The sequence below is a fragment of the Raphanus sativus genome, chromosome 4 (assembly GCF_000801105.2).
Source record: "Raphanus sativus cultivar WK10039 chromosome 4, ASM80110v3, whole genome shotgun sequence".
NCBI lineage: Eukaryota > Viridiplantae > Streptophyta > Magnoliopsida > Brassicales > Brassicaceae > Raphanus > Raphanus sativus.
Genome location: NC_079514.1, coordinates 26,672,626 through 26,744,714, shown reverse-complemented (window position 1 = coordinate 26,744,714; position 72,089 = coordinate 26,672,626). Strand labels below are relative to the sequence as shown.

Below are 72,089 nucleotides of genomic sequence, written 5' to 3'. Positions count from 1 at the left end.
AAAGGTATGGGAGCAAAGTTGAATTCGAAGGTTGTCAGGGATAAGGCTGCTGGGGTGAAAAAGAACTTGGATTCGGCATTTGGTAATGCCGATGCAACAAACGCTGATTTGGTCTCTGATTCTCCTGGTAAGGAACCACCACTCGGACGTGGTGGCAGGGGCAAAGGGGCAAGAAATAACATAGCGGCTGAGTTGAAGAAGAAGCAGAAGCAAGAAGAAAATGAGTTGAAGAGGAAGAAGAAGCAAGAAGAGACTGAGTTAAAGAAGAAGAAGAAGAAGCAAGAAGAGTCTGAGTTAAGGAAGAAAGAAGCGGCTGAGTTAAAGAAGAAAAAGCAGCAAGAAGAGGCTGAGTTAAATAAGGAAAATCAGCAAGAAGAAGCTGACTTAAAGAAGGCTATTCCTACTTCAAAAAGGAGCCGCAGTGGTAAAATAAGAATACCCATTCCGACTAAGAAAAGTGAGGCGAAAACAGACGAACTGTTGCCAGAATCTGATGTGGAAGAAGATGAAAGGAAAAGGTGTGGGAGAATAAAGGAGTATCGGCTGAAAGCTGTTCAATTATCTCCACAAGGGTCTCAAAGGAGTGAGGAATATGGTCCTTCTGTACCATTTCCCCACATCGGAGACAATGTAACGACGTGCATGAGAGAGGGTTTTGAACCTTCACATGCAATATATGATCCCCTAGGACCTGTTGATCCGGCTAAAAGGGATAATCTTTTGGAACACCTAAAGCCACACGAGTAAGGACTTTTGCACCATTTCGTTGATTTTAGCTGATAAAAAGATTTTGCAGAGACTGAGTTGTGTTAAATTATCAGGGAAATTCGACATGGAGAAGCTCACGAGGATATTGAGTTCTACAGAATCCTCATCACTCCAAGACCTTGGCCCAACAAACAATATGGATGGCTGACTCAAAATGTAAGTATACAGCTGAGTTATATTTACTTTACGGTTAAGTTATAAGTATGGTACAGCTGAGTTATATATTATCTGTGCAGCATATTGCTGCGTATATTAGAGTCCTCATTCAAAGGTCCAAAAAAGATCCCAGCCCATTCTGGTCCAAGCGCATTACCTTTATAGACTCTTGGTTCCTTGAATTATGGGTTCACGATTATACGCAGTTCCAAGTCAAACCGGATATGGTCAAATTCAAAGGAAGTGGTTACGAGAGGTTAGTAAACGGTTTGATCCCCACCGACATTCAGACAAAGTTGCAGTGGTTTACAGAAGTATATCACTTGTACGGAGTGCTTAATACTGACAGCGATCATTGGGTGGGGTTTCACGTGGATCTGCATAAAGAGAAGATTGATTGCTATGATTTAATAGTTGGAGATGTAACACCCGAAAGTGAGCTGAGAATGCTAAATTTCTTTAGGCCGCTTACTCTTATGATCCCTGAGATGCTGGATGTCCTTATTCCTGCTAATATCCGAGTCCCTACCAAGAAGGAGTTTGGATTCAGACGAAGAACAAGAGATATTGTTCCACAAAACGACCTGAGAGGCGACTGTGGAGTGTATGCATTGAAGTTCGTCGAGTGTCTAGCGCTTGGTGTAGCTTTTGATGGGATATCGGATGAAAATATTCAAGGTCTGAGAATGAAGATGGCAGTAGATGTCTTCGATGAAGGAAGTTGTAGTTTGGTAGGGTCGTTTGGCGATGAATGAAGATGAGTTTATCGTTTGTTTTGTATGACTCATGGCTAGATATTTTGTATTTGCTTTAAAGTTATGATTTGTTTATCGTAACTAAGCTACCTTGTTTAAATTACGCAGTCGTTACGTTAGATATAACTCAGCCAAACCTCAAACGATACCCTAAGATAGGAAAATATTTAATAAGTCAGCCGCGTCATCTTCATAAAGCACCTGTTAAGGTAGATAAAAGTCAGCCATACCTCAAACATACCCTGAATTAAAATTATTGATATGTTTATACTTCAAAATGTTATATTGAAAGTCCAACTCTAAATTTGAAGTGAATATATAATCAACTGAACGTCTCTTCTTTATTGAATTTACGTGTTTAGAATCGATCATGATCTTGAGGTATATGTTGTCTTACAATTACTTGAAACCTTACATGTAGATATAGAGTGTGATCATAATACAGCTCTCATAAACTATATACAACGCATTTTAAGACTAAATTTATATTATTTGTTATTTTTATCACACCATTATTCCAAATTCTAAACATAAATCCCTAAATAAACAAACCTAAACTCTAAATACTAAACCCTAAACCCTAAATCTCAAATAGTAAATCAGCCGTAATAGGTTATATAACTCGGCCGCCACGTTTGATAAATGTTGTCGTTTGGCGGGAACCATGGATGTTGGATGAGTAATATAATGTTATCAACTATTCTGTCATGTTTTAAGACTCTAATACTATGTCTTATGTAACCCACATTATGTTTAATCTACATTATGTTTTAATTATACCTTATGTTTTTTTTTAGTTATAACTCAGCCATACTGGAAAATAGAAATCAGCCGTCACTATAGATATAACTCAGCCAAACCTGAAACCATACCCTAAATGGAATATTTTCTAGTTCGGTTATAACTCAACCATAAATGGAATAACTTAGCCGAAACATAAGTCAGAAAATTCAACAAATATTATATAATTAGGGAAGATTATATTTGGATAACAATTCGTGTTCTTGATTTGACTGGCTGTACAAGTTAATAATGGCGAATCAAGGGTGTTGAATATTCGTCTGCACGCTGATATCGAGACCTTTACATTATCGAGACGATATAATATTACTCCCTCTGTACCATTTTAAGTGATGTTTAAGCATTTTTATTTTGTTCCATTATAAGTGATGTTCTCACATTTCTAGATAAAATTTAATGTCAATTGAAACTTTCAACCAATTACAAAATACTACATGTTTTTCTTATTGGTTAGACTGATTTTATTTAATGTAATTTTATGTAACCAAGATAAATTGCATAGAAATTTATATTTTCTTAATCTTTGTGTAGAAACCTTAAACACCACTTAAAATGGTACAGAGGGAGTAATATTTTTTAGTTTTATTATAACTCAGCTTCAACGTTTATTAGAACTCAGCCACAACATTTAATACCTCAGACATCATATAAAATATTTTCCTTCTTGATATCATACAATATAAGTCAGCCAAACTTAATTATTAGACGTTTCGTGTTCTTGATTTGACTGGGCTGCACAAGTTAATAATGACGCGCATTAAGGGTGTGGAATATTCGTCTGCATGCTTATATCGAGACATTTACATTATCGAGACGATATAACTATATTTTCCCTATTTAAGTTTTATTATAACTCAGCCTCAACGTTTAGTCAGACTTTGTTTTTTATGATACTCAGCCGTAAGTAATTAATAACTCAGCCTATATAAACCATTACTTATGCATACAAACCATAACTCAGCCTTTAGAAATGTAACTCAGCTTTAATAAACCATAACCAACATTACATTATCATTTCCCACATAATGACATGACATAGCAAATAACAAAAAAAAGAGATAACCTACTGTATTATTTATGAAAATTTTCTTTCTTTTGGGTCTTCTCTAGAAGCACACTGAACAGACACGCTGAGTTATGGTTTGTATGCATAAGTAATAGTTTATAACGCAGCCATAAGTAATGATATTCTCAAAATAATTAATTATGGTGTTTGAAAAACACGCCTGGCATAATCGAGACAATTATTATGCATGAAAAAAATTAATGGCGGCTATGAAAATATCGATAACTAATTATTAGGTTTTTGGTAATCGAGACATATATATATTTTTAGGTTTTTGGTAATCGAGACAATTATCAACTTCTAAAGCAGATTTCAAACGGTTTGTTCTTCTACTAATTCAAAATAACCCAGCCGTTAAAAAAGGTAACTCAGCCTTAGTAAACAATAACTCAGTCCAGGTTAACACTAACTCAGCCATTACGCATATCAATCGTAGAGATGCTTTCCAAAGGACATGGAAAACAACATCCCGGCAATAAGTATTAACTATTAAAATCAACAACCCAGTCGTAAGAAAAACATGAAAATCAACAAATCAGCCGTAATACAAAAACATTAAAACCATAAACTAAGCCGTAATACAAAAACATGAAAATCCCTACAACACTTGCCTACATCGGACAAGTTTTCGCATTATGACCACTCTGTCTACATCGAGAACATGCGTGCTCTTTCCTAGGACGTTTGTTTGCTAGTCCAACTTCTAAAGCAGATTTCATCCTATTTTTCTTTGGTGTGCCTGGTGGTTGACGTACAGTCGGGGGCAAGCAGGGTTGGTTAGCCACGACTTCTGGAATATATTGCGCTGAATCAACCGGCATGACCGATTCAGTGTATGCGCTAACCAAATAATTGCTGGTATAGTAAGGACTGCACAGGGATATACGAGAAACATTCATGTACTCCGCCGCTGCGATTGCGTGTACACATGGTAATTTCTCGAGTTCGAAACGGCGACATGTGCACTTTCGCTCTACCAAATTAACAACATGCAAAGACTCGCCGGAAGATCCATATTTAACTTCAGTGTGATGATCATCAATCCTCTGTACTGTCAAATCTCTGGCGGCAGTTACACGACCCTATTAAAAAAATATAATTAATGTGAAACGACTGACTTAGTACATATAAAGGGCTGACTTAAGATCTGTAAAGACTGACTTATGAATTTAAAGGCTGACTAATTCTTTTAAAGGCTTACTTACATGTAGTAGTTTCTCCACACCACGAGTAAGCGTGGTTCGCTGCGATCTGGCATCCTCTCTCCATTCAGCAAACCATCTGGTCATCATAACCCGTATCAATTCTAATATTCGAACAATGTTAAGACCTCTAGCATTCGACAATGCTCTGTTCATTGATTCCGCTATGTTCGTAGTCATCAAATTGTACCTCTCGCTCGGGAAATGAACACGCGTCCACAGTCGGACTTCAGCCCTTTGGAGGTAGCCGTGGATTGCTGGATTAATCGCTTCAATCTCCTCGAAAATCTGAGTAAACTCAGACATCCTAAAACATCTCGCCGCTTTCTTCACCAGACGAAATGCATCTTTTCCTTTGTAGCGTCCCAGTATATTCTTATATAGATGGTACGTGAAAATTCCACGAGAAGCAAGCGGATACACATTTGTAATTGCTTTCCCAATCGAGTTATGCCTATCCGAAATTATCGCAAGACCCTCGTCGTCAGGAATCAAAAGTTTTAGTTGCCTAAAAACCCAATGCCAGGAATCATCATTTTCAATGTCGACTACTGCGAAGGCTATTGAAAATATCTGAAAGTTACCATCCTGAGCCAGTGCCGTGAGAAGCGTTCCTTTGTATCTACCATTAAGAAACGTACCGTCGACAACCACAACTTTGCGCATGAAAGGAAACTCATTTACGCTCGCACCAAACGCAAGAAACACATACATGAATTTTCCATTCTCATTGATTTGAAGACGCGCAACTGTACTCGGATTTTCCCTTATTAGCATGTATAAGTAAGAAGGCAAGCGTTCAAACCCACTCTCAGGTGTTCCCTGATCGATTTCCCTTGCAAATTTCAGCGTCCGGTAGGATTTCCAATACTCCATCTGTTCACATGAAAAACGATACACATAACTCAGCCACATCATACAATTAAGTCAGTCACAACGTAAAACTAATTCAACACTATTTTAATATAACTCGGCCGCGTTGTGTAAATATATCAGCCGCTACGAAACACATATTACTCAGCTGTTTCGTAAACATAACTCAGTTACACCAAAGTAATTACCTTTACACCAAACTGCTTAGTGATAGCTATGCCAACACTCGTAGGGTGAACGGCCGGACCAACGTCGCCGAGAAAGTTCTTGTACAACTCTCCTAGAATATCTGGTGTTGCATGTCGACATCGATTAGAACGCTCAGTTGTAGGGAATGTATGTTTCGATTGGTAAATACAAACATAGAACGCCGGGGATTCCCCTTTGGTAGAAGCACGAACCCTCCAGATACATCCATCAATCCGACACTTAACAATGAATAATGTTCGGGTTGATATGTCCAACACTTCACTCTCTTTAGACCCGCTCATCGAGATATATCTTCTTGGGAGGTAGCGTTGGTGACTCTTGGTCTTCTGAAGGATACTCACCGTATGAGCTGAAGTTATCATCTTCAGATGACGCACCGTCCGAGTCGTTGAACATATCAAATTCATCATCTTCTTCGTTTTCTTTGCCAGTTTCATCTTTTCCACCTACGTTCTGATTTTCTCCTTCCACAATACTAGAGCAATCAATCTCATTGTCCTCTTCTTTCTTCTCCGAACTGCAACCTTCGTAACTCTCACTGTAATTATCGTCTCTGGACTCAACTTCTGATGCTTCTACTTCTGACGCTTCTACTTCTGAGCTAAAACTGAAGTTTGTTTTAGTCTTCTCTCTTGCTCTGTCATCCTTGTTCTCCGTAATCTCAACACAAAGACGTAGTTGTTCGATTTTCTTTAGGGTTACAAAACTCTTCAACTGGCGAGTATTGGACACGTGCACTGGTGGAGTGTCATGCGCCATTGTTTTCAATGATTTATTCGAGAACATGTAGCTTAGCTGAATATGATCACTCATTTCCAATCCGTAATCATCGAGAACAGACTTTGCGAAAACTTCATATGTAGAGTCCTCATCTAAATGGAGAACTCTACACCCTCTACTATAAGCGTTGAAAACAAATTTGTTTTTCTTAACCCAGTTACCGGAAACAATAATAACCAGATCCATAACCAACTGAGAGAGATGAAGAAAATAAATAACGGGTATGAAAGGGAGGAATATGAACAGGCTGACTAAAACCTGGTTTTGAAGTTCTTTCGATACTGATGACATGGCAAATCCGAATTGATGACATGGCAGCTGACATGGAAAATTGGTTTTTCAGCCACCAAAAGAATATATAACTCAGACACCCTAAGTCAGTCCTCATGTACTGAGTAAGTCTGCCGAAACGTGGATACTAGTTCAGTAATTAATCTTTTTCGATAAGTCAGCTGTAAATAGGATGAAATTTAACAATTCAGCCGTAAAACAATGTTATTCTAGTAATTAATCTTTCGCTAATAACTCAGCCGTAATAAAACTGAGTTTCCTGTTAAACTATCCAGTTTCGGCTGATTTATATAACTCAGCCGTCAAATATCCCATAACCCAGCCATTCGGTGTTCATTAACTCAGCCGTGTCTTTACTACGATTCAACCAAATTTTCCAGAATTCAACCCATCGATGGTTAAGTCAGCCATAACGTCTGTACGTAAGTCAGCCGTCGTCCAATAACTCAACCAGATTCATATAACTCAACCCTTACGCGTGGTTTACTTATCGTCTTAAATCAGCCTTTTTACTAAGTCAACCATTTTCTATAATTCAGCCGTAACTTATACGTATACCAGCCGTAACGGAAGACGTATTCTTTTACGGCTGACTTAATGAAAACACAGACGCGTATTCCTACGTGTCGCCGGATTTTTGCTTACGTGGCGTTAAAAAGTAATGGCATTCTCGTAAATACGTTTTTCTCATAACGTGGAGAAAGGGCACGCTTGGCATTTAAAAAATCCCAGTAATAAAAAAAAGATTTGTATGGTTCTGGTCATAAGTCCTAAAATATATAATATCTGAGCAAACTTCCCAAAATAATTTGGGCGGGTAAAAATCATTTATTTAGCTCTGAGCACAATATTAAAAATTAATATCTTCTTAGATTTGAACTTCAGACCCTAAACTATAGAATTATAAAGTTATAAAAATTATAAAGTTTATCTTTTGAACACAATATTAAAACTTTAATCTTCTCTTAAATTTGAACCTCAAACTCTAAACTATAGAACTATAAAATTATAAAAATTATAAACTCGGTCGTAACATTTTCATAACTCAGCCGTAACGTATGCATAATTCAACTATAAAATATGCATAACTCAGGCGTAATGTATCTCAATGGTATAAGCCTGCCGTAACGTTCCTATAACTCAGCCGTCGAGTGTAATTTGTTTCGCGATGTTTCGTATTTTGGTTGAGGAAAAAAATATTTGGGCAGGAACGAATGATTTCCGTCATCTCTTAACTTCTTCATCTCTCTTTTTGAGTCTTTCTTCTTCTACAAGATGAAGAACAGAACAACAGGGAAAGACCCAGCCGACCTGTCCAAGGCATGCTCCTAGCTTCTAGGGACATTAATCCAAAGCTCTGAGTCTTTCTCCGCCGCCAGGCGCCAGAGGAACGAATCCAATGAAATAGGAAGCAACATTATGTCGGTCTGTCATACATGACACTGGAGGAGATTTAACCAAATTTTCAATTTTTTAATTCTATATATTTTTGACCTAATTGCGGAAACAATAATTATCAAATCTCAGAGAAAAAATGAAGAATAAGATGAAGAAGATAGATAAAGAAGATGAAGAAAACATAAACCCTTATTTTACTGTTGTAACATTAGTGATGACATGGCAAATTCGAGTAGATGACATGGCTGATGACATGGAAAAATAGGTTACTCAGCCGTCAAACGAATATATAACTCAGCCTTGATAAATCAGTCATCATGTAAAATGTAAACGAGCCGCAACGTGAATACTATTCTAGTAATAATAATTTTTTAATAAATCCGCCGTAATTAAGATGAAAAACCATAAATCAGCTGTATCGTCAAATAAATCAGCCGTCAAACGGATGCTATTCTATTAATTAATCTTTCGCTAATAAGCCAGCCGTAACTAAGCTGAGTTTAGTGTTACTTCATCCAATTACGGTTGATTAAATATAACTCAGCCGTAACGTCCTCCTAAAACTCAGCCGCATATTTAATAACTCAGCCAATCGATGTTTGTTAACTTAGCCGGAGATACTTAACTCAGCCGTGCCTTAACTACAACTCAGCCGAATTTTCCAGAAATCACATCGCCGATGTATAACTCAGTCGTAACGCGTGTACTTAACTCAGCCGTTATCGCATAAATCAGCCTGATTTTTGTAAATCAGCCGCAATATGCGGCTGGCTTATCTATTTAACTCAGCAGTTTTCCCTTAATTCAGCCGCGTTCTTTAATTCAGCCGCAACGTAACACTAACTCAGCCGTAACGACGCATGTTGCGCTTTACGGTTGACTTAATGAAAACACGGAAGCGAATTCCTACGTGGCGTGGGTTTTTAGCTTACGTGGCACTAAAAAGTAATGGCATTCTTGTAAATATGTTTTCTCATAACGTGAGAAAATGGCCCGCTTGGGATTTAAAAAAGTCAGTAATAAAAAAAAATTGTATGTTTCTAGTCATTTCTTATATAATATGTAATAGTTGAGTAAATTTTCCTATTTTATTTGAGAAAATTACTAGAATGTTATGAAAAAGTTAGTTTATTACTAGACTATTATACATCTTTTTAAAATTACTAGATTATTATACATGCCTATAGTAAATTACAATTAAAGCCCTTAGTTAGTTTTTTTAAAATTGAGATTATTTATAATTAAAAATAATTAAGAAAATACACATCATTAATAATTAATCCACATCATTAATATCCCTTCCATATCACTAATAATCATAAACCATAGAATAATCAAACGACATTTTACGTCAACCTCACAGAAATCATGTTTTTCGAGTAAACCCTAACCACTTTCGAAATCGTTTTCTCCGCAACTTTTCTCCGCAAGCGTATTCTCTTAAATCGACTCCACAAGCGTCTTCTCTCAAATCTTTGTCTCTTCGATTCTTAATCATCTTCTCTGGTATGTTTCACCGCTTTACTTAGAGTTTTTCGGGTCTGAAATCGTCGTCGACGCGTTTCTATGAAATCTTCTTCACTACAATAGCCCGAAATCATATTCTTTGCTGGGTTTTTCGAGTTTACAGCTGAGTTTTTATTTATGTTGTGGCTGAGTTACTTTTCTTTTACGGCTGGTTTATATATGCTGTTGTGGCTGAGTTACTTCACGCCAATCTCCGAAAATCTAACTATAAGAAGTGTGCATTCCAAAGAGAAAGACAAATACATTCCAAAAAATACCCAAGTTGGCAATTGTGGGTGTATTAATTTAAGTTTGTTTGTGATCTGATACCCATATTTGGTTAATCTAATTTTTTTTCCAGATCTTAGTGAAAGAGAAAATTGAACAAGAAGAGAATGGAAGAGACATAAAGAAGTGACGAATTCAGCAGAGACGACACAGATGAGTTCAATGAAGCTTGGAGACATGGAGGAGTTATCACCGGAATGGTGCAGAAAATCTCTATTTTTTTTGTTTTCTATGTAAGAAACATAACTCACCCATGTATTTTGTATTTGACTTATGCTATGTTTACACAACTCAGCCGTGTCGTTTATATATCTCAGCAGTGTTGTTTAGATAACTCAGCCATACCCCAAACATACTCTAAAATCAGAAAATGTTTATATAACGCAGCCGTATCGTTTATATATCTCAGCCGTGTCGTTTATATAAGTCAGCCATACCCCAAACATACCCTAAAATCAGAAAATGTTTATATAACTCAGCCGTGTCGTTTAGATAAACGTCACGGCTGAGATATATAAATGACACGGCTGATTTATATAACTCAGCCATACCCCAAACATACCCTAAAATCATAAAACTGAATTCAAATACTTTAAAAAATTATATTTAAGATCATCTTATCAATATCAAGTGAATATAAATCAACTGAATGTATATAGTTTCTTGAATATTCAAGTTGAGACTTTAAGTTGATCTTAAGATATATGTTCTCTTACAGTGCCTTATACAATTTTTACTAACAAGACTCTAATTTTAATCTTTAAAACCTCAAATCCTAAACTATAGAATTATAAAGATAAAAATTATAAATTTTATTTTTGAACATTAAATCTGATATATTTATTATTTAAAGTTTAAGGTTAGATTTAAAGTTTAGGTTTATATAGTTTAGGTTTATAGTTTAGGGTTTAGGGTTTAGTGATTAAACTCAAATTTTAATCATTATTAAAAAAATAATCTTTAATTTTTAAATTCCATTTAAAATTTTTATTTGAACACGTAACTAAGTTCAAGCAATTTTTAAAACAAATTGAAAAGAACTAAAATTACAATTTATATTGTTTTTTTTCATGATCATTGATTGATTTTAATCTAAGGGTTCAAAATTATCTTTTTGTCTATCCCCACCCTTTTTTTTATCATTGGTTAATCTTTCTTTTTCAAGGATCACAATTGATGGTCATCATTAAATGAAATCCAGAGGCCAAAAATCATTTTCTCATTTTCTTACAATTATAGGGACTTAGCCACTTCATCTCTCTCTCTCTCTCTCTCTCTCTCTCTCTCTCTCTCTCTCTCTCTCTCTCTCTCTCTCTCTAACTCTTTCTTTTTCTGAAAAACGATGAATCCGATGAGAAAAGGAGCAAGAAAATGTTTGATCACCATACGTGACACTAAGGAGAGAAATCTTCTTCTTTAACAGACCACGATCGAAGATACAACCATGGCGATAAATCTGTCCCAGAATTTTGATCTTTTAAAATATATATTGTTTATGCATCATATTTTTCTCTTGATTCCTAATCTATATACTCATATTTTTAGTTTCTCTTTTAGTTTATATATTCAATTTAAGTTTGGATGATGAATCTTGAGCCTGCTAAAAGTTTTTTTGGTCGAATTGGTTATAACAAAGCCGTATTGCAACCATAACTCAGTATTTGATTATAACAAAGTTGTATTGTAACCATAACTCAGCCATAACGTATGCATAACTCAACCGTAATTTGATTATAACTCAGTCGTAACGTATGCATAACTCCGCCATAAAGTATGCATAACTCAACCATAATGTACATATAACTCAGCCATCAAGTGTAATTTGTTTTGCGACGTTTCATATTCTGGGCGGGAAAAAATATTTTGGGCGGGAAAAAGTAATTCCTTTAACTCTGACCACAATATTAAAACTTTAATATCTTCTTAGATTTGAACCTCAAACCCTAAACTATAGAATTATAAAATTATAAAGTTTATCTTTTGAACACAATATTAAAACTTTAATATTTTCTTTAATTTGAACCTCAAACCCTAAACTATAGAACTATAAAATTATAAAAAATTATAAACTCAGTCGTAACGTATGCATAACTCAGCCGTAAAGTATGCATAGTGATATACCATGGATTTTACCCGTTTTTAACCATGGTATACTAGTGTTTTACTATATATTTAATCTGTTTTCTAGCCTGTTAGGTATGTTTTCAGGTTCATGAGCATTTTGTGAGAAAGTGATGTTTTTGGAGCATTTTGGAGTACAAGAGATGATACACCCGAGTTGACCATTCAAGACTAAGTCGGAAGTCAACATTGCGATTACAATCGATCGATACTCATCCTGAGTTGTCGATCGATGTAGCTGAGAAGATCCGCGTACTAGAAGATTATAATCGATCGATACACATTCAGTGCTGTCGATCGATATCGAGGACGAAATGGTTTAGCCGACTACTTCACCAAGACTTCACCAAATTACGAGATTGCCCCTGACGAGTTTTTAACCTAATGGAAATGCTTAAATACTCCTGCTAAGTAATTTTGACGGCAAGTTTTGAAAACCCTTTGAAGCTTGAAGCTTTTCACAACCAAACCAAAGAGTGTGAGAGAGAGACTAGAGTTTTATTTGTTTGAGAGAGATTGGAGAGATTTCTCATCTCCTTTTGTATTTCTACTTTGTTCTATCTATGCAATTCTTTCATCTATCTATTGTTATGAATTGTCTAGCTATGTCTGAGTAGTCTACTTGTTAGATCTAGGGTTTAAATAGGTTTGTTGGATTAGCCCCAAACTATAATTGCTAAGTTGTGATACTCATCAGATGGATTGTACCCTATGCTTGTTTTAGAGTAGCTAACTAGAACATAGATCACTAGGATCTTAGATTATCTTGAATTATCCATTTGAGCGATGCCTGTTTCCCGTTGAGAAGAACGACAGTTCTTCCTTGAGACCTCGCGGTCATATTCGGTTCGCGCCTAGGCAGATCTAGAAGCCGTCGATCGATACCCTACTGGTAAATCGATCGGCGCCGCGAAAGGTGTATCGCTCGATATCTCAAAAGGATATCGACCGACTCTTTTTCTGTGTCATCATGCGAAAGATGTGGCCAGAGATCTAGATATTTTAACCAGTGATTCATTCACATATGTTAAGCGGCTGAGATCTATAGTATCATGCAAGTAACTTGTTAAAGCATTTATAGAGATTATAATCTCCATTCCTGAATAGAAACCCTATGTCTAGCACTCTTTATCCCATTTAAACAACCCTTCATATTGTTAGTTAGAGCAACTGCCTTGCTCATTTTAGGAATTGTTATTTTCATTTCTATCATATAAACCAACCTTGCCTAGGATTGATTAGTAGATTTTATATAATTGGTTCCCTAGCTCCTTGTGATTCGATCCCTAAGTACTACAGCTGTACCTCTTATTTGAGAGAGTAAGCTCTACTGGGTAATTTGAGCACTATCAAATTTGGCGCCGTTGCCGGGGAGCTTTGATCGCCATTAGATTTTATCTTATTAATCTTAGGTTTTTCTTTTACCCCCTTTCTTATTTAAATTTTTTTTTCTGTCTTTTCAGGTACATGCCCAGGAGTACCAGAAGCAGCAGGGGAAATCAACTATTATTCTCAGAGGATCCTGCACACTTGGAACGCTCAATCCGCAAAGACCTACGCTCCGCATTGATCGACAGAACCACATTACCGTCGACTGATACTCACGTTTAACAGTCGACCGACACTCAGACAGCACCGTCGACCGATACCGTTCACCGATCCGCATCGATCGATACTTCTAACCGTATATCGATCGACACTACTCCGCGAAGCATGGTCGCGATTGTCATTCTCACGCAGGGCAAGAATGGAAACCTGTATGACCAAGATGGTCATCTGCGTAATGCAACAGGTCAGAAGCTAGATCCACAGGGAAACATAATCCCTGAACCTGAAGCTGAGGCTACAGGAGAAGCTCAAACACGATCGTTGGCAGACTATAACCGTCCAGACGAGTACTACACCAACAGATCAGCTATTCGACTTCCGGATATTCAGAAGCCGAACTTCGAGCTCAAGCCTCAGTACTACTCTCTCGTGTCTCAGATACCTTATTTCGGGCAATCACACGAGCATCCTATGGACCATCTGGAGAGGTTCGAGGATCTTATCGCTGCTATTCGTATGGATGGAGTCCCCGAGGACTACCTACTCTGCAAGCTCTTCAAATACTCACTAATTGGAGAAGCTTCACACTGGCTCAAGCAGCTACCTACAGGATCACTGACATCCTGGGCCGACATCAAAAACGCCTTCCTGCGTAATTTTTTTGATGAGGCACGCGCTGAAGACTTAAGAAGCAAAATCGCCACTTTCGCGCAAAAGCCTAGTGAGACTTTTAAAGACGCGTGGATCAGATTCAAGTTCTTCCAGCGAGACTGTCCACACCATGGATTCAATGAAGTGCAGCTGTTAAGCACTTTCTACAGAGGTATGGCCTTAAGGTATCAGATGGCTCTTGATACTGCTAGTGATGGTAACTTCAACACTAGGAATCCAATAGAGGTGTGAGACTTATTGAGAACCTAGCCAACAGCAGCAGCACCAAGAACACTGACTCTGACAAGAAGAAATCGGTTGCAGCCATCGGTGAAGACCAGATGAATGAAGTCAGAGCCAAGATAGATGCTTTACATGCATTTCTGGGGCAGCCAGTCTGCTCAGCTGAAGAAGGAGAGGCTAGAGAGGATGATACAGAAGAAGATGTGAACTACATTGGAGGTACTGGATTTCAGAGATATGGAAACCAGAGTGGAAACAAAAACTTTTTTGGCAGTGGTCAGAAGAGTAACTACAACCAGAGTTCACAGTATCAGAAACCCTTCACCAACACAAGGAACTACGGCAACTCAGCTTACCAAAACCCACGCCACCCACCCAGGAGAGTAAGTTTGATGCCATGATTGATAGAGTTCTGGAAGGTCAGCAGAAGCTTACAGTAGACTTCAATGGGAAGATTGATTCTGTCTTCAACAATCTAACCACAAGGATAGACACCATCTGCACTCAAGTTAAGAAACTTGAGACACAGATTGTCCAGACTGAAGACTCTATCAAGAGGATTGGAACTTCTAAGGAAGTAGGGGAAGGAAACAGGAAACACCACGTCAATGCTATCATAGATGATGATTTCTGGCAAGTGGTGAAACAGGAGAAGCTACAAGAAGGAGACTTTGAAGTAGAAAGTTCGCTAAGTCTCGGTGGATCACAATGGTGTTGATCGACACCAACTAGTCCACATCGATCGACATCGACGATGTCTTTTCCGGACACGTTTGCAGACTGCAACGCGGTTAGGATATTGACACATGCTGAATTCACGGCTTCTCATCCATACCCACCCACCCACACCTACGAAGATATCGACCGACGAGACGAGCCACTCATCGATCGACACAACAAAGAGAACCGTATCGATCGACCCTATTCTCCGCCTATCGATCGACACACACCTCTCATATACCGAGTGCAACTACCATCGATAGACAACAACCAAACCAATGCACTCAGACCCACACCGAAACCACAAGCTAACCCTACAGAGATCACTGGTAACCCTTCAGACACTACACCTACATCAGAGGGAACTGAAGGAAGAAGGTTAAGGAGTAGGAAGGAGAAGATTCCTAAGAACCTTAAGAGGGAAGCTAATGAAAAGGAGATTGATGGTTTCACTAAGAGAGTTATCGGAATCCCACCAGAGAAACCTTTTGAGGAGGTTTATTTCACAAAGAGATTGTGGATGTTCTTCAGAGAAACAAGGGAGACTGAAACTGACATTAGGAGAAGATTTGACAACGTCAGAGAAGAGATGAGGAAAAGGATTACTTTGGTAAGGAAAAGTGATCCTGGGAAGTTTGCAATACCCTGTGTGGTACAAGGTATTGAATTTCCTCATGCACTATGTGACACTGGTTCATCAGTCAGCATCTTACCAAAGGTCATGGCAGACCATCTGGGCCTGCAAGTAGAGCCTTCACCACAGATCTTTACTTTCGTGGATTACTCTCAGAGAAACTCTGGAGGTTTCATCAAAGACCTGGAGGTACACATTTGTGATGCTATCGTCCCTGTGGATTTTCATCTCCTAGACATCAAGCTAAATTGGAACTCTTCCCTCTTGCTTGGAAGAGCATTTATGGCTACAGTAGGAGCCATATGTGACATGAAGACCAACATGATGTGCTTGACTATGATTGATCCAGATATCCACTACGACCCTGTCAAGCTTGATAAACCACCAGCTAAATTAGTGGTAAAGGAAGATGATACTGGTATCATCGCAGTTTGTCATTGTGAAGTCGAGTACGAGACAGAGTACTCAGGATCGATCGACAGTACTATTACGTCATCGATCGACACATTCAAGTCAGAGGAGATCGACAACAACAATGGATCATCGATCGACAGAGACCCACCAGATGATGAACTCGATCTACCAGATCATTGCTACCCGAATTTCGCCATCCCACCCAACCGAAAGGAAGATGATTACTCAGTAAGGAGTTGGGCGGATAGCGGATTTCATGAGAGTTTTGCAGTAGACATAGCAACCTCTTCCCACAGTGGAGACCACAGTGAAGAATATGATGAAGACTATTGGGAAGAGAGAGCTTGGGAAATCTACTTGGAGAATGACAGATTTGCACTACAATCGATCGACATCAACCGCCCACCATTGATCGATTATCTACTTCATCCAGAAAAATGACATCGTCCATCGATCGACATTGCCAGTATAATATCGATCGATATTCACCCGGACGACTTAAAGGACAAAATCGGAATTTCACCGATTAGGGCAACACATGGGTATAAAAGGTGGACAACTCAAGCCACGAAAATTCAAAACTTTTCACCTTCTACCCAGCAGCTTCCAGCATTCAGAGATTCATCAATGGAAGACTGCAACAACGTGTTCACTCGATCCAACCGTGCAGCTAGACGTGCACCATCGACCGCCACCACCACACACCCATCGATCGACACCTTCAACAGAGCTCAACCAAGATCTCATGAACCTTATGATATCAGGAACGTTTCACTAACACCTGATGAATTTGGAATTTTCAGCGACACAGATGGCTATGCAAGAGCTATGGATGGAAGAGTTCTACACATAACCAGAGAGGACATAGCAGACATCCTCCAAGTTGCCAATGGACCAGAAAACCTGTTCACACAGCAACGTAGCCATCCAGACATCCTACATCACGTCCAGGACAACCACAACACTAACTCAAGGGAGGATACAGTTCCTCAACACTTCGGTCAACCTCGACATTCACAATCGATCGACATCGTTTCAACACCGTCGATCGACGGCGGATATCCAGGATCGATCGACAGACCAAGAGTCCGATCGCCCGACAGACGACTGGAGTTTGGACGACGTGCCTTCAATACTGATGGATCCAGGAGATTCAAGTGGGAAGCAAAGGATGAATATGGTGTCTACAGAGATGAGTTTGGCTATTCTAGAGGAGTTGATGGTGAGATCATCCATGTTACCAAGGAGCAAGTAAAGAGACTTTTGGATAGAGCATCCCTTTTTCACAGATGTTGCCTACAACTTCCAATAAACACACGCCCTTACCTTGCATACACACCACCACCAGTGCCCTACAGTCGAAAGGAGGTAGATGATATGATGACTGATGTATGGAGAGCTCAGGCGCACTTTGAGGCAAACATGCACACAATGGTGGACGACACTTTCCAGCCTTTGGATGTCAGTTACAAGGACTTCCAGATTGATATGGCTGAGATAAGAATGGAGCTTGGAAACATATTGACCATGCTTGAGAAAGAGGCTACGCCACCAGTATTGACCGACAGAATACTTGTACCATCGATCGACATCGGCAAGACTACATCCATGGACCGACCAGAATGTTCATCACCTAAGAAAGATGAATGGGAGGTTGCTTACATCAATACTCGGATTGGAGACGTCTACAGCCCTCTCAACAACAATGTCGAATGGTTAAGCAAGAGGATCGATCTTCTACAGAAAGAGTTGGACACACTTTGCCAGAACAACCGAGCTGAGCATGCTACTTTTTCATCGATCGACACATATAATTCATCATCGATCGATAAAAGGTTCGCAGAACTGGAAGATATGATGAAAGCGTATGTCAGGAAGCATGAAATTTTCAGTTCTCCTATCCTGCGACACCAACACACAATGTCACAACAGCTGGACAAGCTAGAAAGAGACATGAGCATTGTTCAAGCTTATATTGATCTTCGTGACAGCTACGAAGCATCGATCGACAGGCCTCGACCAACATCGATCGACAGCGAGTCACCACCAGCGAAAAGAGCAGGCACTCCAGCAGCATCTGATGAACTTAAACTTGAGCTGTACGAAGCTATGGATGCTATGGAAAGTAGACTCAACGGGACCTGTGATACCATTGACTACACTGTTAACGAAAGAGTTAACAGCCTCTGCAGAACTACTCGCCAGATGAAGGGCAATATATGTACACTGCAGCACCAAGGACAGTGTTCACGATCGATCGACACAATGGATGCTGCGTCGACCGATAGACCCCTAAGCGAATTGACCGACGCGCATCTCGTAGCATCAATCGACACCGAGTCTTTAGCAGACCGAGATCAGTCTAAATCTCAAGGATGTTATAAAAGATTGAAATGATTTCTTGAGAGGCAGATGATAGGTAAATTACCTGCGACCCCATTATTCTAAATCTCAAGGATGATCACACATTGTGGAAACGAGGGATAGGTAAATTACCTGCGACCCCATTATTCGCTACACTTTGTCAAAATTTATGAGTTACAATGCAAATGTCAATGAAATGGACTAGATGACCTATGTGGCATCGAAACCTGTTGAAATTGAAACTAATAAGAGATTTAGTGAAGAGAGAAGAGGGGAGAAAGGGATCAGAGAAGACTACCTGTGTGTTCAGATACTTGTTTGAGTTGAATCCATGAGTTCTTTTATCGATACTCCCAAGGTAAAGCCTGCACTTTATTTTATGTTAAGAAATGAGGTTAGTAGAGGGGAATGTCAGATGAGAATTGCTATGTTGTTGACTAGATGAGTTTGGTTGCTAAGCTAGGATCAGGCATGATGAACTTCTGTGATTAGGATGTTTAGACATGAATTGCAAACCCATAGAGTGACGACTTCAATATATTGAATCCTTGAGTTCCTGCTATTTCCAAACCTTTTCCAAAGACTACTGTTTTTGCTTGAGGACAAGCAAAGGAGTAAGTCTGGGGGAGTTGATATACCATGGATTTTACCCGTTTTTAACCATGGTATACTAGTGTTTTACTATATATTTAATCTGTTTTCTAGCCTGTTAGGAATGTTTTCAGGTTCAGGAGCATTTTGTGAGAAAGTGATGTTTTTGGAGCATTTTGGAGTACAAGAGATGATACACCCGAGTTGACCATTCAAGACTAAGTCGGAAGTCAACATTGCGATTAAAATCGATCGATACTCATCCTGAGTTGTCGATCGATGTAGCTGAGAAGATCCGCGTACTAGAAGATTATAATCGATCGATACACATTCAGTGCTGTCGATCGATATCGAAGACGAAATGGTTTAGCCGACTACTTCACCAAGACTTCACCAAATTACGAGATTGCCCCTGACGAGATTTTAACCTAATGGAAATGCTTAAATACTCCTGCTAAGTATTTTTGACGGCAAGTTTTGAAAACCTTTGAAGCTTGAAGCTTTTCACAACCAAATCAGAGAGTGTGAGAGAGAGATTAGAGTTTTATTTGTTTGAGAGAGATTGGAGAGATTTCTCATCTCCTTTTGTATTTCTACTTTATTCTATCTATGCAATTCTTTCATCTATCTATTGTTATGAATTGTCTAGCTATGTCTGAGTAGTCTACTTGTTAGATCTAGGGTTTAAATAGGTTTGTGGGATTAGCCCCAAACTATAATTGCTAAGTTGTGATACTCATCAGATGGATTGTACCCTATGCTTGTTTTAGAGTAGCTAACTAGAACATAGATCACTAGGATCTTAGATTATCTTGAATTATCTCCCAAACCAAAGACTGAAGTCAGAGCAAAAACCAAATGAGTACCTAAAATTTTATATACAAATTATATATTTACAAATATCAATTATATTTAATTTCTAAATAACCAAATATCCTAAATACTATTTATAAACCGAATTATCCAAAGTTATTTTTTATTCAAGATATTAAAAATTATTCATTAACCAATATTTTATTCAAACAATATGAATTACCTAATATTTAATCTGAAAAACCCTAAATTATCCATATTCTTTATCTATTTATAAATCATTACCCAAAAAACCAGAATCAATCTGAAACTGAAATTGACCCAGTTTTTTTTTCTTTTGAATATTAGTCGGTTCCAAAATTTTCTATTAAACCGAACCAAAAACCAAAATAAACGAATTGATACCAAACTAAACTTTGTAAATATTTGAACGATTCCTAAATTTTTGAACCAAAAACCAAAATACATGAATCAAAACCGAATGTTGAGGACTAATAGTGCAAAGAAAACATTCTATTTTTAAAAATTATTTAACTTCTAGGTACATATGTTGTTTATTGGTGTTTTAAAATATAAGTAATGTTTTTATATCCGATCCGAATCCGTGATATGTACTATTATAAAGTATATGAAAACATTATATTTTTATAAATTATTTAACTCAGTGGACGTATATAATCCGGATTGACTTATGCTTATCATGTAACATTCTATCTCTACCAACTGATATGTTTCCACAAAATTTTAATTTAATAAAAATCTATTAGTTAAAAATTTGATAGAACCCAAATATATGTAATTAACCCATGAACTGATACTGGTTGACCAGGCAAAAACTCAAAAATATCATAATTTATATTTAAAAATTGATTAAACATTTCATATACTTTATAATAATACATATAACTGAATAAACTATTTTATTTGTCATATAAATTAAATGCATTGTATGTATGTTATGTATTTTAGTTTACAGGTCTTGTAATGATCAATACTATTACTATTTTAATGTAGACAATTTATTTATTTTCTTAGAAACATATAATAGATTTAGATTTATTAATAAAATTAAATTTATGATTGTAGGAATGAGTTTATATATGCAATGAATTAAAATAATGTTATGCATAGTTTTAAGCCCAAAATCAAAATACAAAATTTCCATTAGTAAAAACTAACTTTTTTTTTGTAAATTTATTTTATTTTTTGAGAAAAATTGATATTTTTATTAAAGAGTAAAAAACAGAAAATTTTTTTATTTCAATAATCATCCCAATATATAAAAGGGATTGAGGGAGAGATTTGAAGATGTCCACCTCAGCATGGAAAATCAACCTATCATAAACCTCTAAATTGACAAGTCATTTAAAAAAGAAACACATCACCAAATTTGTTATAGTAAAGAAGAGAAGAGGAATTAGTATATCTTATTCAATGAGTAAGGATCTTTTATATAAGATTATAATATCTTGGTGACCAAGTAGAACTTGCTGAACAAGTAAACTTGAGAGTCAAGTAAATCTAAAACATTCTATAATATACATCACACAATATACATAACACTTCCCCTTGATGTCTATTATGCATGTGCTTTCAAAACGCCGTAAATGCTGCCTCGTTAAAAACCTCACCAGGAAAACGTATTCCGATAAGATGAATTAGCTTCTAGGAAGTAGCAGTAGATAACGTCTTCTTGAATTAATCAGCTAAACTGTCACTTGAACAAACATGTAGCACACTGTCATCGTCATTCTTCGAAGTGCTTGAGTCTTGTATGACTTGATCATTTCCTTACATTCTCTTTATCTCAAAAACTTTAGAACAGTGATAGACTTTCATCTCTCAAATTTCTCTTTGAATGTCTATCTTTTGTGTATTCTTTGTTGCCTCGTTAAAATTTTGTCATGGAAACACCTAATAGGATAAAAACCATGATAAGGAAAAAGAGTACAGCCATACACATTTTCATATTTCTTCCCCTGAAAGCAATATCTTTAGGAAATGCATTCCAATCAAACAAATTTCCTTTGAAATTGAGAATATCATAATAAACTTTTTCCATTAGAGTATTCAAGATCTATGGACTTCTGGTCCACAATTCTCATTTGATATAGACAATAATTTCTTGGTCTATTTAGACTTCAAGCCAAATGTCTTACATACAGTCTTCTAGACATTCGTCTTGTACATACGAGTTATTCATTCATAACTATAAAAGTTACTATTATTACTTTCTTTCTTGTCATAAAATTACATCTTTCATTTATGAAAGAGATTAGTAACACTCTTAAGTATGATACTTCAGGACCAATCATATATATGATCATCTTAAAAATATTTAAGGATCTTTTAAGATAACATCTCTTATTCTAGATGTCTTTTCAAGACCTTTCTTCCAAACAAACAATTTGTTATAACTCTTCAAGAGTTTGGATTATATTCAAATTAATGATTCTATTGATTCATAATATCTTGATTAATACAAATGGAAATACTGATTAACTTATAATATTTCATTTATCCCATAACACATATTTTTATCGAATACATAGAGTTCCCGAGAACATGATTTTGGTTTCACTAATCCTTCAAGGATTATATCTCTTAGGGATTATCAGTCTCTAATGGGTTGTATACTCAAGTTATTCCTTTATTGCCAGACTAGTAAGAAACTTGAAAGTAGTTGCATCTACCATATGAAACTATGTCTCTTCACAATCAATTTAATATTGATCTTACCTTGGTGCAACGACTCATTTCTATCCCACTTATTTTACACATTTTAATGTATGGATTACTGGTCCAAATATTTCTCTCTTTTGTAAGAGTTTCTATATTTGTCTATTGCTTCTTTCGGATTTGGCCAATCATTTCTTTTTGTACACTTTTCAATAGACTTTTTTTCATGATCCTCTTTCTCATTTATCATATCAACTGCTACTTTGCATGCATAAATATCATCGACGTTGATTTGCTTATCAGTTCCATTTTATTTCATACATGACATCACTTATTGAGATCTCTTCATTGTCTCAGGTACTTGAATTTCTTTCAGTCATGTTTAATGTCTTTTCTGGAGATCATTCAAAAACTTTATTTCGTCTTGACCATTACAATTTATGTTCCTTTACATTTACGAGGATTCTTATATTTGGAACCGATTTGTATACCACGCTACAGGCGTGACTAGCAGTTTGATATTGTTCTTTTAGAACATCAATTCTTACTGGAGCATTTACAGCTGGTATTATGACTTGATCATTCTGTTTATGTGGGTTAGTCGTCAATGTGTTGACAACTGCTTTACTAAGCTTTGTAATTGAATTATCTTTTGGACTCTATTTCACATTCTCTTTAGTCTGAGGATTAATGATAATTCATTTCAACTTATTCCAGCTGTTTGTTTTCTCCCCCTAGCTTGTGTTGGAAATACTAATTCACTTTTAGCATTCATATAGAGCCTTACTTATATCCTTCGGGGATTGCTCAATATTCTTAATCATCAATAGAGATTCATATCCAACATATATTACCAACCTCATTTGAAAACTCATCTTAGTTAAAGCTCTGTGGTAGAGCAACTGGAATGTATATCGCACATCCAACATTCTTAGATGAAAATGGTTGGTTTCTGACCCAATATCAATGATGGGAAGAATTAATGATTACTTTTTGGCTTGATGCGAATTAGTGTTGATTAAAATATTTAACATTTATCCTAGTGAATTTGCTATAGCCATCAAAGACTTAAGACGAATTCACCAATATCATAAAGATGCATAGTGGCTGATTAATCCACCAACATCTCATTTATTCATGCCAATAACTTCATTTGGCTGGTGAAAACCGTATTTCCATTTTATCTTATGAGCAAGAAACATGTGTGAAATCATTCACAATAATCTTCTAGTTGTTCAGTGAATATTCGCATAAATATTTATGTATCTTTTCGCATCATTACTGAACCAAAATGGTTTGACTGATTCATGCCAAGTATTTTGTAAACTTCTGGTTTACTCTATATGTATCTCCATTACACTAATCTTTGTGTAGTACAATCTATAAGAGGTTGTATATACTTTCTCTAAAATACTTATAATGCTTTGAAAAATATTTCTGATTTGAATTATATATATAGCATTTCTTTTGCTTATTGTCTCAACATGTGTGTCTTAAAATTCCACAGATTTACTTTGAGAATTATTCACCAATCTTAGTTTAGTGCAAACATAATCTTCTGGATGTATCACTTATCATAAAATATGAGATTCTTTAACTCTTCTCCTCGAGATGATAATACTACATGTTTATCAATCTCGAATGAACCTCATTTTTGAATCAACAACATACCCTACATGGATCATGTATTCTTTCTCAGATCCTTCTAACTTTTGAGACTTATAAGAATATAATGCAATAAGGATTTTAAATTGCATTTTTATGTACAATACTATTATGTACTCTTCTGGAGCATTCATATATATCCTCTTATTAAACATTCTATAAGGTTTTACTACCTTGTATTGTACTCACAATAATTTTATTTCATCTTTAGATGATTGAATCATATCTCTTATTTATTACCAACTTTATTTTTTTAACTTCATTTGAGAGCATGAGTTCTAAAATAAACTCTTTGGTTTTGATCTTACATCAATAGCTCATTATTTTTCTGAGTCTCAAAGAAAAAAGAGTATAAACTTTTTTAATCTCTTTTGTCAGTCTGTGTCTGCTGGACAACATTACTTGTGAGAAAAATGTATTCTCATCTTTTCATCACTAATATTTTCTTCCAGAAATTTTACTCTTAAACTTAACATCCAACTTAGTGGAGTTTTATTTACAGACTTCATGTTTTATAATCTTTAGATGCAAAGTACACAATGAGATTTAGGTAATCACATTCAAGTGATTATACATCTCTTTAGATTGCTCTCCAAAATTTATGGATCTTTTATGTACAACCTTAAAACCCACATAAATGGTAAAAAAATATACTAATATAGACCTATATATCATCATAAGTATTATATTAAGAAATAAATAATACTTCTATATTATGTTTTTTCAATTATTAACTTTTTACTATCATATGATAAATCATCTTTATACATTGATGAGTTATAAATTAAGAACTCAAATAAAAATCAGATGACATATAGATAATTTGCATAATCAAATTTTAATTGACTATAGATCTATATCGAACGTGATAAATAATACTTATCTTAAGGGAGAAGTGAACTGAAGAATGGAAATCTCCCGTGGTGATGGTGTTGGAAACACACTTCTTAAAAAATCTGCCTTTTATAAATAATCAAAAGTTTGCTCATAGAAATATGGCCATTCTGTTAGTGATCATCAAGATTAACATTAAAATTAACAAGACATGATTAAGGCTACTGAAATTTAACCGGACTATTAATAATAACATGAATAATAAGAGCAGTCTATAGCCCGATTTATAATATAGCTGTTTCCGGTAGCATGCGCATGATCACTAATTTCCACAAACAAATTTATTCAAAATAATAAAGCGTGTGCAGCATTGAAAAATTATCGAGATGAATGAATAAAAAGACACCACGAATATATTCTTTATTAGATCAATAAGAAACATGACTCAGCCATAATAAGCCAAGTGAAATCAATCCTTCTATATATTAATTGAGAAGTTACTTTATTGACTTCTGCTGACGTGTCATTCATACAAACAGTTTGAGAAAAATCTTTGTAATTTCATTGGTCAATCATTTTTAGTTTTTATTTATTTTAATCAGATCTAAAAAGACAATCCTAAAACCAATTAATGTTTGTTGCCAAACTATTTATAAATTAATTTGCATAATCATTTATAGTATTTAATGTTAGTAATTATGAAAATTCTATATAATAATTCATCAATTAATAAAAATAATATACTACCTTTATTTTCTGTTATAAACAGTTGTAAAAATATTTATTTTCCTATATAAGTCATAAATACATACATAAATTTTTATAAAAATTAAATTATAATTAAATTTCAGTTTATTAATATTATATATTTTATTATTTTGACCAACAATTAATATAAATATCATTTAATTAAGCATAAAATTAAGAGAAAATAATTATGTTTATTTTAAATTATATTTAAGAATATATATGTATATATTTAAATAGAATCTTAGATAATTTTTTTTTATTATTTCTTTTGGTTAAATGTATTAAATAACTTGTAAAAAATTACTAAAAATCATATAAAAATTGTATAGTTATCAAAAATTAAAACTAAACAACATTTATAAAATTTGTAGATATCTAAAAGAAACTAATGATATTACGATTAAAAATTTATAACTATGAAAGTTTTAGATAACAAAAATTGTATAATTATAAAAGTAAAATTAATTATATTTCAAAATTCAAAATGTCATATTTGAATATATTTATTTTAGTGATGATTTATGAGTTATTAACATATTCTAAAAAAAAATCCAAAATATATATCTATTGTAAATTATTAAATAAATATATATATTGTGCTTGACGTTTGGAAAGAGAACAAAGAAAAATATGCAGAGAGTAATTTTATTCTTTTGATCTCACGTTCATATGTTACAAGTGAGAGGGGGGAGATAGCTATTTATACTGATAGGAAATTCTTAAACTAATGAAAGTCGGTCAAGTACGTCGGTTGACACTTTGGATAATCATCTAATTTTGATATTATCTGTAACAATCCTCCTTGATTATCAAATTTGTATTACGTAGTGTCTCGTTAAAAATCTGGTCATGGAAAAACCCAATAGGATAAAAACCATGACAAAGAAAAAAGAGAGTACACTGACGTAATTTCCCCCTAAGAATAATGGATATAGTCTTTTCTTCATAGGTCACGCAAACGCCGCATCCCGATACCATTGACGTGTTTTCGAAATGTTGTAGTCGGAAGAGCTTTGGTGAACAAGTCGGCCGGATTGTCGCATGACCGTATATATTCGATGTCCACTTCTTTATTTTTCTCGAGTTCCCGAATGTACGAGAAAAATCTTGGAGGGATGTGCTTTGTTCTGTCGCTCTTGATATAGCCTTCTTTGAGTTGAGCGACACAAGCCGAGTTATCTTCGAAAACTTTCGTCGGCTCTTTCTTGTTAACTATTCCGCTTGAATCTTGTATGTGGTGACTCATTGACCTTAGCCACACACATTCACGACATGCTTCGTGAAGCGCAATAGTCTCTGCATGGTTTGAAGAAGTTGCAACCAGAGTTTGTTTCTGGGACCGCCAAGAGATCGCAGTTCCACCAATTGTAAATACATAGCCGGTTTGAGATCGAGCCTTATGAGGATCTGATAAGTATCTTGCATCTGCAAAACCAACCATACCAAACTCGGGTTTTCTAAAATACATTAACCCTAAATCAACTGTACCTTGTAAATTTCAATGCCTGTGAGTAGGAGCAGAGCTATATCTTGCTAAGAGGTTAGTTGCAAAAGCAATATCATGCCTGGTACAGTTTGCTAAGTATAAAAGCCCACCGATAGCACTCATATAAGGTAATTCAGGACCTTATATCTTCTCGCTATCTTCACAGGGTCTAAAAGGATCACTCTCAACATTGAGAGATCTACCAATCATTGGAGTACTCAAAGGAGTCGCTTGGTCCATACGAAAGCGTTTCAATAACCTTTTCGTATAATTTGATTGATGCACAAATATTCCTTCTCGGAGATGCTCTACTTGGAGCCCAAGACAAAACTTTGTCTTGCCGAGATCTTTCATTTCGAACTCCTCTTTCATATGAGTTCGAGCATCATCAACCTCCTTTTGAGTTCCAACCATGTTCAGATCATCTACATATACAGCGTGATCACAAAGCCAGATGCCGATTTCTTAACAAAAACGCAGGGACATATCGCATTGTTCACATATCCTTTACTCAAGAGATAGTCACTTAAGCAATTGTACCACATGCGTCCGGATTGCTTTAATCCGTATAGTGATCGCTGTAACTTGACCAAACATACCTCCCTGGATTTTTCTTGCAATGCCCCTGGCATTTTTAATCCTTCAGGGAGTCTCATATATATATATCAGTATCCAACGATCCATACAAATAAGCTGTCACAACGTCCATGAGATGCATCTCAAGATTTTTAGAGGCCGTTAAGCTCATCAAAAATCTAAACGTAATTGCATCCATTACCGGGGAATACGTTTCCTCAAAATCAACTCCCGGTCTCTGAGAAAAACCTTGGGCTACTAATCGGGCTTTATATCGTGTTACTTCATTCTTTTCATTTCTTTTTTTCACGAATACCCACTTATACCCAACAGGATTTATATTCTCAGGCGTTATGACAATAGGTCCAAAGACATTTCTTTTATTCAGGGAGAGTAATTCAATTTGAATGGCCTTCTTCCACTTCTCCCAATCGTGTCTTTTTTGACATTCTAAAATGGACCTTGGATCGGGATCATCATTTTCGTGATCGATTTCTTTGGACACAAAAAAGGAGAACATTCCATCAACATCTTTTATCTTATTTCTGATCAATAACTTTTCATCACGGGCGTAGTTGATGAAAATCTCATACTTTTCTGTTCCCTCCTCGTCATCTGGATCCCTATCTTTATTTGGTTCTTCTTGAACCTTTTCACTTATGCCTTCTTTCAGACATCTTTCAATATCATGTTCTTCTGGAACCTTTTCACTTTGCTCAACCAATTTCTTTTTCTTTTGGGGGTTTTTATCTTTCGAACCCGCTGGTCTCCCCCTCTTTAACTGAACCCTAGGTTCATTTATTTTGTTTCCATCAGTTTGTTCCCAGAAACAACAACTCTTGATGGAACTTTTTCAGTGGGTATATATGATTTCCTCACCCTTCTTGTATCTGTGAGCGCATCTGGTAACTGGTTTGCCAATTTATGCAAATGCACAATTTTCTGAACTTCCAGCTCTCTTTGATTCGTAGGGGATCAAGGTGTAACAATGACTGTGTACACCAAGTAATCTCTTTAGAAATTTCTCTAATTCCTCCCCCTAACGCTGGAAATTCATCCTCATTAAAATGGCAATCAGCAAATCTTGCCGTAAACATATCATCAGTTACTGGTTCCAGATATCTTATAATACTTGGTGACTGCCCACATATATTCCCAATTTTCTTTGTGGGCCCATTTTTGTTCTTTGTGGCGGAGCTATCGGAACATAGACCGCACACCCAAAGACACGGAGATGGGATACATCTGGCTCTTGCCCAGATGCCAATTGTGATGGAGAGTACTTATGATATGCACTCGGTCTCAACCGAGTCAGTGCTGCCGCATGCAAAATAGCATGACCCCATACAGAAATTGGGAGCTTTGTTCTCAAGACTAACGGTCTTGCAATCAACTGCAACCGTTTTATCAACGACTCGGCCATGTCATTTTGTGTATGCACATGGGGAACGGGATGCTCTACATCAATCCCCATTGACATACAACAATCATCGAAAGCTTGCGATGTAAACTCACCAGCATTATCAAGCCTTACTTTCTTAGGGGCATACTTTGAGAACTGCATTCTCAGCTTTATTATCTGGGTAATGAACTTTGCGAAAGCCGTATTTTGTGTTGTCAAAAGACACACACTTGACCATCTAGTAGATGCGTCAATCAATACCATGAAATACTTAAATGGCCCACACGGTGGGTGAATCGGCCCACATATATCACCATGTATTCTTTCTAAAAACATTGGTGATTCATTGCCTACTTTTGATGGTGATGGCCGAGTTATAAACTTTCCTTGAGAACATGCATTACATGTAAACTCGCCCGTTTGCAAAACTTTTCCGTGTTTCAACGGATGGCCATTCGAGTTTTGCACTATCTTTCTCATCATGACTGAACCAGGATGTCCTAGCCTCTCATGCCAGATTTTAAATGTATCAGTAAACTTCATGTTTACCATGGCATAGGACTCAGTCATGTTTATTTTTGTACAATATAATCCAGAGGATAACATTCTTAATTCTTCCAAAATATGTTTCCTCTCGGACTTAATGCAAAGAAATTCAATTCCATCTTTATTCATAGTCTCAATATGATATCCATTCTTTCGGATATCCTTAAAACTTAACAAGTTTCTATGAGACTCGGGGGAATACAATGCATCACTTATTTCAAATATTGTTCCCCCTGGCATTGAAAATATCGCTCTTTCAGAGCCCATAATAATCTTTGCATTACCAGATATTGTACTTACGCTTCCAGCGTAATCTTTCATTTTGAGACTGGAGAAATATTTCTTATCTTTAATTATAGTGTGCGTTGACGCACTATCCGCCAAGCACATATCTCCATCCAAAGTCTCAAAGTCTGGCATTCTTTCTGAATTAGAATATTTATAAAACATATATTACTAAACATAAACATGAAAACATAACATCTATTTTACAAACAAAAGATAACGATACTATAATACAGTAGACTTATATCACATCGATCTTATATCACACATCGATGTTTTCTGGCTCAACCAGAAAATCTGATACGTCGAGATGAGTATCATCATTTAAACCATGAAAGGATGGCCCGGGTTCATCAGAGATGAAATTCGTTTCACCCCCACTTTTCTCTTTTCCTTTTTGGGATTCTCTATACAGATCGGCTAAGTGTCTTGGCGTACGACAAGTACGTACCCAATGACCTTTCATGCCACATCTGTAGCAAATATTTTCTGTTTGTCTTTTATCATCCCGGCCCCTCTCATTCTCGTGGAAGTCCTTTTTATTTCTTTCATCATAGGGACGGAATCTTCTTCCTCGTCCTCTCCCACGACCATGATTTTGACCTCGACCACGTCCACGTCCTCGTCCTCTCCAATTATCATAACTGGACGATGCAACATTCACTTCGGGGAATGGAGCAGATCCAGTGGGACGAGCTTGATGGTTTAACAACACGAGTTGATTATTTTGTTCCGCTACAAGGAGGATTTGCATCAACTCCGAGTAACGCTTAAATCCATTCACCCGGTACTGTTGCTGCAGGACTACATTTTCAGGATGGAACGTGGAGAGAGTTTTCTCGATCATATCATAATCACTTATTTTCTCTCCACATAACATCGTCCTTGAAGTAATTCCGAACATAGCGGAATTAAACTCACTTACACTTTTGTAGTCCTGGAACCGGAGATGGATCCACTCGTGTTTGGCTTTTGGTAAGATCACATACTCCTGGTGATCAAACCTCTCTTTTAGAGATTGCCAGAGGTCCCCTGGATCCTCTTTTGTAATATATTCATCTTTTAAACCATCATGTATGTGGTGTCGTAAAAATATCATGGCTTTAGCCTTTTTCTCATCCGATACCGTTTTAGTATTATCGATGGTTTCCAAAAGCCCGCTACCTCTTAGGTGCATTTTTGCACCTACTGCCCAGGTCATATAATTATTTCCCGTAATATCCAAGGCATTAATTTCGAGCTTTGTCAAATTCGACATGATTAATGTATCATAGAATAATAATATAATATAGACGAGAATTAAAAGCATAATTTAAATGCAAAAATTAAAAGCATAAAATAAAGGCAAATTTTTAAATTGCGTAAACTTAAATTGCAGAAATTTAAATAACATAAATAAAATTGGGGGCCTAGCCCACCAAATGATCTGAGGAGTCATGGACTACTATAGTTATCATTTTTTAAAGTCCGAGGGAGGCCTAGCCTGCCATGTTGACTTTATTTTCAAGATCCAGGAGGCCAAGCCTTCCATTTTGATATTTTCTTATTTCAAGGTCCAGGAGGCCAACCCTACCATTTTTGACCTTTTATTCACGGAGGTAAAACCTACCACGTGTTTCTCTGATCGTGAAGGCCTAGCCTATCTTAACGATCAGTCCGGGAAGGCAACGCCTATCATCCCGGAAAATAAACGGAGAAGGCCTAACCTCTCACTCCGGAATAATAAATAAAAATTTAAATAAATTAAATATATTAAAAGACATAAATTTAAACATTACCTCGCTTCTTTGGTTTAAGAACAGTCGGTACAACAGAACTCGTCGTGCTGATAACGTGTTGTAAATTATTAAATAAATATATATATTGTGCTTGACGTTTGGAAAGAGAACAAAGAAAAATATGCAAGGAGTAATTTTATTCTTTTGATCTCACGTTCATATGTTACAAGTGAGAGGGGGGAGATAGCTATTTATACTGATAGGAAATTCTTAAACTAATGAAAGTCGGTCAAGTACGTCGGTTGACACTTTGGATAATCATCTAATTTTGATATTATCTGTAACAATATCAGCATTAAATGTAATTATCAATCTCATATTTGAAATATCATCAATCTTAATATCCATGTCCTATTATCTAAGAATATATATGTATATATTTAAAATTAGAATCTTAGATAATTTTTTATCTATTTTTTTGGTTAAATGTATTAAATCAACTTGTACAAAATTACTAAAATCATATAAAAATTGTATTGTTATCAAAAACTAAAACTAAACAACACTTATAAAATCTGTAGATATATAAAATAAACTAATGATATTACAGTTAGAAATTTATAATTTTTTTTAAAATGCAGAAAATTTTGAAAAGTTTAGATAACAAAAATTGTATAACTATAAAAGTAAAATTAATTAATATTTAGAAATTCAAAATATCATATTTGAATATATTTATTTCAGTGATGATTTATGAATTATTAACATTTTCTAAAGAGTTTTCCAAAAATATAAATCAACATTAAATATAATATATGATTTATTAACATATTCTAAAAAGTTTTCCAAAAATATATATCAACATTAAATATAATTGTCCATGTCATATTTAACATATGACATGTCATCAATCTTGATAGCCATGTCATATTTTTTTTGCAAAAACGATTGTAGAGAAGACATGTGGCAAATCACTTCGCAAATAATGTCTAGGAGATATATATAATACATATATATATATATATATATATATATATATATGAAAAATATGATCAAATAAAATATATAATAATAACTATTAATGCATCATATAGCGTGTTCACAAATTATTTACGTTAGATTTAAATCATTTGTGATGATTATTATATATTTGGTAAAAAAGACTGTTATAAATTAAATATACTTCCAACACGGTTGTTTATTCTCTCTCTAAAAAATTGAAACTGCTTCCGGTGGCCGGTGAGCAATTCGCCACCGGTCGCCCCCCCCCCCCCCCTCTTTTGCTTTTGTTATCTTGTATCATATTATAATTACTTTTCTCTATCTATATATCGATAACATCATTGCTAGGCGATTTTCCTTTTCCGTTAAGCGGATTATCTTGGTCACGTTGGCTATATTTGTTGTGTACATCTTATGCCCGTGCAAGCTATAATCTCTAAATCCTGGAACTTCTATTTTATCTCCTGTAGCTGCCGAGTGCTTGATCTCCTCCAAAACGGAGAGTAATTATTTCTTCCTTCTGTTATAAATTAGGAAATTTCTCTGGCTTGGTTGAGAATCGAAGATGTTGGATGTTTCAAAAGATTTGAGCCAGATTAAGTCGGGTTTCTTATGAAAATGTCCTGACAAATGATCTGTGTCTCGATCGGTAGGAATATCCCAGAACTTAAAGATTGAAGACTACTTAGAGTTTGAAGCAGAGGAACCGACGAAACATGTACGCGGGTCAAATGCAAGTGGTTCATGACAGCAAAGATGATGGCTTGGATAGGAGTTCGTTTCTCCGGCGTCACAGTATGGTAGCGCTTCTGTTCGATGGAAATTCTAGAAGAGCCTTACTCTGTTTCCAGATCTCGACACGTTACAGCCCTAAAAGAACACGTGGCCTTTATGCATGTTATACTTATCTTTTATTCAGTTGGGCTTCGCCATAAGTTTAGAAAATCTGTTGTAATAGACTTTTTTTAAAACAACTTGTAACTTTCAGGCCAAGGCCAATATCAATAGAATAAAGTTGACCAAAAAGACTGTTATAAAAATGTTATCAAATAAGAATCGATCGTAAAATATTATTTTCTTCACAAGTTCATCATTTTCAAAACTTTTTCAAAGCAAAATAACCACAAAAAACTACATCAGTCATATAAATATCCGAAGAATATTTTTGAATAAAAATATATTCTTAAACTAGAAGAATATATATTATATATATATATATATATATATATATATATATATATATATATATATTATATATATATATATATATATTATATAGTTACTAGAAATACACACACACACACTATATATATATATATATATATAGTTACGGTTATTAAGCACTTCTTAATAACAATTGTGTTACAAGTGTGGGTCTATTTGTCACATGAGTTCATATTTTTATTTTAATAATTTTTATGGATGAAAAATTGACATACAAACCAATTAATTTATATATACATGTTTTAACGATAATTTAATAAAATATTAGTTTGTAAAAGATGTAAAAATATAATTAAATACTATATAAATCCTATTGAGAAAAAGACTAAAAATAGCACCAAACCAAGTTTTTGTCACAAAATAGCATCACAATGAGGAAAATGATCAAAAGAAGTTTTATTGAAGGGTAAATATGCATTTATAACCATTGGGTTAATTAATTTAAGACTTAGGGTTTAGAGTTAAGGGGTGGCGTTTTAGGAATGTGTACAAATATTTAAAAAAAAAAAATAAATATTAAAATTTTCAAAACAAAAATGTGCTATTTTGGTCATTTTATTTTTTGAGTACTATTTTTGTGACAAAAATTTAAAAAGTGTTATTCGAGAGAATTGCCAAATCCTATTTAAGGATTTAAATATTACTAATAAATAAAATATATTTATTAAAAAATATCTACCAAAAATTCAAATTCAGTTTTAAAATATTAAAATATATCTTATTCAATGAGTAAGGATCTTTATATAGGATTACAATAGCTTGGTGAACAAGTAAACTTGAGAATCAAGTAAATCTAGAACATTCCATAATATACATCACACAATATTCATAACAAAATCATTCTTTTCTAACACATTTTCAAAGCCATGTCGATTCCAATTTTTCCTCTGTCTTCTTCCACTTCGTATTCCTCTGCAAAAAAAAAAACTCTTCGCCAGTTACAAATCATTTACTCACTAATCTTTTCAGCTTACCTCCTTCTCCTTTCTATATAAAACTGGTAGATTCATGAAAGATTCATCTCACTAGAACCACCAGATCTCTTCATCGCCTCCGGGAAAATGAGTATTTAGCAACGATGTTTGGTTTTGATTCCATCACTATACCCCATGTATACAGTTTCTGTAAAAATAATTACTCCTTAATATTTGGTAAGTTTCGGAACGCCTTGTTCTTGGTACGTACAAAGCATCACTTAACCTCTGTACAATTTTCTTTGAAAAAGTGTTCTTGGGAGTTGTGTGTGATTTCTTTATGTTTGATCTTTTATGATATTGTGATATTGTGGTTTTATGATATTCAAGCCCAACTATTTTCTCAGATTACCTGAATATATTAAACTTGCGGCCTCAATTCCGGAAGGCCCAAACAAGCTAAATCAATTTTTCCAATCATAACCTTTTGTCTTCCCCTCCTTCTGACATCAGTGTTTTCTCTGCAACCATTCCAAATAAGACCAATTCCATATTTTATGATGGTCACCAATGTCCCAACTTTCTGTCTCTCTCTTCCACCCAAGTCTACCGACACATCCTGCCCCTAGATCTGTCTGAATTCGCAACATTTCGCACAACGCTTGGGTAATCAATATCTTTGTTGGCCTCATTCAATTCTTCATCTTCATCATCTTAGGCGTTTCATAACCGACACATAAAAACCCTATGAATAGATGGGGCCTTAGCAGAAAGAACGACATTTGATCCCTGAATTTCTCCACTGTAAGAGTCATTAACCCTCGTTTCTAAATTTTCTCGGCAATGTTGGCGCGACCCCTTCTGTGGTTAGCTAAGCCACATCGGTGAGCTTCTTCTTGGCCGGACTTCTCAGGAAGAAGAAGGCTAGATCTTCAATCTTATCGGCTTCAAAGTATCTCAGTTGACCTCAACTTTCACCTTTTACTGGTCTTCTCTTTAACGCTGCCTGACCTCTACATATGACTCTCTTTAGGGCTGCCAGACCTCTTATGGACGACAAAGAAGGCTGGATCATGGACGTCCGATCATCAATCGTCTCTACTGAAGGTCTTTCTATTCATATGCTGCTTTATTTCTAATTAGCTCATATCACTACCATTTGAGCCAATTCAACTAAGCGCAAAGAAGCAACATATACCTATTATAGGTTGTGAGGTAAAATTTTATAGACTCCTATTTCCCATAAAAAATTTGTTAATGAGTAGTTACGACTTTTTGAAAATATTTTATTGATGTTCTCTCTGAATTGTCTGTGAATTCATGGTACTAACATTTCTTTTAAAATCATTGAGAATAAAGACTTTTGTCTCTTCTCTAACATAAAACATGAAAACAAACATCTGGTCTATTGGAAGAAACCTCTGATTTTGTTGAATTATGAAACAGCAGGGAGAGACGCAAGGCTTGCAAACAATGTCTTGAAGGAGAAAAATAAGAGCATAGAGAAACTGAAGGTTATCATATCGATCTCTCATATACAACTCCTGTGCTATATAGCCCCGCAGGGGTTCAGCACGGTATTTGAGGATCTCGTAAAGGCCATCTGAGGTTTTCTTCTGGCTTATGCTGCTCGTGAATTGCTCCACGAACTTGTCGCTAAGAGTTGAGAAATAGGATATGGACCTGGTAGGTAGATTGATGTACCATTATAGGGCAGGCCCGATCAGGGTTGAACCGAATCCCTTGCACATAGTATCCTCTCGTAACTCCTTTGGGAGTGCTACGGCGAGCATCCTCTGCTTGTACCGGACGATATGATCGTCTTGATCGCTGGTGCCGTCATATATCCTTATGCTGGGGAAGGAAAATTTCCTTGGCATCTCGATCAATACGATCTCGTCCATAAAAGGAGTATCTGCATAGGAGTCGACATCGCTTTTCTGGATAGGGGGAGCTACTCCTGGGAGTCTTTCCACCATGTACTGTATTGCGTCGAATTTCTTGGAGAAATATTTTTCGAGATATGCGGTCATCTTGGACTTCGTCGCCGTCGACCTCTCAAGTGCTTCCATATCGGGTTCTGGCTCGGAATCACTATCTTCTACGTAATAGGCTTGAGTACCTTTGGCCTCCTCTCGTGCTGCCCTGTTCCCAATCAGCCATGGGGCGGATGTGTGATGTTTACTCCGAAATTAGGTGTCTCCAGAATAGGCATGGATCAGATTCGTATTTGAAAGCGACGTTTCTTGTTACTTGCCGTATTAAGGACTTGGTTCTCATCTTGGAGAGAAAGTGGTGCAGCCTTGATCAGCTTGATCAGTCTCAAATTGAAGGTATGGGGTTCAATGTATGGAACAGATAAGTTACTGATCAATGCTTGGCTTAATGGACAGTATCAAGGTCTTATTGGCATGATCTATGAAGTTCTGGATAGAGAGAGACTGAGATCTCTTGATACATCCTTGAAACAACTTGAACAAAAGCGATACAACCAGCTGATCAAACCAGGAACAGAGAAGCTTATAAAAGCTTTAGATGGAGAGCTGGAGCTGGCTGATCTGTGTATTTATGGCTGGGTGAGTTTTGGAGAGGAGTTGAAACATGATGCATCTGAACTCAACAGTGATCAAGGATGTCAGACTTCTCAATCTCGTGGGTATGGAAAACGACCAAGCTGGGGTATAATGGAAGAGTATGAGCTTCAACAAGAAGATTGGCGAGACAAACTTATAAAGGTTTCACTTGTCATCTCAGTTGAACATGTCACAAGATCAAGAACCAAAGCTCAGAGAGAGGAACTTCCACACTTGGCTGCTGGCGTGGAAAGAGAAGAAAGGTTAACCAAGAGTCAGAGAAATCATACCATTGGTTTAATCTCTTTTATTTAATTGATTTATGAGTTGTTTTAGTTTAAACCAAGTACAATCTGATGTAGGATTAAACCAATTTCGATTAGGATTTGAATTTTAGTAAACCATTATGGTTTAGGATTAGGTTTTCTATTTCCTCTTTAAACATGTGTCGCCATGTTTTTTTGGGCATTCAATCAATCAATAAAAAAATTCTGTCGACTTTTGTTTCTCTGAGGAGATCTGGTTCTTTGTTCAGACATGAACACTTTCTATTTTAAAGAATAGTGATCTTCTGTTGGAATCATCCTAGACACCAAGCATGGTGATCATGTGTCTCAGGAGCAGCAAAACATTTTCTAAGTAACCCATAGCTCTGAGAAGAAGACCATATTCATCATCTATCATCCACCAACGCCCCTTCAAGTGATCCAGGAAGATACAGCCATTCCAGGACTGCACCAGAAAGATTCTCCGCTTCCAGTTGGTTCTATTTCTTTGCGCTTTGCTCTAGTCGTTTGGAGTGTTCGCCTAGCTTGTCTTTCAGGCTTTGAACTTCTAGGAAGAGTTCAGGGCTCTCAGTGACTCCTTCTTGAGCCTTGTGTAGCTCTTTTACTTGGCTCTGTAAACCGTCGAGTTGCCTTTGGAGCTCGACTTCTCTCTGAGTAGCTTTGAGTAACTCATCTAACTCGTCCACCGTCATAGTCACGTAGTTTAGATTACTCCCCTTCTTATAGCACCAAACTGTTAGGAGATTTTTGTGTAAGATCTTTGTGAGTACCACAGAACTATGGATGAGCTGTAGAATAATGTAAGATTTGCGAGAATTGAGACTAAAAGAGATGTTTTATTGAGGAATTGAGCAGAAACTACAACAATTGATGTATAAATCCTAGTTCTAACCGTCTAACTCTAATCTCTAGGTCTCGAAGTGTTGATCTCCTGTTCTAGGGTTTGCACTCCCCTTATATGGTCATCCTTGGGTCATAAGGACGATCCAAGTCGGTTGTGCAAGTTACATTCTGCCATATTTCGGAATATAGAAGAACTCATATATCGGAAGATTTACATAATCTTCTCTAAATTAAATATAATTAATCAAATAAACTTTAACTGTTTAAGAAAAAAATAAAAAAGAGTAAGGGGCACAGGATCCCATACCCATGCACATGTGTCTGCAGTGGCGGACGCAGATAGGAAGAGACGGGGTCACGTGCCCCCATCTACTTTTTGTTTTTCTTTGATGAGTAGTGTAAGATCTATATAACTGTTCTTTATTCTAGAGTAAAACATAGTGAAAAAATTTATTGTGCCCTTGGTTTAAAAAAGCGCTCGCTTAGAGCGCCATGGCGCTAGGCGAGGTGTGGCGATGTCCTCATCGACTCAGCACCTCAAGGCATGGCCACAGACACAAAGCGAGCGCTTTCTACGCTTTCTTTCTAAAGGTCAAGATGCATAAAGCGACGCTTTACTGAATTTGAGGTCAAACCGAATTGGTTTGTCAAAATAAGCTACTAAACCGAATAAAAAACCTTAAGAACACATACCCTAAGTTTAAAGTTACGGTTTTTAGCTAGTATTCTTTTCTCTATTCACGTGAATTCAAGGTTTTGATTTATTCTCTTCTTTTCTATCACTGGTAATTACACTGTTTTGAGTTCAACTTCTAGCTATATATGCCTATGTTCATGCATGACCTTTCTTTGCTTTCATACACAAAGCGAGCGCTTTGTGTCGCTATAGAGCAAGGCGAGAGGCGAGACACCCGTTGCCTCACCTCGCCATGCGCTTTTTTAAACCAAGATTGTGCCCCCAATTAAATTCAATCCTACATCCGCTACTGTGTGTCTGCCCCTGGTCCGAAGCACGTGTTTCCTCCGTTTGTGCTTAGAGCCGGTAATTCTTTTGATAATAACATCTCTAGGATCTACTTTACATATCTCTTGGCGTTTGTATTCTTATCTCAACACTCACATTGTTAGAATATTGTCTTATGTACCCACTGCTTCTGGTTGCAGTAGCGGTCCTGACTCTATAAAGGTCAGAAACTATTTTTTGAAAAAAGCCGCTAATGACATACTATAAGTTTGAATTCTGGGTACAAAAGTTCCTACTTCACTAAAAAGCCACTAGACTATTAAAATATTTAGAGAAAAATGGCCAAAAATTGTATATATAATTTTAGGGATGGAAGCTCATGCTTCTACTGCTTTCTATCAGGACCGGGCCTGCTAGTTGTCTGCTCTTTGATACCTACTGGTATCTCTCTCTGTTTTGAGCCTTTTCATGAACTATGTATGTATCAATAATCGCTTCAGTGAAGTGTTAAAAAGGGGTTACCTGAGAGATCCAACTAAAATCGTGTCTCAAATCATAATTTGCAGATTCTCAAAATTGGGACATTCTCTGAATTTGAATTCCTATAATCCTCTCTTTCAGTCGAGATAATCATTATGTCTTCACCTCCTAAATGTTGTTGACAATTTGATTGTTGCCGAGCCACACCCACTACAACGCAATCATTTAAAAAGTGGACTATATATGTACATCGCCGAAAAAGATATGTCCACTCTATGCTTTCGTGTCAAGCACTACGGTCATATAATGATTGTAATTTTGGAAGGACTATCAAATTCCGACTACTGGACGTGTCTGATGCACGTTTTCATATGAAATAAACAATCATAAATAGGAAAGAAGTGAACCATAACGCGTCTTTGTTAAGACCAAAATGTAGTTTTTTTAATTAACTTCTTTAGACCAAGTTGTGTGTTACAATACGCGTCTTCTTGATTTGAATGGATCAAACAAAAGAAAAACAAATAAACAGAAATAATCAACTTTTTTTTGGTAACTTGGCTTAAAAATAATCAACTTAACCCACGAAAAAGACCCTGTAAAACAAAACCTATTCTAGATTTTTGTTTAGATTTTTGATGGACGAAAGATATTATCTACATCTTATGTTTTGAAAAGAGAAACTACCAATGTAAGAAAAAAAAAGAAACTCAGTACCGTTCCCCTCCGGCCTCATTACGCATCGGTGAATTCAATCCGTGTCTCAGAGTTAACCGGTGGTTTCGTGCTGTATGCACCGGAGACCGGTTCTTATGATGATGTTGATCACTCTTATAAACGTTGCGAGGCTTGTCCGAAATTTGAACACTTGTCTCTTTAGCTTCAAGGCTTGGCTTGGTAGGCGAGGAAGAGACCGTGTAAGTGAACGTCCCAATGGGTATATCTTCGCCGTAATCTTTAATGTCTTGGAGAACTGAAACAACGGTGCTGATGGATGGCCTTCTGTTTGGTCGGTAGCTTAGGCATTGGTAAGCCAAAGCCGCTGCCTTTCTTACACCCGTCTCTGAGTACTGATCTTCGAGCCTCGGGTCCATTATTCTCCCGAGTTTTCGTGGGTCGTTGAGCATTGGACGAGCCCAATCAACGAGGTTTTGTTCCCTTGACGATCTTTTTTTGTCTACCGACCTCCTACCTGTCAACAACTCAAGTAACACAACTCCAAAGCTGTACACGTCACTCTTTGCTGTTAGATGGCCTGTCATTATATACTCTGGCGCGGCGTACCCCTGCGTGCCCATCACACGTGTAGACACGTGCGTTTCGTCACCTTCTGGTCCGTCTTTTGCTAGCCCGAAATCAGAGAGCTTTGCTGTGTAATCCTGAAATAATAATTAATGAAAGATCATTATTATTCAAGTCCAACACTTAAAACTTAGAATGATAATTTCAAGACTTGGGTCTTACAGAATCTAACAAGATATTGGAGGCCTTGAAATCGCGATAGATGACAGGCTTTTCTGCTTCATGAAGAAACTGCAAACCTTTTGCAGCTCCGTGAGCGATCTTCATCCTGGTTAGCCAAGGCAGCGATATAGTACACCCTGCATATTTTAACAATTAATGTTCATCACTTCCTATTCTAACAACGAATCAATCATCATCTAATGATTAGTGTTAAATGACTTAGAACTTACTTCTGAATAGTTGAGACTCTAAACTCCCACGAGGCATGAACTCATAGACAAGGAGTCTATGTTCTTCCTCGCAGCAATACCCGATCAGCTTCACCAGATTTGGGTGTTTTAACTTCCCTAGAAATATAACCTCCGTCTGAATAAAAAAAAACATTTTAATACTTAATATTTTGTAAAGGAACAGATGATTATGGAAACGAATTTACGAACCAGCCATTCACGGTGACCTTGAAGGCCTTCTAGATCGAGAAGTTTAACAGCGACAGGCTGAGCTTTAAGACCAGGCCGTAACTTGTCGTCGATGAACCCTTTGTGAACCGGACCGAACCCTCCTTCGCCCAGGAAGTTGCTTGAAGAGAAGCTTTGTGTGATGACTTTGAGCTCTGCCTGTGTGAAAACGTGGAGATCCGAACCGGCGAGAGAGATTGAAAGATCTTCAGACAAGGTTGTGGAACTTGGATCACTTATGTCTAAGATCGACAACCCAAGAAATGATTTCTGTTTTGTTATTACACCATCACCATCATTTTTCTTTGCCTTTTTTGATGAACATATGTTTTCTGGATCCAAGAAACATGCAACCATTAGTGATCTCCAGGATAGTTTCTTCTTTACGGCCATTGTTTTTTGTTTTTTCTTTTGTTTTGGTTGTTGTTTTTTTCTAATGGTTTTGGTTTGTAATGGGAGAAAGAGCTTTTAAAGTCTACGGGGAAAGACCACGACTTTCTAATTATTTTCAGTTTTATATTTTATTCTAACTACGTTTCTTTCTCAAGAACTTTTCTTACCGAAAAGGCAAAATATATAATCGTTGATGAAAAAAAATATATATAATAGTTTACTTTGTGAAAGAGGTGACGACTTCGTTCGGTGGGTTTTCTAAAGCTTTTACTGCGCCTGACATTGTCATTTAATTCATACTTGGACAAGTTCATAGTCGTGAGTGGTTGGCTTGGCTCCAGGGGAAAAAATGACACGTTTGTTCTGTTTCATAAGCTCCACAACGAAGAAATGGATAATGAGCTTCTTTCTCCATTTTATAAATTATAATATTTTAGAAAGTTTTTAATATTTTATAATATATTTTATGAAATTTAAAATTAATTTTAATATATTAAAGTTGTATGAATATTCACTATGTTTCAAAATGAGTTTTGTTTTTTTTTTTTAAAAAAAATACATATTATATTTTCAATTTTCATTAGGTAATATAGTAAAATATAAATTTTGAAGAATTTGATTAGCCATGTTTATAGAATTTTGACTAGATAAAATTATGAAAATATTTAGTTACAAAATAATATTTATAATTAAAATTTAAAATATTTTAAATATTTTCAAAAATAGTACTATTTATTGGATATAAAAATAAGTGAATATGTTCTAGAAAAAATCACTACAAGAAAACAACACTTTGGCGAGGAAAATTAACGAGGAAATAAAATCCTCGTAAAATTACGTCGATTTTACGAGGAAATTACAAAGAAAGAATAAAACGTCGTTATTTCCTCGTAAAGTAACGAAGAAAACATTTCCTCGTTAAAACCACGTAAAGCTTGCATCATCTTTACGAGGAAATGAGGAAATAGAGTTTCCTCGTAAACACAACGTAAATTCGCGCCTTCTTTACGAGGAAATATTTTACGTGATTTTAACGAGGAATACTAAAGCACATTTTTTTTTGCTACCTACCTATTCCTCGCATATTCCTCGCAAAACTTCAACTACCAGATTCAAAAATTTTCTATAAATATAGAAGTTTCAACATCATTTTAAACACACCAATATTGAGGTTTGAGGTTTGGAATGAAGAGTAGAAGATAAGAAAGATGGTGTTTGTGGTTTGGGGTTTTAGATTTTAGGCGTTTAGAAAGCATACCTCGTTAATTCCTCGTAGTTAACAAGGAAATAACGACGAAAAAAAAAATGCGAGCCTCGTTAATTCCACGTAAGACGAAATCGTCGTAAAGGCCACGTAAGCTTACGTGGAATTACCGAGGCCCGTCTTTTATTTCCTCGTAATTTCCTCGTAATTTCCTCGTGGGTTTACGAGGTTTTAACGAGATATTTTGTCTAAACCCCTAAACCCTAAACCCCAAACCCCATCTTTCTTCTATTTTGTCTAAATCCCAAACTCCAAACCCCATTAATAATTTTATAATTTTCAAAAGATTATATTTTCAAATCTTCAAAAGATTATATTTTTGTTGCAAAATAAATAATTTGATTTTGTATAAGTTTATATTAGAAAGAAGAGATTGATATTAGAAGTTAAAGAATTGTGGTTTTAAATTTTGAGTTTTGAAATGTTAAGAGGATTATATTTTCAAATCTTCAAAAGATTATATTTTTGTTGCAAAATAGAAAATTTAAATAAATAATTTGATTTTGTACAAGTTTATATTAGAAAGAAGAGACTGATATTAGAAGTTAAAGAATTGTGGTTTTAAATTTTGAGTTTTGAAATTGTAAGAAGATATTGAGGTTAAAAGGAAGATATGTTTGTAATATATGAAGTAGAATATAAGAAAGATGGGGTTTAGGGTTTGGAGTTTGGGATTTCTGATTTTAGAGGTTTAGAAATTTACCTCGTTAAAAACTCGTAATCTACAAGGCATTTACGAGGACCAGAAAGACGGGCCTCGCTTATTCGTCGTTGGATTTGGGACGGGCCTCGCAATTTCCTCGTAAGTTTACGAGGATTTTACGATGAAATAAAAGACGGGCCTCTTTAATTCCTCGTAAAGCTACAAGGAAATTGCAACGTCTTCGTAAGTTATATATACAACCCAAACCTCACACTCTCCATTCGTCCCAACTTCCTCTCCAATTCCTCCCCATTTCCTCTCCCATTCCTCTCTCCTTCGAAATGGTAATTTCCTCGCTCCCCATAATTAGTTTAGTATATTAGGTGGTTAGTTTAGGGAATTTAGATAGGTTTACTGAATTTATGTTCGTTAGATAGATTTTTTTAATTATTGATGATAGATTTTTTATTATTGATGATCATAAACTCAAAAAATATATTTTTGCATGTTCGCAAGAACATGCTTACTGCTCACTACAGAGACATGTTCGGTGAGCCTGGTAGTCAGTTAGACCCGCCAGGTTCTTCTTCAGGTGCCGGCGGTTCCGTGTGAGTGGACTTGAGGCCTTCATCGACGTTATAGTGGCCAAAAATCCGGAATGGAAAACTTTGTTGAGGAATATGAAATAACAAAATCCCATTCCAGGCGAGTCATCGGGCACACATGACGAGGAGGATGTTACGAGGAGGAGCGAGGAATTCTACGAGGCGATGAACGGGCCTTAGTTTTTTTTTTCGGTTTATGTATTATAAAATCCAAAACTTATTTATATATAAAATATTTTGTTGCATTTGAATTTTATTTAAAAATTATTTATAAACCACAAATATTTAAATATTTTTACTAAATTAAATTAATGATTATTAAATTAATCAATATTATTTATTAATTCGAAAATTCGCATTATACGAGTTATTTAGGTCGAAAGCTAACCAAGGAATTTACGAGGAATATTTTACGAGGTATTTACGAGGAATATATTTCAAGGAAGTTACATCAAATTTACGAGGATTTCTTTTCAAGGAAATTATGTGTAAGTAACGACGAATGCATCGCGTGGTTTCTACGAGGAAAGTCCGCGAGGATTTTACGAGGAATTGCGGCGAGGAACTTACGACGAAATCTTTACTTCGTCTTTACAAGAAATGGTTGACTCGCTACTTTACGAAGAAATGGCGACGAAATGTGTGTTACGACGGACGATAAACGACGAAACTCATTTCCTCGTTAATTCCTCGTAAACTTCATTTTACGAGGAATTAACGAGGAAATTGGTCCTCGTTAAATATCTGTTTTGTTGTAGTGAATGCACTTCCTCTCCTCCGTCTTTTTAACTTTAAAACGAGGTAAAAATCAATTGGGAAAAAGCCGCACAGATTTCATTAGACTAAAAATTATTTGGTAGAAGTGCAAATTAGGATTGAGTCAAGCTTCTAGAACACTCAGATAAATTATAATACAAGATTGTGTGTTTTCAACCAAATTATTATGCAAGCTATGTCATCTTTTTATAAAATAAATTAAAAAAGTATGAAAGAGACTACCCACCGCGTTGTGGAAGAAGGCGACTTGTTCACAATGTCTAAACCAAACATATAACTTAAAAAAAATTGCTTTCTGACTTAAGATTGAGTTGACATTTTATTTGATTGGTCCCACAGAACTAACGCCCTATTTTTCAAACCAAAGAACGTCTAGAAAATTTTCAGACTACTGATTTTCGGTCTTTTTAAATTCAGAACCATTCCGTAACTTTCTTGGGAGGGTTAAAAGTTAAAACTAATGGTTGTAAATTATATATTCTTTTCCGTCAAATAAATTTTTTATTATTCAAACTTGAAATGATTTAAAAAACCAGATTGAAATAAAACAACAAATGTAATATAGATTCATGTAATAAGATTTTGATATAGAGAATTATCTCAGCCAAAAGGATTAGCCAGGTGGGGAGAGAAGAGAGAGAAGAGAGAGAAAGCTCTGTCGCTTTAACCTTTTCCGGTCGACGGCGTAGGCTCACACAGCCACCGTCGGTCTGGTTGTCGTTTCCGTCCGTTTCCCTTCTGGTTCCCTTTGTTTTAAGTTTTTCTTTTTGGGTTTTAGGTAGATCTATAGCTTCCGTCGTCGCACCGCCTTCTCGGTGGACGGTCGACTCCGGTACTTCGTTGTTGCTCCTTCCGTCAAAGGGGAACAATCAGATCTAGTCTTGTGTGGTAGGGGGAGGCTCCATTATGCTCCTGCAATAGTCCGATTGGTAACAAGTTGGTGTTTTAGCTTCGTTTCAGGATGAGCTCTCGCGGCGTCGATGGATGCTTTCCGGCGAACGAAGCGGTGACGAAGTAGATGTCGACTGCGATGAGATCTTGGGTGAGACCCGATGACGATCTCCGGTGGTTCGAATCTAGAGAAGTGTGTGGTCGTCATTCTCAGTGTCTGGCGAGGAGTGAAGCAAGATAGCGGTGTGTCTGGCTCCGAGGTTTTGCGACGGTTTGGTGGTCTCAGTCGTGCCCTAGGAGAAGAAAAGCTGCGGCGGCGCCTGAGAGAGATCGTATGTGACACGTGAGTCCGTCTGGGAGACGATTGTGACGCGTGTACGCGTCCCCCTAGGCGTCGGATGCCCTAGTTTGGAGAATGGGCTTTGGCCCAAATCCTTTGTTTTTACCCAGTTGTATCTTTGGGCTTTTGTGGTGAATATATGTTTGTAAGGCTTAGGCCATATTTTTACCTTTTAGGCTTTTAATATAATTTCATCTTGAAAAAAAAAATAAGATTTTGATATCTTAAATATTTTCAAAGTCAGGCGAAATATTTCAGAATGAAGAATAAAAATAATCGAAAAATCAGAGAATATATTCTTCAGTTTTGACAACTTCTTCAATTTAGTAAAAAAAAAAAATTATATTCATGGATCTTGAATCGTCTAGATTGAATCCTTAAAATCAATGTCAAAAGTTTTGCATGCCAATAGTTGTAGCATACACTCTATTATGACAGTCTCAAGTTCTAAGTGTAGAGATGAGATCTTATGCGTTGTTTTTGGCTCTCAAAAATTAAATTAGTCTCTAAATTTTTTAATGTCCATCCACAACCACTAAAGAATGCGTCATATCATATATTTTGGGCCCAATAATTTGACGAGGTTCGAGTAAACCCATGATTGAGTTAAGATTGTGAGAGGATGGAGCCGAGTCTGAGGTACTTGAGGTAATCTCAGAGAAGAACCACTATAAGAAGGGAAAGAGAGAGAGAAAGGACAGGACATTCGGAAAAACCCTAAAGCTAATACACAATACATACGACCGCACACGATCTCTCAATCTTGTATTCTCGAGACCTTTGTTCTTAACTCTTAATAGTTGTAACCCGATCTCTTTCTGTCATTGTATTCAATCAATCCTTGTCAATAAAAGTCCATATTTGTCCACTGGAATCTGATTACATTGTTGTGTGTTTGAGGATATATGTTGTTGCCCACATTATTTATTCCCTAATCTTTTACAAAACAATCACTATCAAATACTTAGTGTGGGTTTTAGGATCTACATTTTGGGGCCGTTTGTGGGAAAGAGAAACAAAATACATCCTTGCTAAGAATCTGATCTAAGGTTCCAAAGCAGGATCATGGATCCCCCGCAAATTCCATCCGTTCTAGTGAACCAAAAACGATCGTTGTCAATTGATATCACTCAAATTAACCTAAGAAGTGACTTTTATCCTATCAAATAAGAGGTTCAATTGTAGTACTTAGGATCGAATCCATAAAGAGTGAGGGCACACAATAGATCCTAATCATTGGTTATGAAGCTAGGTAAACATTATGAAAGCAGTAAACAAGCAAACCGTAGTTGTTCAACTGATTGATTGGTTGAGGTTGTAAACAATAGTAAGAAAGCGTTAAATCTAGAGTTGCAGGTAATCCGGATTATAGAGATATAGAAGCTAAAGATGTGTGTAGGATATTCTAGAACTCAAACTTTCTAATGTATAAATATCTAACTATCGCATGTGAGTCTAATAGTTATCCAAGTATAGTATTCAGCTTTCACTATATGAACACACTATGAGCATCGACCGTTTCTACCTTTCTAGCATCAATCGATGGTACCTTTAATCAATTTTAAGGTACTATCTGAATGGTTCACTAGGCTTCCTGTATCAACTATCGTTTGTTTCTAACAATCTTAGCTCAAAGGAATCAATTCAGGTAACATACCGTGCTGTCGTGTGCGCATAAGAGCAATTCAGTTGATGGATATCTCTAACATATTAGTAATTATATAGTTTTGGCCAATCCTTCATAAACCTAATAAAACCCTAAATCTAAAGAGTGAATTACTCAAACATAGCAAAACAAATCATATCAATAATATGAATATGCTGCATATAATATCTAGAGTTCCAATATAAAAACTAGTGTTCCAATACAAAGCTCTAAATGAGTCTTGGATTTTCTCTCCAAACTACTAAAAATCTTAAAATGTTTGCTGTGAAAATATGAAAACTAAAGAAAGTGTGTGTTGCCCAATACAATGGCAGAGCACATAAATAGTAGATTAAAGTCGTCTAGGGGTATTTATGTGGGACTTGGGCTATAAGTCGGTTGGAAACCAAGTAGGGGCTTGCTTGCTTCGCCATCAATCGAAGACATGTGATGTTTGTCGATCAATGTTTGAGTCGGATGTCGACTTCGGACTGGTTCGATTGTCAGCTACAAGTTTCCTCTATCTTTATCTTCAAAAGGCTTCAAAATCACCACATTTCTCGAAAACATACATGACCCTGTAAATACTCTAAAAAGACTCTGAAACACAATAAATAGATTCTACGACACTTATATACCATGACTAATAACTGGTAAAATACATGGTATATCAATTCCCCCAAAATCACAATTTCGCTTGTCCTGAAGAAAAACACATAGTAGTCTTATGAAAGAGGTCTGAAAATAGTAGACTCACATAATTAAAATCACTACTCTCATTTCTTTAAATATGATATGTGGAAGTGAATCATTACTAACCTTAGAATATTTCAATGTACTACACTCTAACTTAGTCACCATACCATAAAACACACAACTCTAATGATAGCGCATGATGTACACTCTACTCACCTCATTTCTGCATAAAAATAGATGTGTATTCCACATCTTGGGAGTATCGATCACTGAACACATAGAATCAACTTAAGAAAGTATTTGGACCAACATTTAGTCTTCTCTGACTCTTTCCCTCTCTCTTCTCTCTTCTCTGAATCCTATTATTTCAATGCCGATGAACAGTGATGCTAATTCAGCCGTCTTGTTCATCTTATTCTTTCAACATATGTACCTTTCTCTATTTTTTGACAAAGTGTAGGCGAATAATAGGGTCACAAATAATTTACATATTCCTCTATTCCAATAATATGTGACCATTTCTTTCTGAATTAGAATAATGGGATCGCAGATAATTTATCTATCCCTCTGTATCTTCGAGGAAATCATCTCAATCTTTTGTACTTGTAGATGATGAAGTGAGGTGAAATGGGAATTAGAAACACACAAACTCTAGTACCTTCTAGTCTTGCAAGATGACTACAATCCAATGTATACCAAGCCCCAAAACAAGTGAGTAAAGTTGATTAAGGTTGGAAGTCAGTTTTGTTTTTCCAGACATTCTTAACAGGTGTGGATGTAAGTATTACGTGATGCATTGCGGTGTTTCCATCTAATACATCATGCAGTCAATAAATCTAGATGGTGTTAGAGAGTGATTAGAGTAGCAATCAAATTGTATTTGATCATAATTCCCTTCTTGACTCAAAAAATTTGTAAATATACAAATCAAAAACTCAAATTAAAACACAATATCAATAAACCTCTCCCAGATTTAAATAACAATGTCCCCAGTGTTATCCATTCAAAGTTTTGTGAGAACATATGTCAAAAGTACACAATTTAACAAGAAAAAACAATATACTTGCTCGCTGATGTCAGTATCGATCGACACAATAAAGTGGCAATCGATCGTCGCTGGTGTTGAACTATTGATTGATATCGATATTAAAGGCATTCGTCTCCCCAAATCTTGTTTTTCTGCAATAAAATAGAAAAGAAAGCTGACTAAAACTTTAAAAGAAAACTAAGTAAAACTTACCAATAGATTGTCCCCATTAAACGCTTTGTTATAGTTATTTAGCTTGACTTTTTGGAGGTTTTATGGAGTAAATGAAGGTAGTTAACGAGTTGTTGAAAAAAACATGTCAACATCTTCTCTGCTCATCAAGGTACCAACAAAGCTCTTGATTGCTTCTTCTCCTTTAGTTATGTGATTTTGCTTCATGTTGATGATCCATTTGGTGTGATATAATTTCTGCTCCAACTCCTCCATTGTCTTACTGATCCTAGCAATGTTGTTGTTTAGGGGGTGGAAAAGTCTGTCAATCATTTGGTTCATCTTTTTGTACATCCCACATTGGTCTGAAATGGCTTTCTTCAGTATTTCCATGACCTCATCTCTATTGTATATTTCCTCTTTTGGTGAATGTGTGGATGTAGGGTTAATTCCAAGCATCTGAAAATATCCATCATACTATGGTAGACTCAAATACTTCCCTCCTGATATATCAGCCATCTCCAGTGTTGCTTCTGTATCCTTCTTAGATACATTAATGATCCTCCCATCCAGTGTTCGTGCATTACCATTTGTTAGGGTCAAAAACGGTTATCTTGAAACTAACGTTTAAAAATTGCATCTCCATACAAAAGCTTCCTCGGCACACTCCCGACAAAAATTCCCGACCGAAAAACTCACGAGAAATAGATCGAGCACACAATCCAACTCGCCAAAACGGCAAGTTGGATCAGTCCAACTCGCCAAAACGGCGAGTTGGATCAGTTTAACTCGCCAAAATGGCGATTTGGATCAGTCCTACTTGCCAAAACGGCAAATAGGACCACACATGCAATCCTACTCGCCACTTTGGCGAGTAGGATCACACAAGCAATCCCAGTCCTACTCGCCAAATTGGCGAGTAGGATCACACAAGCAATCCTACTCCCCATTTTGGCGAGTTGAACTAGTCTTACTCGCCAAAATGGCGAGTAGGATCACAAAAGGAATCCTACTCGCCATTTTGGCGAGCTGGACCAGTCCTATTCGCCAAAATCGCGAGTAGGATCACGCAAGCAATCCTACTCGCCATTTTTGCGAGTTGGACCAGTCCTACTAGCCAAAATGGCGAGTTGGATCGAGCACCCTGTCCAACTCGCCCGTTCGGCGAGTTGGACCAAATCTTATGCCTTCTGTTGAACCTCAATGGGTCAATCCCTTGTTCCGCCTCGATCGGAGTTACCATTGGAGCCTTAGAATAAGAACAACGAAGATTCATATTCCCGAATGGAGTCGATGGTTATCTTAACACCACAGTTGTCTAAACTATATGAGAAGTATGAAAATCCTCGTCGAATCGACGTCGTATCAAGAAGCGCTCCTTCGACGAAATCGTAAAAACGTTTAAATCGGTAAACGGCCCGAAGAGGCCTAGAACAGGGCCCAAAACCCACTTACAATTTTCAAAATCAAGCCTACTAATGCTATGACGGTGTATCTTACTTGCAGGAGGAAGCAAATCTCGCGAAATCGGAAGATAAATGTCAAGTTTCCAAGATAATGATAAAGATCGAGAAGAAAAGGAATATTTCCGTGAAGCAATAAAGTCGACCTAGGGGCCAAAAGGGGAGACGAGAACCGACCCAAAAGGCATATATAAGGGGATCTAAAGCTAACGACATGAAGGGGGAGACTTAGACCTAACAAAACTCTGCTAGCTTAGAAGAACTTAGAATTTAGACGACTCACTTTTAGTTAGACTCTTTTCGTCCGAGTTCTGAGATCGATTCGGCTAGCAAAACTCTGTATTGTCTTTCGGAAACTCTGTAACTTTTCTCTTTTCAATTAATAATACGCCTCTGTGCAACTTACTTTTGATATTCTGTTATGTTCGTCTTTTTGGTTTTTTTTTGTGTTTTCACTAATAATGTGGGACCTCTGGGAAAGTCGAATTGACTTGACTTTCCTTATTTTACGAAAAATCGACAGTGTGAATTTCGGTTCCCATACCATCATCATCTCTGTATACTTCACACTCATTAGGTTGCACTACACGGATCCTCCTTTTCAAAGGATTAACAGTATTCATTTCAAAACTCAGTTGGTAGTAATCATCCTCCCAACTGTTGATCGATCCTTCTGGAAAAACGTCTATCTAATGGTTACCATTCTCATTTGCAGGGTTATCGTCGATTGATACTTCAAGGTTTCTGCCTATTGTGGTCTCGAACCGATTGTTGAACGATGGTTTGTGTTGAGTGTCGATCGATGCTTCTCCATCCGATTCGTGTTCTGCTCCAGAATCAGAATAACAATTTGCTCTGAATCCTGAATCATCTCTAATCTCCATGTAGGACGTCTGTGACTTGACAACTCGCACATGATCATAATAAACATTAGGGTCTATGAGTGTCAAGCACAACTGGTTAGTCTGGATTGTTCAAATTGCTACTACAGTAGCCATGAAAGCTCTCACAAGTAGTAGAGAAAAATTCCACTTCAGCTTGATTTCTAGGACATGAAAGCCCACTGGCACTAAGGCATTACCAATCTGCACCTCAAGTTGTCTGACGATTCCTCTAAAGGCGCTAACTCTAGGCTCAGATGATTTGCCATCACCTAATTCAGGTAATAATTGATGTGTGCTTAATTATCCTAATATCAGGGTTCTATTTAGCTACTCTAGAACAGAAGCAATAAGAACAATTCAATTGATTGATATTTCTAACATCTTAAAAACTCTATAGTTTTGGCTACTCCTTCATAACCCTAATCAAACCCTAAATCTAACAAGTGAATTACTCATACATAGTAAAGCAAATCATAGAAATAATTTGACTAAACTGCATAGAATATAATAAAGTAGAAAAACTGGAGTTCCATTGTTCCAATACAAATTTCTGAACGAGTCTTGGATCTTCTCATCAAACTACTAAAAAACCTAAAATATTTTCTGTGAAATACGAAAAGTAAAGAAAGCGTAGGTTCCCGATACAATGGTAGAACACATAAATATTATATTAAAGTCGGTCATGGGTAATTCAGTAATTGTGTGGGACTTGACTATAAATAGCCTAGGAACCAAGTCGGGCCTTGCGTGTTTTGACGTCGATTGACGACGTGATGTGTTATCGATCAATGTTTAACTCTGATTTCGACTTTGGATTGGTTCGATTACCAGCTACGAGTTTCTTCTATCTTTATATCAAAAATGTTTCAAAATCACCACATTGCTCTAAAACATACATAAACCTATAAATAAAACATTTATATACCATGGCTAAAAACTGGTAAAATCCATGTTATATCATGAATCTCCCTAGATCTGAATCAAGTAATGAAATATCAACATCATGCACATAACAGACAAACCAGACAACAACATCCAGAGGGTTCGGATGCAGCAAAAACCATCGCCTACGGGCACAACGGGACCCTCAATTCCATAGAAAACTAACACACGAGTCTAGAATTGATCTGGGGAATATAAATCTGCCGACAACACAACCACTCAGACACAATCGGTGTGACTGATCCTCCTTTACCTCGAGAACATACCCGGGAAAAGATGGTAGAACTCTGGGGAATGGTTTTGAGGCTCATTAACAAATCCCAAAACCAGGAGATCGCATATCAAACCATAGCCAATCGATAGGAGCAAGCCAAAGGAAACTCTGTGCGCAACGAGCCGAAGCTCTTGAGAGATAGAGAAATTGACAAGATAATGTAAACCAAACTCCCACCTCTCAGAGAAAAATTCATGGAGCATTCAGAACCCCAGATTTCCCAAGCTCTTGATCTGTCAGATTCGAAGGACAACGCAGCCTGGAACATCCCATTTTCGCTTTAATTACAGCCGCCTCGACGAGGTGCAAACCATAATTCAGGAGCACGAAGACCCTCCGATCCGCATCTAGAACAACTCAAACTAAAGGAACGTGACCGTATGCTAGCCAGCGTAAGGCTACACGACATAGGAAAGATCAGGTTCCCTTAGTATTTTGTATCATTCAAATTACACTATTGAGCAACTTTACTCTATCAAATAAGATGTACAGTTACAATACTTGGATCGAATCCTCATGGAATGTGTGATGTGAACATGGGCTGATCTACGAAGTTCTGGATAAAGAAGACATTTAGAAATCAACCTATTATGTTATCTAACATGTCCAGCCCAATTTTATGAAGTTAAAAGTCCAAGACAGTTTAAAAAAAAGTGGGTTCTGTGTTGTTCAAGAAAAGTGACGAAAATCAAAAAATAAATTTTCTGGAAAGCTTCTCTCTCTTGCATGCAAAGACTACTTGTTCGAAGAACCTTCTCTCTCTCCTCCATTTAATGTTTTTTTTCCTATGTGGTACAACCCTGGAATAGCTGTCTCTCCCTGAATCACTTGAAGGGGTGTGGGTGGATGATAGATGATGAATATGGTCTTCTCCTCATAGCTATGGGATGCTCTAAAGATGTTTTTATTCTCCACAGACACATGATCACCCTGCTTGATGTCTAGGATGGATCACAGAAAAGGGATAATCCTTGCGAGAATGAATCAGAAGACTCAAAATCCTCCAAGGCGTGTGGGATGAAGTCGGACACAAGAGATATGGCTCTTCTCCTGATACTCCAAGGCTTCTGGTCTGGATATTACACACCAAATCAGAGAACCCAAAGGCTGGATATTACACACCAGCATAATTGAGAGAAAACTCAAAACAAAGAAGATAAAAAATGTCGATTGATTAACTGGATGCCAAAAACGTGGCTACATATGTTAAAAACAATAAAACTGAAAACCCTAAACCAAAACCAAAGTGGTTAATGAAAACCAGATCCTAATCCTATTGCTAATTGGTTTAAAACACAAAACCGATTCCTAATTGGTTTATAAATAACCAAAACTAATCTTAATTGGTTTACAATTAAATTAATCATAAATAAACTGAAAATAAACCATCTTGGACGTGCCTAATCCTCTTGGGCCAATCATAATCCAAGCTGGTTTGTCTTTCCACTTTTTGGGCCAATAAAGGTCTTTTTCGAACAAATCTTGCTTGGGCTCGATCCATCTTGTTCCAAGTCTGACCAATCTGCTCCTTATGCTCATTTGGATGATAAAGATCCTCATCATGTTCCATTTCCAGCTCTTGTTCTTCATCTTCTATTTCCAACTCATTTCTCGTCCATGTCGGTTTGAACAGTGCATTTCCTGATCATAGCAGATCACCCATTTCATTTCCTGTCTAGCCAGCTTTCTCCCATCCATTTCCTGGTTCACATTGCGTACTATTCGTCCATACTGGTCCATATTCATTCCTTTCTCTTTAAAGGCCTCATCAAGGCCGATAGACTTTTCTCGGTCCAATACTTCATGAATCAGGCCAATAAACTCTCCAATAAGCCCACTAGGTCTTGCTATGACCCATTTCCTTTCTGTTATATGGATTGGCTTCCAGAACATGAGTTTGAAGCTGATCCTGGTCGCACCAATACCTCCTCCTCTAAAAGGATTTGTCCTCAAATCCAGTTCTTTAAGGATGAATAGACTTTTCCTGGAATGGATGTCTCTCCCCGGATCATTTGAAGGGGGTGTGGATGGATGAAAGGTGATGATGATGGACTTTATTAAAGAGCTATGGATTGCTCAGAAGCTATTTTTCTGCTCCACAGACACATGATCACCCTGGTTACTGTCTAGGATGGATCACAGAGATACTCCTTACAAACAGAGAATCAAAGACTTGATATGTATCAAGGCTTGTGGATTGATGTGGGACACAAGAGAAATGGGAAACCTGAATTGGAAATAATGCAATTCAAAGCTAGGGAAGCTAAAGGATGTGTTAGGAAATCCAGAGATGAGTCAAAGTCTTACTGTGGTCATGAGAAACAAAGAAAGTTGCAGCTACATGATGCATATGTTGATGAATTGCAAAGCCCACAGTTCAAGGGACACCTCATGAAGATCATAGATAAATCACTCACTGATGTGATTAAAACACAAAAAAGAGGCCAGTACCACGTCCAGCATCAAGAGTTGATGAACTAGGTTGCTACCAGAATGAACCAGCAGAGAAGAAAGAAGAAACTGCAGCAGAATAGGTTGAAAGAGAACAAGATTTTGAATCAGAACCAACCACTCTTTGTCAAGCAGATTACTTGGATAATCATCTGAAACAAGAGGAGATATCATCAGTTATATGTGATCACGTACCTGGTCAAAACCAAGCTGAAGAAGGAGTGCTTGATGGATCACCTAAAGCTTATGAATTGGCAATTACAACTGTGGTTGAAGAAGGTGATATCATTGAATCTTTTTCTTATGATCTACTGACCAAACCTCCTGTATGGATTCAGACCAGCATAGTGGAGCATCTGAGGTTTGTTATGGGGCTACAACACCTTGTTTTTGAACCAGGAGGGAACTTGTGTGTGCATAAAATCACCAATAACACTCTGATCAAAATAGCTGCTGCATTGAAGCTTGATTTGGAAGGGTTATTGCATGAACAGAGAGAATGCATGAACAGAGAGAATGCATGAATAGAGAGAATCAATGCTAGTTTCTGGTTTAGCTAAGCTTAGATCATGTGCCAATAAGTCTAAGATCAAGGATTGTGTTTGGTATTATTGGAGAGAAGCTCAATCAGAAGCAATTGGATCTGAGCTAAACAAGGAGCAGAAATTGCTTGCTATAAGTGTTGCTTGTAAGCAGCATTGTCCAGTGAAGTATCTAGGATTTGTGAAGGCTTTACAAAGCTTTGTGTTTGAACCTGGAGGGGAGATAAACGTGCACAAGAGCTTTAACAACACCCTGGTCCAAGAAGAAACAAAGCAGCAGAGATTAGAAAGTCCATCATCATCAACTTTCATCCACCCACACCCCCTTCAAGTGATCCAGGAAGAGACAACCATTCCAGGGCCGTACCACTATGTATTAGTTATCTAGCTTTCTCAACAAGTTTAGTTTCCTATGAATAAGTTGTAAACTCCATTGAAATAAAATAAGTCTTTCATTATTAGTTTTGGAACCTTGAGAGTGATTCTCATTTTCTTTGAATGGTGTGCAATGTCCATTGATCTTTTGATATGTTGGGGTGCATCATATCTAAGGGATTAAACCAATCCGTCCTCGTCGTCATAACCAAGGGGTCAGCCTCATTGTCTTCTAGGTGTGTCATATCCTCGGGCATTGAGTTGGAATATCTGAGGCCTTCCGCATCTTTCGTGTGACCATTCACTCCACATCCCTTGTCTTTGAAGCTTTACGGTTTCGTAGCAGCAAGGCGTACCCCCTTATCCCCTTTAAAAACTTAGGGTGCTGACTCCTCGGGAGATTTACATCAGCACGAGCATACAATAAACTTAAGCAGTCAATGATTAAGGTATGATAGCTGATTGTAAAACAGTAAATAAAGAAGAACAAGGCAGTTGATCATTTAACTGATTTTGTTTATCAGCAATAAAAATAAATAGTTAGATCTAGGGATTAAGGCAATAAATATTATAGAGATATATAATGTTTAGGGATGTGAATTACTATCCTAGAACTCAAAGTCTAATGCAAAGATATCCAGCTTTCGTATGCGAGTCTTATCATGACTAAGTCCAGTGTTCCAGCTGTAACATGTCAACACGGATAGAGTGTCGATTGATGCTATTGAGTTAGCGCTGATCGATGCTTCCCTAGGCAAGAGTTATTGATCTAACAGTCCTATCTCAAGATAATCTATTTTAGTGAATAACTTTCTGTCGTAGTTGTCTACAATCCTAAGTTCAGGGTTCTAGTTAACTACTTTAGAACACAAACGTTAGTAGAAATTCTATTGAAGGATATTTATGTAATCACTCTATCAACTCTATAGTTTTGGCTAATCCATCAAAACCTTAGTAAACTCTAAATCTAACAAAGAAGACTACTCGGACATGATCAATCAAATCATGATAATAAAATGAATAGAATGCCATCTGATAAGATAAATCGATGCCTCTGAAGAAAGTGCTGAGTAGCTGCACTTCATTAAATCCATGATGTGGACAATCTCTTTGGTAAGATTTGACTTCTGAATGATTTTGTAGGCTCCTGTCTGAATGTAGCAATCTTTCTTCTCAAATCTTCAGCTCTTGATTCATCAAAGAAGTTTCTCAAGAAAGCATTCTTGATGTCATTACAGGAAGTAAGAGATCCTGGTGAAAGCTGTTTAAGCCAGTGTGAAGCATCTCCAGCAAGTGAGTACTTGAAGAGCTTTCAAAGTAGATAGTCCTCATGGACTCCATTTTATCTGATAGAAGATACTAAATCCTCTTATATCAACAGATGGTCCATATGATGCTCATGTGGTAGACCGCAATAGCGTGTCTGTCCCACAAATGTAAAGTACTGGGGGTTCAGCTCGAAATCGTGCCTCTGTATAACTAGAGGACGAATAGCAGATCTATTAGCGTAGTATTGGTCTGGACGGTTGTAGTCAGCCAATGTTCTTGGTCGAGCAGCCTCATCTATAGCATTAGCTATATCAATGGGATGAGGGACATGCATGTTTCCATTCTCGTCCCGTGCGAGAATAATAGGTGCAACCATGTCTCGTGGCTGAGTATCGATCGATGTAATCGAAGTGTAATCGATCGATTTCGGGTGAGTGGTGTCGGGCGACGGAGTAGTAGTCTTGGTCAACGGTGAAGAGCGAGTGTCGATCGATGTACGAATGTTAGAGTACTATATATTGATGCAAGAACGTTTCTCCTTGCGGATTGTGCGTTCCAAGAGAGCGGGATCTTGTGAGAGTAGTGGTGATTTCCTGTTTCTCCTGGTACTACTGGGCATTCACCTGAAAGACAAGAAATTTTTTTATCAGTTTTTGCAAAGTAAAGAAAACTTGGTCGAAATCGGACTAAACATGATCTAAGGGCGAACAAAGCTCCCCGGCAGCGGCGCCAAATTTGATCTCACTCAGATTACCCTAAGGAGTGAATTACTCACTCAAATAAGAGGATAAGTTGTAATACTTACGGATCAAATCCATAGAGAGCTCGGGCACACAATAAATCGTAAAAGCAGTGATTAAGCTAGGTCGAATATTATAAATCAAAACAAGCACAAGTAATTGTTCAGATGAGTTGTTTGGGGTTTTAAAGAATATCAATAAAGATTTAAGCTTAGAGTTTCTCTTCAAGAATTCATTATTATAGAGGTATGGATACTATGATGCATATGGGATATATAAGAACTCAACAAAAGAAATATTCGATCAACTTCTGTATTTTTAGACTATCTATTGTCTAGAACTTCAACCTCAGCTTCCGCTTGTTGGTATGAAGAAGCTGTCGGTCGATTACTCTATTGGAGTATCAATCGATACACCTTTAACCGCGTCGATCAATTAGTCTATTTATCGATCGATGTGCTTCTAGAGAAGCTTTAAAATCGGGTTGAACTATGTTCACTAATCTTCCTAAATCAACTTCCGTATGTATCTAGCATCTTAGCTCAGAGAATCTATTTAGGGAGAAAACCAAGATTCCACTTGCGCCTCCTATCCTAAGATCAAGTATCTAGTTAGCTATTCTAGAAACAAGCATTAAATACAATTCTCATGATGAATATCTCTAGCAAATTAGCATTCCATATTTTGGGCTAATTCCTCATGTTTCTATTTGAACCCTAAACCTACCGAGTTGGTTTACTAAGACATAGCTAAGCAAAGTATAACAATAGAATAAGAAAACTGCAGAGATAGAAAGGTGGAAAGTAATCTCTGAAGGAGTAATTCTCTTCTGTCCAACTCTAAACCTAAAAACCTTTGTGAAAAATAAGAAAGCTATGAGAAGCGTTGAAAGTGTGCAAAGCGTGTCTGTTGCCAATACAACGGCAGAGCACATAAATATATTAGGTTAAAACTCGTCAGGGGCATTCTTGTAATTTGGCATGATCTTGGGCTTTAATTCTGCTGGGACCAAATTGGTTTCTGCGCACTCGCTGTCGATCGATATCACAGGATGTGCATCGATCGATGTTAAACTCTCCTTGTCGAGCCATATGTGTTGGTCGAGGGTCAGCTCAGATGAAAACTCTAAAGTACTCTGAAAATGCTCCAAAATCTCCATTTACTCAAAATGACTCCTGAACCTATAAACATACTAAATAGGCTCCAAAACATAATAGTTATATCTTAAAACACTTATATACCATGGTTGAAATCAGGTAAATTCCATGGTATATTTGATATACCATGGATTTCACCCATTTTCTACAATGGTATAATGATATTTTTAATATTTATATAATATGTTATCTAGCCTATTAGGTATGTTTTCAGGTTCAGGAGTGTTTCATGATAAAGTGATGCTTTTGGAGCATTTTGGAGCACAAGAGATAATACACCCGAGTTGACAATTCAAGACCAAGTCGGAAGTCAACATTCAAAGACGAATCGATTGATACTCACCTAGATTTGTCGATCGACGTAGCTGTGAAGACCCGCGTACTTGAAGATTATAATCGATCGATACACCTCAAGTATAGTCGATCGATAGCAAGGACGAAATGGTTCAGCCGTTTACTTGACCAAGGCTTCACCAAATTACGAGATTACCCCTGACGAGTTTTTAACCTAATAGAAATGCTTAAATATCCTGCCTAAGTGTTTTTGACGGCAGAGAGTGTGAGATAGTGTGAGAGAGATAGCTAGAGATTTACAGTTTTCAGTTTTGTTCTAAGTTCTGAGAGATTGGAGAGAGATCAATGAGAGATTTGTGATTGAACTCCATTTGTTTTCTATTCTCTTTCTAATGCAATTTCATTACCTATCTTGTGTTATGAATTGCTTAGTCATGTCTGAGTAGTCTACTTGTTAGATCTACGGTTTAAATAGGTTAGAGGGATTAGCCCCAAACTATACTTGCTAAGTTGTGATATTCATCAAATGGATTGTACTCTATGCTTGTATTAGAATAGCTAACTAGAACATAGATCACTAGGATGTTATGATCTTGAATTATCTGTTTGAACTAACTTGTCTCCCGTTGAGAATAGCGAGAGCCCTCCTTGATACTTAGTGTTCATTATCGGCTCGTGCCTAGGCATAGCTATAAGCCGTCGATCGATATCCTGACTGGAGAATCGATCGGCGTTGCGAAAGGTGTATCGCTCGATATCCCCATAGGATTATCGATCGACTCTTTCTTTGGTCAACAGACGATAGTTGAGATCAAAGATCTAGTTAGTTAACCAGTGGGAAATCATTGATTGTTAAGCGGCTGAGTTCTATAATATCATGCAAACAACTTGTTAGGCATCTATAGACATTATAATCCCCAATACCTGAGTAAAAGCCCTATGTCTAGCACTCTTCTTTATCGTATAAACAACCCATCATATTGTTAGTAGAGCAACTGCCTTCTCAATTAGGATTGTCATTTTACATTTCCATCATAAAAACCAAACTTCACCAAGGATTGATTAATTAATTAGATTTAATTGGTTCCCTAGCTCCTCGTAATTCGATCCCTAAGTACTACAGCTGAACCTATTATTTGAGTGGTATCAAATTGGCACCGTTGCCGGGGAGCTTTGATCGTCATTAGATTTAATTTTATCAATTTTAGGTTTTCTTTTTCTTTTACCCCCTTTCTGATTAAAATTATTCTTGACTTTTCAGGTACATGTCCAACAGTACCAGAAGCAATAAGGAAAATCAACTACTGTACTCAGAGGATCCTGCACACTTGGAACGTTCAATCCGCAAAGACCTACGCTCCCCATCGATTGACAGAACCGCCGCACCGTCGACTGATATTCACGATCAACCGTCGATCAATACTCAGACACCACCGTCGATCGATACACTTCGCTGCTCTACATCGCTCAACACTACACACCGTACATCGATCAATACTAATCCGCGAGGCATGGTTGCGATTGTTATTCTCACGCATGGCGAGAATGGAAACCTGTATGACCAGGATGGTCATCTGCGTAATGCAACAGGTCAGAAGCTAGATGCACAGGGAAATGTAATCCCTGAGCCAGAAGCTGAGGCTACAGAAGAAGGTCAAACACGATCGTTGGCAGACTACAATCGTCCTGATGAGTACTACACTAACATATCAGCTATTCGACTTCCGGAGATTCAGAAGCCAAACTTCGAGCTCAAGCTTCAGTACTACTCACTCGTGTCACAGATACCCTACGCTGGGTTATCACACGAGAATTCTATGGACTATCTGGAGAGGTTCGAGGATCTTATAGCTGCTATTCGCATGGATGGAGTCCCTGAGGACTACCTACTCTGCAAGCTTTTCAAATACTCACTAATTGGAGAAGCTTCACACGTGCTTAAGCAGCTACCTACATGATCACTGACATCCTGGGCCGACATCAAAAACGCCTTCCTGCGTAATTTTTTTGATGAGGCACGTGCTGAAGACTTGGAGCAAAATCGCCACTTTCGCGCAGAAGTCTGGTGAGTCTTTTAAGGACGTGTGGATCAGATTTAAGTTCTTCCAGCGAGACTGTCCACACCATGAATTCAATGAAGTGCAGTTGCTAAGCACTTTCTATAGAGGTATCGCCTTGAGGTATCAGATGCCTCTTGATACAGCTAGTGAGGGGAACTTCAACACCAGGAATCCAATAGAGGCTGTGAGACTTATTGAGAACCTAGCCAACAACAGGAGCACCAAGAACACTGACTCTGATAAGAAGAAATCTGTTGCAGCCATTGGGAAGGAACAAATGGTCAGAGCTAAGTTAGAAGCTGTTCATGAGCTTCTAAGGAAGCAAGTTTGCTCAGCTGAGGAAGAAGAGCCTAGAGATGCTGATACAGAAGAAGATGTGAACTACATTGGAGGTACAGGATTTCAGAGGTCTGGAAACCTGAATGGCAACAAAAACTTTTTTGGCAGTGGTCAGAAGAGTAACTACAACCAGAGTTCACAGTATTAGAAACCCTTCAACAGCATCAGAAATTACGGGAATTCATCTTACCAGTACCCACCACTACCCACCCAGGAGAGTAAGATTGAAGCCATGATCGACAGAGTTCTTGAAGGACAGCAAAAGCTTACAGTGGATTTCAATGGAAAGATTGACTCTGTCTACAACAATCTGAACACAAGGATATATACCATTTGTACTCAGGTTAGGAAGCTTGACACACAAATTGTTCAGGCTGAAGACTCTAACAAGAGAACTGAAGCCTCTAAGGAAGTAGGAGAAGGAAGCATGAAACTCCACGTGAATGCCATCATAGATGGTGATTTATGGCAAGTGGTGAAGCATGAAAAGCTTCAAGAGAGAGATTTCGAAGTGGAAAGTTCACTAAGTTTTGGTGGAAACCAGATTGTTCGAATCGATAGACACGATTGATGACATTTCCGGAAACAACTTCGGATTGCAATGCAGTAAGGATTTTGACACATGCTGAATTCACGGCTTCACGTCCACACCCACCCACCCTTACCTACGAGAATATCGATCGACGTGACGAGCCACTCATCGATCGACACAGTGATGAGACATGCATCGATCGACCCTTTTCTCGACCTTTCGATCGACACGCACCTCTCACATACCGAGTGCAGTTACTATCAATTGACATCAACCGAATCAATGCACTCCGACCACCACCTAAACCATCAGCTGACCCTGCAGAGACCACTTGTAACCCTTCAGACACTACACCAGTATCAGAGGGAACTGAAGGAAGAAGGTTAAGGAAGAGGAAGGAGAAAACTCCTAAGAACCTTAAGAGGGAAGCTAATGAGAAGGAGATGGATGGTTTCACTAAGAGAGTTCTCAGAATCCAACTGAAAAAACCCTTTGAGGAGGTTTACTTTACAAGCAGATTGTGGATGTTCTTCAGAGAGACAAGGGAGACTGAGAATGACAATAGGAGAATGTTTGACACAGTCAGAGAAAACATGAGGCGAAGGATCACATTGAAGAAGAAGAGTGATCCTGAGAAGTTTGCAATATCATGTATGGTAAAAGGTATTGAGTTTTCTCATGCACTATGTGGCACTGGTTCTTCAGTCAGCATCTTACCAAAGGTTATGGCAGACCAGCTGGGTCTGAAAGTAGAGCCTTCACCAGAGATCTTCACATTTGTGGATTACACTCAGAAAAATTCTGGAGGCTTGATCAGAGACCTGGAAGTGCAGATTGGTAATGCCATTGTCCCTGTGGATTTTCATGTCTTGGATATCAAGTTAAATTGGAACTCTTCCCTTCTACTTGGAAGAGCATTTCTGGTTACACTAGGAGCTGTATGTGACTTGAGTACCAACAGGATGTGCCTGACTATGAAAGATCCAGATATCCACTACGACCTTGTCAGACTTGGCAAATCACAAGCCAAAACCGTGGGACAAGAAGATGATCTTGGTATCATTGCAGTTTGTCATTGTGAAGTAGAGTACGAAACATAGTACTCGGGATCGATCGACGACCTCACTACATAATCGATCGACATCAGCGAGTCAGAAGAGATCGACACCAACTTTGGCCAATCGATCGACATAGACACACCAGATGATGAACATGCTTTACCAGATCATTGATATCCAAATTTTGCTATCCAACCCAAGAGCAAACAAGATGATTACTCAGCAAGGAGTTGGGCAGACAGCAGATTTCATGAAAGTTTTCCACTAGATACAGCCATATTTTCCCACAGTGGAGATCACATAGAGGAATATAATGAAGATTTTTGGGAGGAAAGAACTTGGGAATACTACATGGAGAATGATAGGTTTGCAAATCGTTTCCCAAGAACAACTTGCTCAAAATCGTTCCACATTCACTGCCCACCATCGATCGATTATCTACCACATCCACCAAAACGACCACGTCCATCGATCGACATCGCAAGCTTCACATCGATCGATATTAAGTCTGACGACTTAAGGGACAAGATCGAAATTTCACCGATTAGGACAACATATGGGTATATAATGTTGTCAACATCCACCACGAAAATTCAAACATCAACAAAACATACCCTGCAGCCTCCATCAACTAAAAACATCACCATGGATACCTGTAACAACAAAAGCAATCGATCTAACCATGCAGCCAAACGATCCTCATTGATCGCCATCACCACTGCACCATCGATCGATTCTCTCACCCTACCTCAATCTCGTTTTCATAATTCTAGAGATGTCAGGAATGCTTCACTGACACCTGATGAATTTAGTATTTACAGGGATAGATATGGCTTTGCAAGAGCTATGGATTGAAGGATTCTACACATATCCAGAGAGGACATAGCAGACATCCTTCAAGTTTCCAATGGACCAGATAACCTGTTCACACAGCAACGTGGCCATCTAGATATCCTAGCTCACATCCCAGACAACCATCACGTTACCATGACAGAGGATACAATTCCTTAACGTTTTCGTCCACATGGAAACTCTCCATCGATCGATATAGTATCATCACCATCGATCGACATCGAGTTGACAACATCGATCGAGAACACAACAGCCAGATCGACCGACAGACGTATTGAGTTTGGACAACGTGCCTTTGCTACCAATGGATCCCAAAAATTTCAGATGGGAACAGAGGGACAAATTTGGTGTCCACAGAGATGAATTTGGACATGCTAGGGGAGTTGATGGTGATATCATCCTTGTCACTAAAGAGCACATAAGGAAAATCCTGGAGAGAGCATCTCTATTTCAGAGAAGTTGCATACGCCTTCCAGAACATGCACGCCCTTACCATGCATACAGACCAACACCAGTACCCTACAACAAGGAGAAGATAGATGATATGGTGACTGATATTTGGGGAGCTCAAGAAAACCTGGAAGAAGATATCCGCACATTGGTGGATGATACCTACCAGCCATTGGATTGCAGCTATGGTGCACTTCACAGTGATATGGTAGTGCTAAGGACGAAGATTGAGAGCATTAGGAACATGCTTGAGAAGGAAGCTACACCGCCAGTATCGATCAACACAGTACATACACCATCGATCGATATCGGCCATACGACATCCAACACCCAACCAGAATGGTTATCACCTAAAAGAGATGAATGGGAGATAGCTTACATCAACACACGGATTGGAGACATCTACAGCCCTCTCAACAACAATGTCGAATGGTTAAGCAAAAGGATTGATCTTCTACAGCAAGATTTGGAAACAATTCGCGAGAAAGGTCAACCTCAGAATCACAACGTGACATCGATCGACACACGTACATCCCGATCAATCGAAATCGAGCAACCACCAGCGCAGACTACTTACACTGCAGCAGAAGTTGATCAAATCAAACAAGAGCTATACGCAGCTATGGATACTATGGAGGAGAGGTTCAACAAGCGATGTGATGACATTGACGATCCTCTCAACGACAGAGTGACCAACCTATGCTTCGCCACTGGTCTACTGAAGAACGAAGTACTCACTATTCAGAGAATTCTCGAGTATCGAGGTCATCATTCAGCATCGATCGACACAGCTACCACTGGATCGACCGACATAACTCACAACGAAACGACCGACGCACACATTGTAGCATCGATCGACACCGAGTCTTTGCCAGACCGAGATCAGCTGATTCATGACAAGATCGACGCCTTGCAGCAGGAACTGAAGGAGCTATCAGAATACGTCTATAACACCATCTACAGGAATGAAGGCAGCATTGAACTACTTGAAAAAGGTCTGAGGAACATCACAGATAATCACTATCAAAATGGATGAGAAACAGCTCAGAAGTGATGATGCCACAAGAAACTTCATTGCCACATGTTTCAATAGGAGAAGACACGAAGTTGATAGTTGTTGTCCAACAAGTAGCAGTTTCGGCACCAACTAGCTCACACCACCAAAGTCAAGCTAAATGACTATAACAAAGCGCTGAGTGGGAGGCAACCCACTATTAAGTTTTATTTCAAAGTTTTCTACATTTTTACTATTTATTTTCGCATTGGTTTTTGCATATTTTTAGATCCAAGTAGAATGATGATCGCATCGACCGACACAACAAAAATCGCATCGCTCGACACGACACCACCATCACTAGCGATCGACATATTTCTATATGTATCGATCGACGTCATCGCGGTCAGGTTTAGTCGTTCTTATTTGTTAAATTGAGTACTTATGATTTATGTCTTCACTTAACTCCGGATGTGTTACACTGGGACAGTGTAATTTAAGTCTTAGGAATTGTTTAGTCATGTCTGAGTAGTCTACTTGTTAGATCTAGGGTTTAAATAGGTTAGAGGGATTAGCCCCAAACTATATTTGCTAAGTTGTGATATTCATCAAATGGATTGTACTCTATGCTTGTTCTAGAATAGCTAACTAGAACATAGATCACTAGGATGTTTAGATCTTAAATTATCTGTTTGAACTAACTTGTCTCCAGTTGAGAAGAGCGAGAGCCCTCCTTGAGACTCAGTGTTCATTATCGGCTCGCGCCTAGGCATAGCTAGAAGCCGTCGATCGATATCCCGACTGGACAATCGATCTGCGTTGCGAAAGGTGTATCGCTCGATATCCCTATATGATTATCGATCGACTTTTTCTCTGGTCAACAGAAGACAATTGAGATCAGAGATCTAGTTAGTTAACCAATGAGACATCACTGATTGTTAAGCGGCTGAGTTCTATAATATCATGCAAACAAGTTGTTAGGCATCTATAGACATTATAATTCCCAATACCTGAATAAAAGTCCTATGTCTAGCACTATTCTTTATCTTATAAACAAACCATCATATTCTTAGTAGTGTTGGGGAAAATATCCAGACATAAGTTTTCTCCAGCTTCCGGATAGGTCCTCGATTTCCAGACCCTTGTTCGAGAAGAAACCAGGGACCGACCCCTGCCTTAGGTCCGACCCCTAGATCGGACCGACCCCTTGGAGGAAAATAGAAGTTTTCTACCTAAGGGTAAAACTTCAATTTTTCCGATTATGGAAGAGTTCTATTACTTGAAGCTGACATCTACAACTATAAAAGGGGAGCCCAAACCCTAGAATAAGAGATCGACTTGCGGAGACTAGAGGATTAAAGTTTAGGCGACTAGAACTAGGGTTTATACACCCAAACATTGTAGTCCCGATTCAAACACTCAATAACATCTTCTAGTTTACGATTCTCTCTTGCTTTCATGCAAATCCTCTAGTGTTCCGTAGCACTTAAACGATCCTACACAAAAATACCCTAACAGTTTGGCGCTAGAAGGAGGGGAGGGATCCAACTACGTGACGATGACACTAGAGGATGATACTAACCAAACGGAGATGACTCCAAGAGAGATCGAGCTCCTCAACAAGCTCGAGTTCCTTCAGAGTCAGGTTACCAATCTTCACAAAGCTCGGGAGACAACACCCGGAGGTCCTGAATTTTTCCTCGAAGTTCAAACCCTAAAAGACCAACTTGGAGAACAATCCAAGCAACTACAGCAAAGCGCCGAGAAGTTAGATGCCATAGAGGCGGAGAATTTTGTCCTCCGACAAGAGAACCATACCCTCGGTGAAGCTAGAAACAAGCGAAAGCGGTTCCGGACTAATGTTCGACCCATGGCTTCACTCTACACTCCACGCGATGGTGAAGAAGTACCTCGTCGACCCGCCTCCACCGAAGACGAACCTGAAATCCGAGGAGCCGCGAAAGATGGGACCCGAGTACAAGTGGATAGCGATTCCGATACGGAGGACGAAGAGTACTCACCCGATGATCCTGGGATCTCAGATCCGGCTCTAGCAGCCTACTTAGAAAGATTGGTCTCCGAAAGGTTCGGCACCATTCAATCTATGGTAGAAAGGCTCCCAGGGGTAGCTCCTCCTATTCGAAGGAGTAATCAGGGGTCCTACTCCGATACACCTTTCGTGGAAGAGATTGCTTCGGTGGAGATGCCACAAAAGTTCTCTTTCCCGAGCATAAAGATGTATGAAGGTACCGGGGATCCCGACAATCATATCGCCCAGTACAAGCAACACATGCTAGCAGTAGCAATCCTTCGGGATGCACGGGAAGCTACCATGTGCAAAGGATTCATATCAACCTTGACCGGCCCTGCTCTCCAATGGTACATCAACCTGCCTACCAAATCCATCAAATCCTTTGCAGTCCTTAGCGATAAGTTCGTAGAGCAGTTCGCCAGCAGCCGTGACCTAGAGAAGAACTCAGATGATCTCTATGAGATCCTCCAGCATAGGAATGAGCCCCCTCGTTCCTACATAGCGCGCTTCAACCAAGCGAAAGTGGCTATCCCTGAGTGCAACGCTGATACGACTATCTCAGCCTTTAAGAGGGGTCTACTTCCGGAGGGTGATCTTTACAAGGAGCTGATCAAATACAAGTGCAGGATTATGGAAGACGTACTGTCTTGTGCTTGGGCTCAAGTAAGGTGGGAAGAAGACGTTGCTAGTGGGGCCAAAGCCGGTCCGAAGTACGATCAGAAGTCATCAAAGCCTACTAGGAATGACCGCGATGAGCCCTCTCATCCCAAGTCCGCTAGGGAGACTAGTAACCCGAACAGGGGCAGGTACCCGCATCTTACGATATCCAAACCGGAACTGATCGGTGTCCTACGACAAATGGGTCCTCAAGTCAAGTGGCCTCCTAAGATGAAGGCTGCAAAGGCTAATCGAAACCCCAAGCGATGGTGTGAGTTCCATAGTAACCATGGTCAAACTACGGAGGATTGCATAGCCCTGAAGATGGAAGTCGCCGAGCTCTTAAAAAAAGGTTACCTAACGGAGTTCCTCTCGGATAAGGCCAAAAACCTTCTAAATAAGGAAGGTCCCGGTCAACCTATCGAGGCAGCCCCTGCATTGCCACCACAACAGGACCGGGTGATCCATGTCATCTCAGGCGGATCAGAGGTAAGCGGAATTAGCAGTGCCGCAGCCAAGAGAAGTTCTCGCAACGCCAGGAACGGCCAAGAGGCCGAGGCTCCCAAGCGCCTACTCCTTGGAACAGACGAGATCAGCTTCACTGCAAGGGAGCAGGAGAAGGTCCTTGCCCCTCATCACGATGCTCTTGTCATTTCACTTACCATAGCAAACTGCTTGGTCAAGCGAATACTAGTAGATAATGGGAGTTCCAGTAACATAATCTTCCATTCGGCCTTCGCCGACCTAGGGTTGGAACCTGCAGCTCTAACCAGAAAGGCAACTCTCCTTGTAGGCTTCAGTGGAGAAGTCAAGAAAACCTTCGGAGAGGTCCTTCTTTCCGTGTACGCCGAAGGGATAAACCAAGCCACAAAGTTCCTGGTCGTCGACTGCCCTTCATCATACAACGTGATATTGGGAAGGCCTTGGATCCATGACATGGGAGCCGTACCTTCAACTTTGCATCAACTGATTAAGTTCCCAACCCCTTGGGGCATTAGGCGGTCAAGGGTGATCAAGAGAATGCTAGGTCCTGCTATCAGACTACCCTTAAGGGAAAGACTCAGATCTTACAGCAATTACAGAAGAAGCTTCCGGCCCCACACACCGAAGAGCCGGAAGTGGACGGAATGGATGAGGTCCCACTCACGGAAGGGAACTCGAGCCGAAACTTAAAGATAGGCTCCAAGCTTCCGGAAGGCCTGAGAAGGAGATTGGTCGATTTCCTAAGATCCAACTCCGATTGCTTTGCCTGGTCTCATGAGGACATGCCTGGGATTGATCCCGATGTCATCATGCATCAACTCAAAGTTGATCCGATGCATCTTCCTGTCAGACAGAAGAGGAGGAAGTTCGCTCCTGAAAGGGACGAGATAATCAACGAAGAGGTCAATAACCTACTAGAGGCCAGATTCATACGGAGGTGCAATACCCGGAATGGCTAGCTAATGTAGTGGTCGTTAGGAAGAAGAATGGGAAGTGGAGAGTCTGTATCGACTTCACGGATCTTAATAAGTCCTGTCCTAAAGACCCCTTCCCTTTGCCTCACATCGACAAGCTAGTCGACACAACTGCTGGTCATTAGCTGATGAGTTTCATGGATGCGTTCTCCGGATATAACCAGATTCTAATGCATCCTGACGACCAAGAGTGACCTCATTCATTACCTCAAGGGGTATCTACTATTACAAGGTCATGCCTTTCGGATTAAAGAACGCCGGCTCGACTTATCAAAGGCTTGTCAATATGATGTTCGCCGATCAGATTGGGCAGACCATGGAGGTCTACATTGATGACATGTTGGTAAAGTCCCTGGACGCCGAGGACCATATCTCACACCTTCAACAAGCCTTCACCACTCTCAGGAGGTACAACATGAAGCTAAACCCTTCAAAGTGCTCGTTCGGAGTAAGCTCTGGAAAGTTCCTAGGG

At 37.8% G+C, this 72,089-nt stretch overlaps 4 protein-coding genes, 3 long non-coding RNA genes and 1 other non-coding gene across 8 annotated transcripts in view; 3 read left to right on the top strand and 5 right to left on the bottom strand.

Annotated features, from left to right (window-relative positions):
- LOC108828966 (uncharacterized) overlaps positions 1-1,679 on the top strand; it is a 3,049-nt gene extending 1,370 nt beyond the window's left edge. Inside the window, exons 2-5 of the mRNA XM_018602612.2 lie at positions 1-168; positions 265-743; positions 822-924; positions 1,005-1,679. The exon at positions 1-168 is cut by the window's left edge and continues 645 nt beyond it. Of these exons, the coding sequence (XP_018458114.2) occupies positions 1-168; positions 265-743; positions 822-924; positions 1,005-1,679 (1,425 nt within the window). The remainder of the gene's footprint in view (positions 169-264; positions 744-821; positions 925-1,004) is intronic.
- A 2,478-nt stretch (positions 1,680-4,157) lies between these two features.
- LOC108828967 (uncharacterized) lies at positions 4,158-6,035 on the bottom strand. The gene is made up of 4 exons (XM_057008155.1): positions 6,023-6,035; positions 5,810-5,910; positions 4,752-5,624; positions 4,158-4,628 (listed from the first exon to the last, which is right to left on the bottom strand). Exons 1-4 carry the CDS (start codon positions 6,033-6,035, stop codon positions 4,158-4,160), a joined length of 1,458 nt encoding a protein of 485 aa, XP_056864135.1.
- An 8,408-nt stretch (positions 6,036-14,443) lies between these two features.
- On the bottom strand, positions 14,444-14,551 carry LOC130512168 (small nucleolar RNA R71). The gene has a single exon (XR_008945728.1). It is a non-coding gene; the product is annotated as a small nucleolar RNA R71 (small nucleolar RNA).
- A 16,127-nt stretch (positions 14,552-30,678) lies between these two features.
- Positions 30,679-31,593, bottom strand: LOC130511248 (uncharacterized). The gene has a single exon (XM_057008154.1). The coding sequence runs from the start codon at positions 31,591-31,593 to the stop codon at positions 30,679-30,681; it is 915 nt and encodes a 304-aa protein (XP_056864134.1).
- Positions 31,594-35,074: 3,481 nt separating this feature from the next.
- On the bottom strand, positions 35,075-35,461 carry LOC130511904 (uncharacterized). The gene is made up of 2 exons (XR_008945423.1): positions 35,335-35,461; positions 35,075-35,272 (listed from the first exon to the last, which is right to left on the bottom strand). It is a non-coding gene; the product is annotated as an uncharacterized LOC130511904 (long non-coding RNA).
- A 625-nt stretch (positions 35,462-36,086) lies between these two features.
- Positions 36,087-40,806, top strand: LOC130511903 (uncharacterized). Its single transcript, XR_008945422.1, has 3 exons — positions 36,087-36,226; positions 36,308-36,489; positions 40,508-40,806. It is a non-coding gene; the product is annotated as an uncharacterized LOC130511903 (long non-coding RNA).
- Positions 40,807-40,940: 134 nt separating this feature from the next.
- On the bottom strand, positions 40,941-42,836 carry LOC108828956 (serine/threonine-protein kinase RIPK). Its single transcript, XM_018602604.2, has 4 exons — positions 42,326-42,836; positions 42,116-42,251; positions 41,886-42,022; positions 40,941-41,800 (listed from the first exon to the last, which is right to left on the bottom strand). The coding sequence occupies exons 1-4, from the start codon at positions 42,734-42,736 to the stop codon at positions 41,132-41,134; spliced, it is 1,353 nt and encodes a 450-aa protein (XP_018458106.1). The 5' UTR covers positions 42,737-42,836; the 3' UTR covers positions 40,941-41,131.
- Positions 42,837-44,957: 2,121 nt separating this feature from the next.
- On the top strand, positions 44,958-45,493 carry LOC130511905 (uncharacterized). The gene is made up of 2 exons (XR_008945424.1): positions 44,958-44,987; positions 45,349-45,493. It is a non-coding gene; the product is annotated as an uncharacterized LOC130511905 (long non-coding RNA).
- The last annotated feature ends 26,596 nt before the right edge of the window (positions 45,494-72,089 follow it).

Bases quoted from the DNA above. Each gene is read 5' to 3' on its own strand.
- LOC108828967 (XM_057008155.1), bottom strand. The intron at 5,625-5,809 runs GTAATTACTTTG...TCATGTGAACAG, and splicing joins CTAAGCAGTTTGGTGTAAAG to ATGGAGTATTGGAAATCCTA. The intron at 4,629-4,751 runs GTAAGTAAGCCT...TTTTTTTAATAG, and splicing joins GTGTGGAGAAACTACTACAT to GGTCGTGTAACTGCCGCCAG.
- LOC130511248 (XM_057008154.1), bottom strand. From the start codon at position 31,593: ATGCACCTAAGAGGTAGCGGGCTTTTGGAAACCATCGATAATACTAAA.
- LOC108828956 (XM_018602604.2), bottom strand. From the start codon at position 42,736: ATGGCCGTAAAGAAGAAACTATCCTGGAGATCACTAATGGTTGCATGT. The intron at 42,252-42,325 runs GTTCGTAAATTC...TTTTTTATTCAG, and splicing joins AAGGTCACCGTGAATGGCTG to ACGGAGGTTATATTTCTAGG. The intron at 41,801-41,885 runs GTAAGACCCAAG...TTATTATTTCAG, and splicing joins CCAATATCTTGTTAGATTCT to GATTACACAGCAAAGCTCTC.